Source organism: Sprattus sprattus (assembly GCF_963457725.1).
Source record: "Sprattus sprattus genome assembly, chromosome: 1".
Taxonomy (NCBI): Eukaryota; Metazoa; Chordata; class Actinopteri; order Clupeiformes; family Clupeidae; genus Sprattus; species Sprattus sprattus.
Window position 1 is genome coordinate 20435591 of NC_137920.1, and position 72089 is coordinate 20507679.

Genomic DNA, 72089 nt, shown 5'->3' on the forward strand with positions numbered 1-72089 from the left:
TCAGACAGTGGATTGCCACACATCACCTGAACCTTTAAAGCTCTATTTGCGTGAAGAACAATTTTTTTTCTTAGCGGAAATCACGAAACGGCAACAAAATCATTAAAAAGAATGTCTTCTATCGTTTTGGCAAGTAACCGTATAAAAAGCTAGGCCTACTTACGTTCATAAGTCAAAGGTAAAGCCGTGTGCATAGTTTGTTAAATACAGATCGCTGTGTTTAAGGATTACAACTTGAATCAGCATCACGAGACTAAACACGCAGAGAAATACAAGAATTTGACTGACGCAAAGCGGGCACGGACATCTGAAGGTTTCTTACTTAAGCTGCAAAATCAACAAGGACTTTTTACCAAGCTTCACACATCCAGGTATGGAGCAGTCAAAACCAGCTTTATGATAAGCCACAAAAAACGCTAAAAACAGTAAGCCATTCTCTGATGGGAAGTTTATCAAAGAGTGTTTGGTGGGCTCTGCATCGCTTATATACCCTGAGAAAAAAAAGGCATTTGAGAAATGTGCTGCTCTCCCAGCGAATCTACCTACATACAGTTTATGAACAAACCAGGGACGTGCGGTCAGAGGTGGCAGGGGAGGCAGAGCCTCACCTGTCATTTTGAAAAGTAAAAAAATTAAAATATATACAGTGGTGGCCAAAATTATTAGAACACCTGACAGATCTGAGAATAATTACCTTTTTTTTTGCCTCCAAAACATGATTTAATTTCATAATGTTCATGAAACATGCAGATGGCTGTTCTGAGCACAAAAAAATATCAGATGAAGTGAGTCCTACTGTTTTTAACCACTTTTAACTTTAATATGTGATACGTCCACCTTTTAAAACAATTACAGCAGCACATCTCTCTGGCATAGAGTCAATATATTTCTTGAGAACTTCAACACAAATGTTATCCCATGCCTTCTGCAACTCAAGCCAAAGGCTTTCCTTGGAATTTACAATAGATCTGTCGAGAATATTTTCCAACTTGCCCCGAATTTGCTTGATGGGTTTGAAGTCCGGACTTTGAGAGGGCCAGTCCATCATTATCAATGTTCCAGCAGATTCCTTGTCGCCAGTAGATCCGGCAATAGTTAAAATAATGTTTAGGGTCATTGTCCTCTTGGAAAATAAATCCAGGCTCAATAAGATGTCTCCAAGAAGGAACTCCGTGCCTCACCAGAATGTTGTGGTATACTTTTGTATCCATGATACCATCAATTTAGCCAAAGTCACCTGTTCCTGAGGCTTAAATTGCACCCCACACTATAATACTACCCCCTCCTTGTTTAACTGTTGGCAAGAGACACTCATTTTTGTCACGAGTTACCTGAGCTAGACCACCAGCGGCTCTATTTCTAGCCAAAGGCTGATAGTCTCCTTGAGAACCCCAAGAGGCAGAGTCAAGACAACGGTAAAAGGGGAGTCCAAAGTCTTTACTTGACAACTTCAATAAATCTTACAGACACAGTAACAATCAGACATAAGTCCAAGTCTCAGCAAGGAGCAATGCCAACAGAGGGTTAAAATACTAGAACTGAAAAGGGTAAACGAGTAAACACAGGTGATGAACATTAACACAAAATGCAATCAATGCAATCAAAAGGTCATGTGCTCCAGGTGAGTCCCTCTGGCAGGAAAGACCAAATATGGGCATCCTTAGGTTACTTCCGTCTGGTCTCCCTGGATAGCCTTGTGACAGGACCCCCCCCTCTGCGGCCGACTCCCGGAGGCCCGGGGCGATCTGGATGACCTTGGTGGAACTTGCGAACGAGGCCTCGATCCAAGACATGTCGTGCGGGGACCCAGCTCCTCTCCTCTGGGCCATAACCTTCCCAGTCGACGAGGTATTGTAATCCCCGTCCAACACGTCTGGAGTCCAACAGCCGCTTGATGGAATACGCCAGACCTCCACCTATGAGACGGGGTGGGGGAGGTGGGGACACAGGGGGGAACAGAGGAGAGGTAAGAACTGGCTTCAATAGGGATACATGAAACACTGGATTCATCTTCATGGACCTTGGGAGTTCCAGCTGGTAAGTGACTGGGTTCAACCTCCGAACGATGCGGAACGGTCCAACATAACGTGGAGCAAGCTTCTGAGAATCAATTTTCAATGGGAGATCTCTTGCGGACAACCAGACTCGTTGACTAGGTCTGAACCGTGGAACCGGTCTCCTGTGTCGGTTGGCCTGTCTCTGGTGGCGAGATGTTGACTGGCATAAGGCGATGCGAGCCCGTCTCCAGGCTCTTCGGCAGCGGGACACAAATACCTCAGCAGAGGGGACCGCCACAGAGACCTGTTGACTGGGGAACAGAGGAGGTTTAAAGCCAAATTGACATTCAAAAGGAGACATACCGGTTGATGACCGCTGAAGGGTGTTGTATGACAGTTCAGCCCACATCAAAAATTGGTTCCATTTCGCTGGATAGGAGGAAACAAAACAACGCAGATACTTTTCAAGGTCTTGGTTCACACGCTCAGTTTGGCCATTTGACTGTGGGTGAAACCCCGAAGAAAGGCTGACTGAGGCATCAAAGAGAGACCAAAAGGCCTTCCAAAATCTAGATGCAAACTGTGGCCCGCGGTCCGAGACGATGTCTGAAGGCACTCCATGAATTCTCACCACATGCTGAAGGATAAGATCGGCAGTCTCACACGCAGATGGCAGCTTGGGGAGTCCTATGAAGTGAGCTGCCTTTGAGAACCGGTCTACCACGACAAGGATTACCTTATTTCCCATGGAGTTTGGCAGGCCAGTTACAAAATCCATGGAGACATGTGACCATGGTCTCTTGGGGATGGGCAGCGGCAGTAGAAGACCTGCAGGCCGTTGGTTACTGGATTTGTGCTGTGCGCAGACTGGACATGCGTTCACAAAGGATTTGACATCCCCTCTCATCTTAGGCCACCAGAACCCTCGCCGAATGAATTCAAAGGTGCGCTGCACGCCTGCATGGCCCGTCAAACGTGTGGAATGGCCCCATTGCAAAACTCTTGCCCTGGCTGAGCTAGGTACAAAGAGACAGCCCTCTGGGGCCTCAGGTGGGCAAGCCTCGGACTCGAGGGCCTGTCGGACCGTGTCTTCAATGGCAAACTGTACTGGCGCCACGATGCAGGAGGCGGGAAGAATGGGCTCAGGGGTTCGATCCCTCTCAGAGAGGTCAAACTGGCGGGAGAGGGCATCTGCCTTTGTGTTCTTCGACCCCGGTCTGTAAGAGAGCACAAAGTTAAAACGGCTAAAGAAGAGTGCCCACCTTGCTTGCCGTGGATTCAGACGTCTGGCCTCTCTAATATAGGACAGGTTCTTATGGTCTGTCCAGACCTGGACGGGATGTTCCGCTCCCTCCAACCAGTGGCGCCATTCCTCAAGCGCTAACTTGACAGCCAATAGCTCCCGGTCTCCCACTGCGTAATTCTTCTCTGGTGAGGTCAAGCGCCGTGAGAAAAAGGCACATGGGTGCAGCCTTCCATCTTCAACCAACCTCTGTGAAAGAATTGCACCCACTCCGACATCAGAGGCATCCACTTCGACCACAAAAGGCTGGGCAGGGTCAGGATGGCAGAGAATTGGAGCAGACACAAAGCGTTTCTTTAAGGTGTCAAATGCAGTCTGTGCCTCTGGTGTCCACTTGATCCTAGCTGGGGACCCCTTGGTGAGTGCAGTGATTGGGGACGCCACCGAACTGAAGTTCCTAATAAAGCGGCGATAAAAATTGGCAAAGCCCAAAAAACGCTGCACCTGCTTCAGGGTAGCTGGTTGGGGCCAGTCCAGAATGGCACGCACCTTGGTGGGGTCCATGTCGATGCCCTGCTGAGATATGACGAAGCCCAGAAAGGAGGCCTGACTGACATGGAACTCACACTTCTCCCATTTCACGAACAGGCGGTTCTCATACAGTCTCTTCAGGACCTCTCGAACGTGTTGGACATGGAGGCTCTGGGAATGAGAAAAAATTAAAATATCGTCCAAATAGACAAACACAAATCGGTCTAACATGTCCCGCAAAACATCGTTAATAAACTCTTGAAATACAGCTGGGCTGTTTGCTAAGCCAAACGGCATCACCAGATATTCATATAGGCCACTAGGGGTGATGAATGCGGTCTTCCATTCATCCCCTTCCCTCACGCGCACCAGGTTGTAGGCGCTACGCAGGTCCAGCTTGGTAAAGATGGTGGCGTGGCGCAGCTGTTCAAAGGCGGATGACATCAGGGGGAGTGGATACCGATTCTTGATGGTAATACTATTAAGGCCTCTGTAATCGATGCATGGACGTAGTCCACCATCCTTCTTCCCTACAAAAAAGAAGCTTGCCCCTGCAGGAGACCTAGAGGGTCTGATGAAGCCGGTCTTGAGGGCCTCCCTGATGTACTCCTCCATGGCAAGTTTCTCAGGGGGAGAGAGGGAATATAGTCTGCCCCTTGGTGGCATAGTGCCTGGAAGCAGATCGATGGCACAGTCGTAGGGACGATGTGGTGGCAGCACTGAAGCTTTGGCCTTGCTGAAGACCATAGCCAGATCTCTATAAGGCCCTGGTAATCCTGGTATCTCCACACAAGGTTTGGGGTCTGCACTACTCTGGGGCTGATGGGACCGGGGTAATTCCTCTATCTGAGCACGACACAACTTCTGAACTCTGACACAAGAGGAGACACAGTTAGGACCCCAGCGGGTTAATGAGCCTGTGGCCCAAGAGAACTGAGGTTCGTGTTTACATAACCAGGGATAGCCCAGAATCATAGGATCAATTGGTGAGTCAAGTAACTGAAATTGGATAGTCTCACCGTGGTCGTCAATGAGTAGCTGAACCGGTTTAGTACGGTAGGTCAGTTCCCCTGTACCAATAGGTCTTCCATCAATCGCCTGCACCTTACGTGGCGAAGGGTTCAACTCGATGGGTAGTTGCAACTTCAAGGCCCATGACAAATCTAAAAAGTTCTCTGCAGCTCCAGAATCAACAAGGGCATTAACAGGAGCTTGCATGGTCTGAAAATCCCCCCAACTAAGCCTTACAGGCAAACGCAAACCAGACACTGACCTGGACGAGAGTACGGCTCCGCTCCTCAGGGTCTCCCGGCTCCCTGAAGAGCTCTGTCTTTTCCCTGCAGTCCTGGACATTGGGGACGAAGGTGGTCAGCGGCTCCACAATAGAGACATCTTCCTTCTCGCCAACGTCTCTCACGTTCCTGCTGGGACAGACGAGTTCTGCCCAGTTGCATTGGCTCTTCCATGGTCAATGGAGTCTCCGGAGGCGTCTGAGAAGCTGGGAGTGAGAGGACTGATGGACGCAGGCCATAGGACGACAGGCTCCTGCCACCTCGCTCCCTTTGGCGCTCCAGGCGGCGGTTGTCGATGCAGATCGCCAGAGTGATGAGAGCCTCCAAGCCATGACCCCAGTCTCGAGTGGACAGCTCATCCTTGATTATTTCTGCTAGCCCATGGTAAAAGGTTGAGATCAAGGCCTCCTCCTCCCATCCAGTCTCTTCAGCCAGGGTTCTGAATTGAATGGCATAATCCACCACCGTCTGTGATCCCTGACGTAGGTCGAGGAGTCGTCTGGCGGCCTCACGCCCACTTACAGGATGGTCGAAGACTTGACGGAGATTGTGGGTGAACAGATCCAGACTCTGACAGATCGCGGAGTCCTTCTCAACTAGGGCTGTGGCCCACTCTAGGGCCCGGTCAGAAAGCAAGGTGATAATATAGGCGATCCTGGCGGCTTCATTGGCAAAAGAATAGGGCTGGATCTGGAAAATCAGAGAGCACTGGGTTAAAAATGGCTTGCACCCACCAGGACGACCATCATAGCGTTGAGGAGCAGGGATCTTGGGTTCAGGGCCTGGAGTCTGGGGGTCTCTTTGGAAGGCAGACCGAGTAGCCGCCATTGGAGCTGGTGTGGGTCCTGGCCAACGATTTTCCAGACGTTGCACAGAGTCCAGGAGCTTCCCAACTGAGTCGGTGAGGTGTTGAAGCTGGTCCTGGTGCGCTCCCAACATCGCCCCTTGGGTTGTCAGGGCACCTCGGATCTGCTCCGCCTCTGAAACGGGTAGTGGTGACTCTGCGGAGTTCATGTTGTCGGGCTGAGACTTGCTGTCACGAGTTACCTGAGCTAGACCACCAGCGGCTCTATTTCTAGCCAAAGGCTGATAGTCTCCTTGAGAACCCCAAGAGGCAGAGTCAAGACAACGGTAAAAGGGGAGTCCAAAGTCTTTACTTGACAACTTCAATAAATCTTACAGACACAGTAACAATCAGACATAAGTCCAAGTCTCAGCAAGGAGCAATGCCAACAGAGGGTTTAAATACTAGAACTGAAAAGGGTAAACGAGTAAACACAGGTGATGAACATTAACACAAAATGCAATCAATGCAATCAAAAGGTCATGTGCTCCAGGTGAGTCCCTCTGGCAGGAAAGACCAAATATGGGCATCCTTAGGTTACTTCCGTCTGGTCTCCCTGGATAGCCTTGTGACACATTTTTATATCTCTCCCCCTCACTTCGTTGAACATACACACTTTGCTTGTTGCCAAACTATTAAAACCTGGACTCATCAGTACACAACACTTAAACCAATCTTTCTTTGTCCATTTCTTGTGTTCTTTTGCAAATTTCAGGGGTTATACTCAATTGTTCTCTTTCAGTAATGTTTCTTTGCTGCTATTCTGCCAAAAAGTCCTTCTTCTCCCAGTTTCCGACGGACAGTTTTGAAGACACTGTTGCACCATTAGTCATTGTGATATTGATCTCGTCACACAGTTCTTGTAAAGTCTTTCTTCGGTCCTGAAGACTGAGAATTTTGAGATGCTTCACTTGTGTGTCTGCGAGTTTCTTTTTGAAACCTCTCCCCTTTCGGTTCTGGTGCCATGGTGGTCTAAAGTGTACTTTACAGTGCTTGGACTGCATCTCAAGTCCTTGGCTATGCGGCAATAACTCCAGCCAGCATAAAAAAAAGCCTTTATTCGAACCCGTTGCTCATTTGTTAGCTCCTTCTTCACCTTAGCCATGTTCAAAGAGCATCATGTGCTTCAAGACTGCTTCTAGAGGCTTTGGATCTATACCATTTGGTGGTGTGGCCTCTGTGACAAAACCCTGATGTTACCAATCACTTAATGAGCAGGATAGGCCTTGTACATTCAAAAAAATCGCCGAGCTGTGTCCTAAGACTCTTGCATCACCATCCATTTAACCACAATAACACCTGACAATGATTACACAAGTAATTTGGCTTCTTCTGTGCAGGAACATGATTGTGTGAAATTGACAGTGAAATAGGCCTAGCTTGTTTTTGTACGGAAAATGACCTAAATATCATTATGATGGCTCTATTCTATGGTTTATAGAGCATAATGATGACTTTGTAGATATTTCATTAGTTTTTAGGGTATTTTAATGGCCAATTCAACAAAAACAACTGAAAACTCTTAAATATGTCTAGTGTTCTAATAATTTTGGCCACCACTGTATATATATATATTATAAAATAAATATTCATATTTCTCTACTAATCTGTGGTATGGTTGTCATTTCTGCATGATTCCGATCATTTTGAGCATTTTTAATATCAAAATCTCTGAATTTGCGCATTTCCAGTTCAAGAAAACAATAATAATAATAATAATAATACATACTTCATCTTTTTAGAATCATTTTTAGAAGACTAAGAAACATTATTTGCAGTCGATTGGGAAGATGACGTAAATGATGACGTCGGAGCGTAGTTCAGCACAGGCCTGACATTTTCTCAGTGATTTTATTCTTAAATTAATGTTTGTTCATTGTTGCGATCGTGTTGTGTTTATGTGAATACATCGCGGGAATACATTTTTTTGGGGGGGGGGGGGGGGGGGGGGCGCCAGGAGTGAAGCTCGCCTAGAGTGCCTTATGTGCTAGGGCCGCCCCTGTGTATGAGCATTCGTATCTAAATTTGCTGTTTGGCAACAGGTGTTTACAGTTCACCAAATGCTTCTGGGTAGCATGCCGGTTCGCTGTTGATTTTCGCCGTTGATGTCTTCATGACCATTTGAGACTTGCTTATTCTGTATTATCATGTATATAGCAGATTTAGATTTGGGGTTTCTTGCGTTAGGGACATTTGCTACTGAATTTGCTGTGGTCCTCTTTGCAGTTCTTGTGCCTAGGTGTGTTTGTGTGTAGGTGTGTTTGTGTTTGTGTGCAAGTGTGTTTGTGTGCAAGTGTGTTTGTATGCAAGTGTGTTTGTGTGAGAACATTTCAGTAGGCACCAGAGTCAAGAGCATGGGAAGTGGCTCGGCCTCACTCCTTTTTCAGGACAGGTATCCCCATTCAGTGCCCAAACCCTTCTGGTGGCAGCCATTACCCTCCCTCTAGCCAGATGGCCACTTATGATGTTGTGGTCTGACGTGGTTCTACCCCAGCTGCGATAACGAACCTATCCATATATTATTGTCATTTACCCATGTATTAATAAATATTATAAAGCATTATTACAGCTGCTCCCTGTAACCCCCTTCAGTGCCCCCTACCCTTCTGGTGGCAGCCATTACCCTCCCTCTTGCCACCTCTGACGTGGTTTACCCCAGCTGCTAGAACAGTTAAATATTAACAAATATTGTTTATTTTTCTATTGAAATACAACGTCTGTCATCTCTTGAGCGCATCTGTGTGAGGGCCCGCTTGTCTCTGTTAAAGGTATAGTTGGTCATTCTGTATATCTTGGTGTTAAAGGCCCCAATTGGGGTAGTCAAGCGCTCCAGAGCCAAGACCTTAAAGCCAGTAGGTCACAAATTGGGGTAGTTGGCAGGATTTGGTAAAACGTTTCCTTTTTTCTGGTGATGTGAAAGCAAGTCATGAAGCAAAAACGTGTGGATGTCACACATGACTTTGTTTGAACCCCACAGTGGCTGTTGTTGTATGTGGTGTGTGCATTGTAATGACCACTTTGTGGACTTTTTGGCTCAAATCAAAAACAATATCCTTTGAGGTGTGCAAGGCAATACTTTTTTTTAAAGCTTGCGTTGGCAGCATCTACCTCTGTTGTGACTTTCACCAGTTAACAGCACCCATTTGACAGCTGACAGAATAGACCAGATTTATGCAGATGAGGTGGAATGGAGTCTTTGTTAGCTTGATGGTGCCTAAGGTCGTGTGGAACAGCCTTGAAACTCAACTTATTTTCATTGCATATAAAAAAAAAATAATCCTACCACTTCACGCAATCTTCATGATGAAAATATTTTGACTTAAAAAACAATGTACTACATTCACATGAACAGTGTCTTTTTGATGTGATGAATTAATAACATCTTAGTTCTACAATCTCAGTCCTAAAGTACAAAGCAAATAAGAGATACAAAGACAGAACCAATGCTTATAGCTCTTCTAATCAACTCACCATTCCTTATACATTATTTAATGCAACTGGTAAAAAATGAAATGTGTGTGTATACACACACACTCTGTAAAACCTGTACTAGCATATGTTTTGTAACAGGATGATTGAAAGAGTCAGATGTCAGAATGAGCACCATATTTATTCAAGTTCTCAAAGTAAATACAATGACCTCAGTTTGCCATTGAAAATACAGAAATGGAGAACAAGTTATATTCTCTCCTCACGGAATAGCCCAAATATCAAAATACCAAAACATAATACGTATGCATAATGATCAAAGTGAATACAATGTATTATGTATTAAAAAGTTGTATTTTTTGTTAATGGAATAGCCAAACTCAGTACTAATATGTGCAATAATAAATATGTCACACACGTCATGTTCTACATTATAACAGAGTTACTTACTTCAGAATTCAGATGATAGAGCTCTAATTCTGATGCCCAATAACGCTTCTGAAGGTCCCTGATGGGCGTATGTAGTGTAGATCACCACACAACATCCATCTGAGGGCTATGCACAACAAAGACAGCCATAGGCTCAAACCAATCAGATAAACAAAAAAGACACATATTTTCCTTAAACTGATTGAGGATCAGTATCTATAAATAGATATCTACATATCCATTTAGTAATTTAGCAGACTATTCTATCCAAAGTGATTAACTGTATTGTAAAGTTATACATTCAGGCATTGTTTCTGTTCAAAGGTCACACAACATGATTTCAATATCCTACTGTGCCAACATGATTTCAATATCCTACTGTCTGTTGTGAGTTTAAGTCTTATATATTGTTACGCCCCCTGGTGGCTCGGAGTAGGACGCAACATAAGAGCAACAGGTTTGGGCAAGTGAGGGTGCAGTCACACAAAATCCAAGACAAAAGGTGAAGTCAATATAAAGGGTTTATTTACAAAAAGGCAACACAGGGATCAACAAGGACTGTCAGTGGCACCAAAGAAAAGAACATAACAAAACCCACCCCCCATTGACAGGTGCTTTGCACCCAAAAGTACAGTGGGTGGTGCTCACTCTAACCTAGGGTATTAACAACAGGTAAACCTACGTGTATGAAAGATGTAAACCCCGGGGTGTCTTACCTATCCTTATTGACCCTGTGCGCACAACAAAAGAATTAACAAAGACAAAAACAAAACTAAAGTAGGCTGCTAACAACTGAAGTAATAAGGTTTAACAAATGTGTAATAACTAAAGACAATACACTAAATCAACAAAGAAACCAAGCACTCAGAAGCACTCACAAACACTAGCAAATACAGTCCAAAACAAGCCAACAGAGCTCCACCAAAGCTCTGCCACAGCTCAAGCCAAAGCACTCCACTGACAAACAAACACAGGACTATTTAAAGGGGAATGGTTGATTGGAGATCTGGAACAGGTGTGGTGATTTGGTGATTGGGACCAGGTGTGCACATCTGAGAATTTGGAGAATGAAAACAGGAGGAGGAGACAGAACAACAACACAAACATACTACACAAAACAGAACACTATACATGTAGGCCTATACCATGTATAACATATAAGACATACTGAACACTGTACGTAACACTCCCCCCCATAAAGAGTCAGCCCGTGGCTGACGATACCTCAAACCATCACGTAAACCCAACTTTTTAATAGTACAAAACACAAAATCAATCAAAATTGCCCCCAGTAACTACTGACCCACACTAGTTACACCCGAGACAGAGCATCTGCAAATACATTCTCGGTGCCCTTTTTGTGGTGGATCACCAGGTTGTAATTCGTGATAACCAAAGACCAACGCATAAGTCGCTGGTTTTGGTTGTGCATGCGATGCAAAAACACCAGTGGATTGTGGTCTGTGTAAATCACCACAGGCTCCGCACTGGACCCAACAAAAACCTCAAAAAATTGGAGCGCGAGCAGCAAAGCCAACGTCTCCTGCTCTATTGTAGAGTAGCGCATTTGGCTACTATTAAATTTCTTTGAAAAGAAACCTACAGGGTGGACCAAACCCTCAGAATCCATCTGAGTTAAAACTGCACCAGCACCAATACAGCTCGCATCGACTTCGATGGCAAACGGTTTATTAAAATCAGGAGCACTCAGTACTGGGGCATTACACAATAACGCTTTGCAGCATTCAAAGGCGATTTGACACCGATCTGACCATACAAACTTAACCAATGGACTGATCAAGTCAGTCAGTGGGGCTGCAACAGAAGAGAAGTTCCTACAGAACCCTCTGTAGTAACCTGTCATTCCGAGGAATCGGCGTAACTCCCGCCGAGTGGTGGGTACTGGGAAAGACGTAATAGCTGCGATCTTGGCCTCCAAGGGACGCACTTGGCCTCCGCCCACCTGTTTACCCAAGTAGGTCACCGTCGCCTTCCCAAACTCACATTTCGCGAGGTTCAATGTCAGAGACGCATCAGCCAGTCGTTGAAACACGGTTCTGAGCGAATCCACATGATCAGGCCACTCTGACGAGTGTATTACCACATCATCCAAATATGCAGTACAGTTAGGCACACCACTAAATACAATGTTCACCAACCTCTGGAAAGTGGCCGGTGCGTTTCGCATCCCGAAAACCATCACGGAATACTGCAGAAAATTATCTGGAGTCACAAAAGCACTGATGGCAGAATTCACTGCAGTAGGGCTCACAGCTACTAACACCGCAGCCGCAACAGTGGCTACAAGAGGCGCACTGTGTGTCTCAGGCTGAGCGTCGCCTCTAGTGTAGTACTTTTTCAACATGTTAATGTGACACACTCTGGTTTTCCGCCTTCTATCAGGGGTTCTGACAACATAATCAGTCTCACTCAAACTACTGTCAATAGTGTACGGTCCTGAAAATCGTGCACTCATTGAACTACCTGGAATGGGCAGCAACACTAAAACCAAGTCACCTGCATTAAAAGACCGTGGAAGTGCTTTCTTGTCGAAATGCCGCTTCATACCCTGTTGTGCAACAGAGAGACTCTCCCTAGCGATACTGCAAGCCTCGTGCAGTCGTTCTCTGAAGCGACTCACGTAGGTCAGAACGTTTCGCTGGGTGGGCGAACTCTCGCCAGTTAACTGGTCTCTCAACATTCTTAAAGGGCCTCTCACTGTGTGACCAAACACCAGCTCTGCTGGACTAAATCCTAGTGACTCTTGCACTATTTCCCTAACTGCAAATAAAGCCAAAGGGACTCCTTCATCCCATTCCCTACCACTCTCCATAGTGTATTTGCGCAACACTGACTTAAACGTCTGATGCCATCTTTCGAGCGCGCCCTGTGACTCCGGGTGATAAGCACTCGAGATCCTGTGTGAGATAGACAGTGATGTTAAAACCTGTTCAAAAATCCCCGAAAGGAAGTTGGTACCTTGATCGGTTTGCACAATCTTAGGGAGGCCGAAAGTAGAAAAGAACTTGATCAGGGCCTTTACTACTGACTGAGCTGTTATGCTCCTAAGAGGGATAGCCTCAGGGTACCGGGTAGCTACACACATTATGGTCAACAGGAACTGGTTACCGGATTTCGTTTTTGGAAGAGGGCCAACACAATCCACAAGTACATGCTCAAATGGTTCACCTATAGCTGGGACCGGGTGAAGAGGCGCAGGCTTTATAACCTGATTAGGCTTCCCCGTGACCTGACATACATGGCATGTACGGCAAACCAACGACACATCTCGCTTCAAACCTGGCCAGAAGAACTGTCGCAACACTCGGTCATAGGTTTTTGTAATCCCTAGATGACCAGACCAGAGATGTTCATGAGCCAGAGATAAAACGGACTGTCGGTATGGTGTAGGCACAACAATTTGAAAGACATTAGTCCACTCATTATTCAACTCAGCGCGAGATTTCCATCTCCGCATCAAGAGATCATTTTCAACAAAATAATCACTGTCTTTATTTTTAGCGCTCTCTGGAGCAAGAGCCGCATCAAAACACTTGGCTAAAGTCACATCCTCTTTCTGAGCAGCAATAAGATTACTTCTTATCATAGGCAAACTAGTTGTCTCTTTGGTGGAAGGATCACATTGAACCTTAGGCTGGACACTCGGCTCAGCAGAAGACTGAGGAAACACAGGTGGAGAAACAGTCTGGCCGGTCAACTCAGTCGCGAACAGAGTATCCGACAAAACAACTGCTTCACCCAAACTACGTGCTTGAGCACGGGTGACCACACACACAGGGAACACTTCAGGGAAGTCCTGAGCCAACACATCAGGCTGCAAAATCTCAGGTCGTTTTAGAACTTCTAAAACTGGCATCACTTTGCCACCAGCGATGTCATTCCCTAGTAGAAATGTGACGCCTCTAACAGGCAAAGACGGGCGCACGCCCACTTTAAACACTCCATTTGCTAAGTCACAGGATAAATGTATCTCATGGAGAGGTACAGACACAAACCCCATTTCAATGCCTTGCACAAGCACACTAGAGCCACTTAAAGAGTCATTACAAAAAGGTAACACATCCGATAATATAAATGACTGTGCTGCGCCAGTATCTCTGAGGATACGCACTGGACACTGGTTCAAAGCATTTGCGCTGAGAGAAACCAACCCGTCCAACATGAACGGTTCATAACAGGGTTCCAGATTGTCACCCTCCATCTCTGGGGCTAGGGACACTGGACCCACCAACGTTCGCACTAACAAAACCTCTTTTGGTCGTTTGCTTGGCTGTGACAGCTTGCGTTTTAACATAAAACAGTCATTCTTTACGTGACCTGTTTGGTGACAATAGAAACACTCTCGTTCCTCAGTGGAGCGGAGTGGCAATGGACGTGGAGGACTAGACGGCATTCTAGCCGAGGCAGAAGGAGTAAAAGACCTACTCTCATATCGGGGACTCACAAACGTTTGTTTGTGCGATAAAACAAACTCATCGGCAAGCACAGCAGCCTCCGCTAATGTCCCTACCTTTTGCTCATTGAGATACGTCACAATACGATCAGGCAGACTATTCTTGAACTCTTCAATGAGAACCAATTGTGACAGAGTGTTAAAATTAATCGCGTTGCTTGCCTTGCACCATCGATTAAACAAGGTCTCCTTCTCGCGGGCGAACTCAACAAAGGTTTTATTAGACATTTTTTTAAAAGTTCTAAACTTCTGTCTATATGCCTCAGGCACTAGTTCGTAGGCACGAAGCACAGCTGTCTTGATCGTTTCATAACACATACTCTCTTCTAGAGAAAGTGTAGCTAAAATTTCCTGGGCCTTACCTGTCAGTTTACACTGAAGCAGTATCGACCAGACCTCTTTTGGCCATTTCAGTGAGGTGGCAACCCGCTCAAAAGCAGTAAAATAGGCATCTACTTCCGCCTCACGAAATTGAGGTACCAAAACAACATTTCTGCTCACATCAAAACCTCTCGTAGGCGCGGAGGGATCAGAATGTATGGACCTATGACCAGGTGATTGAGCTAAACTCAGAGCTTCCAGTTCTAGGCGCTTAAGCTTCACCTCTTTTTCTGCAGCTATCTCTAATTCAATTTTTCTGTTGGCGGTGTCCGCCTCCATCTCTAGCTCCATCTTTCGAATAGCCAACTTGTGACTGTATTCGGCATCTCTATTTTTTTTCTCAGCCTCCAGTTGCAAACGCGCTATGGGTAGCCTATGGCGGGCATCATCACTTACCCTAGGTAAGGAAAACGGAGAAAATCGGGGCACAGTACGAGGAGGCTTTAACTCCACATTAGAGTCGGTATCTACAGGAACTGGCTCATCCTCAACCAGCCCTCTCTCAACTACCTCTTCCTCCCTGCTCTCCTTCTCTGAGCTAGAAGACAAGGATGGGGAAATAGTAGGCTCACTAGCAGTCGCACCGCTGCCAGTACCAAGCACTTTTTCGTGCACTAACATCTGTATCACAGCTTCTTTCAATTCTGCTTTAAGCAGACTTGCTGATGCTTCAAATGAAAAATGTGCCGCAATGGCATACAAATCTTTTTTCCTGCAGCGATCAATCTGATCCACAGAAGGATCACTAAGAAAACCCTCAAGATCAAAGGTACTCATTTTTTTCTCAAATAGCCTTAAGCCAAAACTTTACCAACCTAGCCAACACTACCAGCCTACTTGACGTGTGCACTGCACACCAACACTCATCAAACCCGTTGCTTAAAAGGATCAAGGATCCCGGACGAGCCCCCAATTTATGTTACGCCCCCTGGTGGCTCGGAGTAGGACGCAACATAAGAGCAACAGGTTTGGGCAAGTGAGGGTGCAGTCACACAAAATCCAAGACAAAAGGTGAAGTCAATATAAAGGGTTTATTTACAAAAAGGCAACACAGGGATCAACAAGGACTGTCAGTGGCACCAAAGAAAAGAACATAACAAAACCCACCCCCCATTGACAGGTGCTTTGCACCCAAAAGTACAGTGGGTGGTGCTCACTCTAACCTAGGGTATTAACAACAGGTAAACCTACGTGTATGAAAGATGTAAACCCCGGGGTGTCTTACCTATCCTTATTGACCCTGTGCGCACAACAAAAGAATTAACAAAGACAAAAACAAAACTAAAGTAGGCTGCTAACAACTGAAGTAATAAGGTTTAACAAATGTGTAATAACTAAAGACAATACACTAAATCAACAAAGAAACCAAGCACTCAGAAGCACTCACAAACACTAGCAAATACAGTCCAAAACAAGCCAACAGAGCTCCACCAAAGCTCTGCCACAGCTCAAGCCAAAGCACTCCACTGACAAACAAACACAGGACTATTTAAAGGGGAATGGTTGATTGGAGATCTGGAACAGGTGTGGTGATTTGGTGATTGGGGCCAGGTGTGCACATCTGAGAATTTGGAGAATGAAAACAGGAGGAGGAGACAGAACAACAACACAAACATACTACACAAAACAGAACACTATACATGTAGGCCTATACCATGTATAACATATAAGACATACTGAACACTGTACGTAACATATATCCTATAGGGTCTTTCAAGCATCTCAAGGTCCATCACCAGGAAACAATCACATTTCTTGAGAACCCTGTAGAACTCCTCCTGGGCTGGACCACCCTCCTTCTGAAGCATGAGCAGCAGAGTGCGATTCTGCTTTGATCCTGATCCATTGCTCTCCACCTCCTCTCTCTCCTTAGTGCTGAGAACTCCACAGCTTTCCAGCTCGGAGAGGATGCGCCTCAGGGGCCCTAGACGAGCCTCCAGTGCTGCCTTGTGTTTGTGGAAGAAGTTCTGAACTGATGGAGTGTAGGGACTTGAGGGAGAAGACACTGCAACAAAAATGTGGAATTTAGATATTATACGTAGATATCTATCTATTTACAGTGAAGTGAAACTCATAGTTCACCAAACGTCTGACAAAATGCCAATTGTTGAACTGTAAAATGTTACTAAATGTAAAACATTAACTTTTCGGTACAAAAAAGAAATATGAGATTAATTAAATGACTATTTAATCAATAATAAGCAAAACATGTATGTTATGAAAGATGCTTGTGGCAGCCTGTAACTTACTAAGTATATAGAAAGACTACACAAAATAAATTCTGAATTGTTGCATGCATGCATTCCTCTGTGTGTTTGTTTGTAGCAACACTTGGCTTTAATGATGAGTCACAAAATGAGGAATCAATCACATTAATATGCTAACTATCCATTGCCACAGTAGTCTATAAATTAATGGACAAATGCCAATAAATGAGAATATCAGTGTTTTAATATAATATAATATTATATATATATATATATATATATATATATATATATATATATATATATATATATATGATGGACGTCTTCCTTTCAGTAGGGCTATGAATACAAATAGAAACAGGTTTGTAATGACAAAAAGGTTAATTACACCAAATAAATAGCCAAAGATATGTGTTAATATGGCATCATTTGTGTATTTACCTGGAAAATTCAAATAGCTATTCCACACACACCCCTCTGAGCCTTCTCCTTTCAGACTTAACGTAGTCCCTTCAAGTTTGTTTAAGGACACTTGAAAGGTTGGGACATAATTTTCATATTGAATTTGAAACTCGGCACTCTGTAAGAAGAAAAGATAATTAACGGTGTTACTGCCGACTTCTGGACATTGTTAGGTCGATTTATATTAATATATGTTGAATTATAATATGGTTTAATTTGTCTTTACCGCAGGAGTAACTTTATGTTCTTCTGGATCAGAGGAGAGGTAGTATGTGTTTTCAGGGACAAGTTTACATTTTGCAGCTGCCTCAATGTATATCTCGCCTGTAGCTTCCTTCATATTCTTTTCTCAAATACCTATTTAAGAATAAAAAATCTGAAATGTTACCATTCCCTCATTTACAGCTTATGCTTGCTTCTCCCAAAATACAACTTTTGTTAAATGTGGCATGTTATATACCTCGGAGATGTCAACATTTCTTGGTAACAGTAACACATTCAGTGTTGACCCCTGAAGGAACAGCAGCACAAGTCCATGGATGAGGGGGTATTTCTTCTTTGGCGGTCTTTTTATCACACCATATTTAGAGCATCCACTGATATTTAAAACCACATGAGAATCTGTTGTCTCGTGAGGATCAAGCACTTCATATTCATCAGAGTCACTGATGTGTAGTACTGACAAGTGCTTGCGTGCTTTCCCTGCAAACATTTCAGTGTACATTCAACAAGTTATTGTCAACAGACTGACTTCTTTTCACTTGTATCAAGGGAACCAACTGGGATTATTCCCTAAATTCTCGCTTACCAGAAAACAGCTCACAGTGTGGGAAGCGTATCTGTGAGAGTGTGCCCTGTGGGCATTTGATGTCAAACAGGCTTCCTGCTGGTACATAGTTGAGCTTTGTCAGCTGTGGGGAGTTCCACGGCTCTGTTCGGTAATGTACCTCGCCCCCTTTATCCATATTGAACACCAAGCCTGTGTAAATGCACTGAAACTTACACTCAAAGGTGCAAGAGAACCTAAATAACATAAAGGCATTTATATGGTAAGTGGTCAATGAGGGCAAGAGAAGAAGCCTATGGCTCTGTTTGTAAATATTATTCTTGAGTATGAAGGAGACCGAGACAGGTGGATAGGAATGTGCTTGTCAGGTGGTAAGGGTGTTGTACTATATAAAAGCCTTACAGGCCTGGAAAGTCACTCTTCATTGCTTGACTGGGCTCTGGAAACACAGTGTCAGTCTGTGGTCTGTGGTTAACAGATTTACAGGATTAAAAAAACAATTTTTTCAGACATTAATTATCATACACAAAATAAGTTTCATGAATCCCAAACATATAAAACAAATACAAAAAGGTGGAGTCAGTCAAGACAATATCTCACTCTGGAGTAGATTGTTGGGGTTGGCTGAGGGAACTCTCAGGCTGAATCTTGGGAAAGTCACTCTTCATTGCCCGACTGGGCTCGGAAAACACAGCGTCAGTCTGTGGTCTGGTGATACAAAAGCGCAAAACAGCTAAGGGCAGGATCACTTAATGATTCAACCCTGGGAATCACTCAATAAGCACAGAAGCTCTACAACTGGCCCTCAGCTGACCCTAGAGTTGGCAAGTTGTACATTTTGCAATAACTGAAGTAGGTCTGCTTTTAGCATTGTTTACATTGCTTAACAGCTAAAATGCCAGAAAACTTATATAAGCACCTAACTCTGTGTTCTGTCAAATAATGTAATGCATGTTTGCAAAGAAAATTGGATAGAACCAGGGACTGCCCATTTGCCCTCCTCAACCGAAGTTGCCCCTCCGAAGGAAATATATAGATTTGCGATCAGGGGACGGGGGCGTGGCAGCAATGGTTAGTCAGACTATAAAATGATATTGGTCAAATTTGCGAACAGATGACGGTGGCGTAGCAGCGGCAGTGACAAAACATGATGTGTTGCCTCTTTTTTCAGGACAGAGCAACTGCCCTTCAAAATTCCTGTGCACCTCCCTGGATAGAACCCCAATGGATTTAAACATGAAAACAGCATGGCCATAGTCTGCTGGCCATAGTCAATTCTTTTTGGTTTGAAGTATTGGCCCTGAGGGGCCGCCCATAGTAAAACCCTTTAAACATGAAACAACATGGGTCCTATGTGAGTAGTGGGTACTCTGAAGACAACCACCAACAGACATTTCTGGCACACATAGGCAAACATTGTTTAGATATCTACGCCCTCTATGTCATAGTGACCCATTCTAATAGGGAAATTCCAGTGTAAGTGATGGATGGAAAAGGCCAAGAGAAGAGCGATTCTACTTGATTGTTTTTGTGCATTTTGGAGAGTGAGACAGGCAAGGAAAAATTAACTTATTTGGCAGTAAGAGTGTTGATCTATGAATCTCTATGGTCTGCTGAAAGCTGACGTTTGGAATTCAAAGTAATGAAATAAAAAAGTTTAAATTATCCCACAAACAAAATGAGTATAGTAACAGACCCACACCCTCACATAGTGGAATAACAGTTTGTAGCAGCCATTCTAAACCAGTGGGCGCCATCTAGTGGCCAAGAGAGAGAGTGGTACTGCCAAATGGTTAGATGAACTGTACTGTATACTAGACTTTGATAAAGACATGTGTGAGGATATTTTCAAGTAGTCTTATGTTCTTGTATCATTTGTAAATGATCCAACAAACTCAAAATTAGTGTAGTAAGAGACCCATACCCTGACATACTGAATTTAAGACAGTGTGTAGTTTAAAGGAATTTAATTTGTGAAAGAGCTCCATGTGGTAAGCTACTCTCTTTACTTGCACAGACGCATCCACATACGAATATTTGTAAAATATAGCCTAACCAAAATTAAAGATCAAATGGAAGCCTACATATTTGGATGTTAGTCAACTATTAAAAAGCTTATAAATAACTAGTTGTAAAGATTATTTTCAGAAAATAAACTATTTTGTAACAGCTAAATATGAAGTGTATTAAACATTTCAAGTTATTTAACATACGCGTCTGTCGCCTGTTCCTCTTGGCTTGGCACTTCCTTCATCCCTTTTTTCAGTTCGTCTGCAAGAGTTGGGAGGGACATTTTCTCCAGGATGAATATTGTGATTTTCAGAGCGACTTCACTGCCATAGAAGTCCTTCATTGCAGTCGCGGTGTCCGTCGAGTCACATTCTCCCAGGCGGCTTATGGGCATGGGCTTGAAGCCGTCCAGAACCAGATCTCGGTCGCTCAGGTACACACGAAACCTCTTCAGGTGTTTGGTCTCTAGACCATCCATAGTATTCAATAGAAGATCAAGTGGGCTCTTCATCGTGTGGAACTGATGACATACAGGCTGGTAAATAGGGAAATAGTATGGATCTTAATCTTTCATTTTTATTTTCTACGGGTTATAGCGTCAACAAAATTAAAATCGTATATGCCGGTTATGCTAGCGTTAATTTGCCACACGCTTCATTTGATATTGGATAGCCTAGACGGCTGGTAGAAATGACAGTGATCGGATGATTAGTCAACCTGACACAGGCTGCGTTCCGTCGACAAAACATCGGGTGCTTTATGCTTCTAAGTGGTCTAGGTCGTTCTACGCTCGAAAAGAAATATTAAATACCCCAACATATATCAATGGGATATAGAATTTCACTTCACTGGTATGTCTTCACCTGTTCCTCTTGGCTAGGCCACATAGCATTAGCTAGGCTAGCTAAGGTAAGACAGTTGTTACACAGGCTGCGTTCTGTCTACAAAACATTGGGTGCTTTATGCTTAGGTCTAGGTCGTTCTAAGCTCTAAAAAAAAACTAATAAATGAATTATCTTATAGACATGGAGAATTTCTAGTTCAGTGGCAAGGGCTCTCTCTGTAAGTTTTTTTTTTCTTTTCCGGACAGTGATTTAGAGGAAGCAGTCATACAATAGGCAAATAGTCAACATGCCGGTGTAGCCAGTTTTCTTTTTACATCTACATTCAGACCTCGCCGAAAATAACCTAAACACCATCAATGAATATAAAATCTGCTGGCAGTATAGTTGCTCAGGTTGTAAGCCGTCTATTATGGTATATGCCTACCTTTTCAAAGAATGTGTAACCGGCGTAGTTACTGGCCTGTCTCCCAGTTGCTACCGTAGTTCCTGTTCTGCTCTGCCACGCCTTCAAGTAGCACTCAGTGGTTGTTCATTCCATAGACATACAGGTGCATCCCAATAAATTAGAATATCATCAAAAAGTTGGTTTGTTATTATATAGTCATTACACACAGACTGATATATTTCAAGTGTTTGTTTCTTTTCATTTTGATGATTATAACCAACAGCTAATGAAACCCCCAAATTTAGTATCTCAGGAAATTAGAATATTGTGAAACAGTTCACTATTGAAGACTCATGGTGCCACACTCTAATCAGCTAATTAACTCAAAATGTCCTGAGCCTTTAAATGGTCTCTCAGCCTGTTCAGGCTACACAATCATGGGGAAGACTGCTGACTTGACAGTTGTTTAGAAGACGATCATAAGGAGGGTAAAACACAAAAGGTCATTGCTAAAGAAGCTGGCTGTTCACAGAGTGCTGTATCCAAGCACATTAATGGAAAGTTGAATGGAAGGAAACAATGTGGTAGAAAAAGGTGCACAAGCAACAAGGACAGGCATGTGCACAGATAGACCCCTAGTAGTGCTCAAGCACCTGCTCTTTTGCCGTGTATGAGAAAAGTGCCCCTTCTGCTGGAGGCCAATTTTGTATTCATTCATCAGTATTTCAGAATACAAATGAATCTCTCTGTCATCAATTCCCCTAGAATAGGTTTTGATATCTGACGGGCATTTATTTGAGTTCTTGTGAAAATGTCGCCCCGACATGCTCTGCGGCGGCGCTCACAAGAATAGACATGAATTAATTATTTGTTTTGTCTATGCTCACAAGCCCCCACCGCACCCTCCTTCCTCCTCCTAGTGCTCATGCAGTGTTGAGTGCCAGGCCAAAACTTCTTTTAAAAAAAAAACTACAAAAAAAAAAAAAACGTGATTTCAAATCCTTGTCACGCTGTTAACTGACGTTTGTCATGTTTCATGAAGAGAGAGAGGGAGAGAGAAACAGGCAGGCAGGCAGATCATTTAAAGGCAGTTTTACTGTTCTACAAATACTAGTTTTGTTGAATTTTAAATAGTAAAACATTAAATGAAAGGTAGGTCTTTAGTTGAGCTACATGAAAGTCTGGTGAGGTATATTGTGTTAGCCTATATAATATTAGCGTAATGTTGCTTATGCTTCAATTCTGTCAGAAAACAATGAAAACAATCTGTGTGTACTGTGTTGTCAGCTCTATAGAGATTATGTAATTCATTCTTGATTATTATGCACAACATTGATAGCCTGACGATGTCATACTCATAATTCTAGTCAGAATATGAGTCTGATCCTGACCCATTGGGCTGTGATTATGGGGCGTGTTTCAACGAACCAGGAAAGAAAATGCCTCTTCGCTGAATTGGATACCTAGAACCAATCAGAGCAACGTAGTATTACCATCTGATAGATTAAACTTTTACCTGATCCCGTATTAAACTTTTACCTGATCCCGTAGGAAGGACGGCAAAAACATATTTTCAATCGACAAATGCCTTGATCGTGTTTCTCTGTTCCTCTTTCAAAATGAATGCGCTGTCAATATCTGTTGAGATATGCCTGCTCACGTTACTTAATTAGCAGCAAGGCTAGAAGCTACAGTGTGTTTCAATGGGTTTTTGATGTACGCATTAGCAATGACCTAACAATAATGGTCTAGAGAGCTTTAGTTAAGACAAACAATACTCTGCAACATCCGTGTTGCACATACACAACGAGTCAATGTAGACATTAAAAAGTCGTGTAGATAGCTTAATTCACATAAAATATTCCCGTATAGCTCCCGAGAAGCGGCCATCTTGGTCGGAGTTCGAATCTACTGGTTAATTCAACTCAAGCGTTGGTTGATCATCTGTCCATCATCGTATAAAGCCCGCCCGTACAATTTGATTGGTGGTCAGATTGCTTTTTCGACTTTTTCGAAGACTTGAATCTCTCCCAACTAGCTCAAAGCCAGACTGAATCTCCCAGACCAAAAATGTTGTGGGCGGAGTTCAGGCTGGTATCCAGGCTACAACATTGATTTATCTTATGTACAAAACTTGCAGCGTAATGCAAAGCAAATAGAGACTCCAAAAGCAGAAGGACAGGGAACTGCAGCAAGCAGCTCAGGGTAGCAGTTCCCTTTTATCTTGGATCAGGCTATCAACTAGTAAAACAAATGAGGGAGAAAATATCCTGCTGTGTTTTTTATATACCGTAAATCCTCAAATAAAGGCCGGGATATTGGTTTCAATAATGAGAGTCGACACTGTGTTGAGAATAAATAGACAATGCCATAGCCCTTTTACTAATGATCTCTTCTCAGCATTAAAGCAGGTTACATACAGCGCATCCAACCTAAGAGACGTTACAAACTAACTGACATAGAATGTTCTTACTTCAAACATAACAGTATTCTAACAGACTGATTGCCACACAGAATGTATAACTGAAAATACACACAGGCTTAATAATAATGTAGGGATTATTCATTCTACTTAAAGTGTCATGTTTTCCAACACGGGATTCAATTAGAAGCCGGGCTTCAGATAGTAGCCGGGGTCGTGGTCTATACGGACAAATAAAGGCCGGGCCCCGAATACAAGCCGGGGGTAAAATAAAGTAGCCTATATCACTGTAGCCTACCAGCATCAGTCCGTCGGCTCAAAGTAGACATCACAATTTAATTGAATGCATTTCACAAATACATGTTCTCCTCATGTTATATAATATTGTTGGCTAATTTCATGGGCTGTTTGCAATAAAAAAAGAAATTTCCCCACGTAGGACTACTAGGCGAAGTTGTTATTGTTTTGCCTAAATGCACGTATCGTAAAGCCTACTGTTGTTTAGTTGGCTAGGTAGCCTACGTTTTAGTTGGCTAGGTTACTTTTTCCAGAAGGGATCATAAAGCAGTAGTAGACTTACGTAACTTTGATATTAAAGTCAAAGAGATGGTGTACGCTGATTGCTGAAGAACATTCGGGAGAAAAAGCAGCAAAGAAGTTTGACATGGACCCGAGACGAATGCGATAGGCTACAACTAGCAGGTGGAGGTAGAAAGAAAGTTAGGCTGGATATCAAACCAGCTCGTTGAATACATTTTTTCAGTCCGCGATAAGCATAATAGAGTGTCTAGAAAAATGATTAAAATCAAGGCTTTGGAAATCTTTTCCTCCGTGACTGACAGTGGAGACCATAACTCGATGTTTATTTTTACGTTGACACCACATATAAACCGCTACGCGATGTGCAGAAAGTGTTGAACGCATATGCAATGAATTATATTAGCCTACTGCAATTAGGCCCATTATTTAAATAATAAAATTCTATAACAGAAGATAAGTAAGAAATACAGGCCTGCCCATAATACAAGCCTGCCCCAAATAAAGGCCGGTGCGCTGTGCAGCCTAAGTAAATACAAGCCCCGGCCACAATTTGAGGATTTACGGTATGTATTTATTATTATTATTTTTAATTTTATAAATAATTTTGGCAATGGGTGCCCTTTTTTTGGTTTGATCGCCTGCCTCCCAAAGTGTCTGTGCACGTGCCTGAACAGGGATAACCGCAGCTTTGAGAGGATTGTGAAACCAAGCCCTTTCAAGAATTCTAGGGAGATTCACAAGGAGTAGACTGCAACCGGAGTCAGTGCTTTTAGGAGCCACCTTGCACAGACATATCCAGGAGATGTGCTTCAACTGTTGCCTTCCTAGTGCCAAGCCACTCTTGAACCAGAGACAACAAAAGAGGCGTCTTACCTGGGCTAAGGACAAAAAGGACTGGACTGTTGCTCAGTGGTCCAAAAGTTCCACAGTCTGGAGGAAGAGAAGAGAGGCACAGAATCCAAGTTGCTTGAGGTCCAGTGTAAAGTTTCCACAGTCAGTGATGGTTTGGGGTGTCATCTGCTGGTGTTGGTCTACTGTGTTTTCTCGGGTCCAAGGTCAGCGCAGCTGTCTACCAGGACGTTTTTAGAGCACTTCATGCTTCCCTCTGCTGACCAGCTTTATGGTGATGCAGATTTAATTTTCCAGCAGGACTTGGCACACACACTGCCAAAGGTACCAGTACCTGGTTTAAGGACCATGGTATCACTGTGCTTGATTGGCCAGCAAACTCACCTGACCTAAACCCCATACGGAATCTATAGGGTATTGTGTAGAAGAGGATGCGAGACACCAGACCAAATAATGCAGAGCTGAAGGCCGCTATCAGAGCAACCTGGTCTTCCATTACACCTCAGTTGGGCCACAGACTGGTTGCCTCCATGCCACGCCGCATTGCTGCAGTAATCCATGCAAAAGGAGCCCTGACCAAGTATTGAATGCTGTACATGGTCATGCTTTTCAGTAGTCCAACATTTCTGTGTTTAATATCCTTTTTTTTTTTTTAATGATCTTAGCTTATGTTAAAATTTTCTGAGATACTGAATTTTGGGTTTTCATTAGCTGTAAGTTATAATCATCAAATTTTTAAGAAAAAAAAAAAACTTCAAATACATCAGTCTGTGTGTAATGAGTCTATGGACATGAATCTATGAACATCATGTTCTGATAAGATGTTATTCACTATTTTACTCCATGTATTGCTCTTGCTGCTTGTTTTTATTGATTTTACAAAAACAAAATACAAAAATAGAAGTTTATATTCTTTGCTCATGGATTAGCAAAACAATAAAAGTACAAAAAAATCACGTCAAAATCATCAAGTACAAACATAAGTGATTAAAATGCCCTCCTCAGCTTGCTGTAGGTTACATATTAAATGCACATGAAGTAGGCCAGTACGAAAATAGAGAACAACTTAATATTCTTTGCTCATGGTGCAGCCAAACTTTACACTTTAAAAGAAAACACCATGAACAGAACAAAAATGTCCAAAAAAACATATTTCACACGCGTCATGTTCTGCATTTTAAAAGTTACAGTACAGCGACACAGTTCAGCTGATACAGCTCTCAGGCTGCTGCATAATAACGTTTCTGAAACTGGTCCCTGATGGCCGTATGTAAATTACCACACGACATCCATCAGGGGTCAATGCGCAACAATGACAGCCAAAAACTGATTGCGGATCAGTATCTACCTATACGTACATATCTACATATACATTTAGTCATTTAGCAGACAATTCTATCCAAATTTATTTACAGTCTTGTAAAGTTATGCATTCTGTTAATCCGTATGGAGGCTCCCTGAGTCTTGCTCCCATGACCGTGATGCTGTCAGCACCTTGCTGTACCAGATGGGGTGCAGGAACATATGCGGTACATGTACACACACACACACACAGATAGAGGAAACTCCAGGAAGTAAAGGTCATGTATAGAGGTGGGTGATGAAGGGATGGGGAGGCTCTAATGCTTCATAGACAACACTGAAAACAAAACAGGAAAAGGAACTACCTGATGCAGGGCCGGCCCTGACAGTGATGGAGCCCTAGGCAAGGTTCTTCTTTGGTCAAATTTTGGGCCTAAAACCAACTTAAAATACTGAAGTTTCCCTTTAGGACATTGTGTCTGTCATACAGACATTGAAAGCACCCTACTTCATGTCAGCCAACATCATTTTAATGTACTACTTGCTCTTGTGTACGATTGTTTAGGTCTCTCCTCAGCAAGCTAGGGTATCTAGCATATGTCCTATAGGGTCCCTCAAGGTCCATCACCAGGTACTCATCACATTTCTTAAGAACCCTGTAGAACTCCTCCTGGGCAGGACCTCCTTTCTTCTCCAGCATGAGTAACAGAGTACGGTTCTGGACAGATCCTTCCTTGCTCTCCACCTCCTCTCTCTCCTGGGGGTTCAGTACTCTATGGGTCTCCAGCTCGGAGAGGATGGGCCTCAGGAGCCCTAGACGAGCCTCCAGTGCTGCCTTGTGTTTGAAGAAGAAGTCCTGACCTGGAGGAGTGTAGGGACTTGAGGGAGAAGGCACTGCAACACAAATGTGGAATTTAGACATTGTATCTAACCATTTGCAGTGAGGTGAAACTCAAGAGTTCACCAAACCTCTGACAAAATGCCAATTGTAGAACTTTAAATGGTTGCTGGATCTTAAGCCTGAACCTTTGGCAAAAAAAATACTATTTAATCAATTATAAGCAATACATGCATGTAATAAATTATGCTTGTAACAGACTGTATCATACTATGTACTGTATATATGTGAAAGACAGCACAAAATACATTCTGAATTGTTGCATGCATGCATTCCTCTGTGTATTTGTTTGTAGCAACACTTGGCTTGGGAGTCACAAAATGAGGAATCATTCATATTAATAGGCTTAGTATCCATTGCCACAGTAGTCCATATATAATGGAGAAATGCCAATTAAGGATAATATCATTTTAATTTAAAAAAAAAAACATTTACCTGATGGACGTCCTTCTATCAGGCTGGCTATGAATAAAAATAGGAATATAATGTTTGGATGTTAGGATAAATAGGAATAGGAGGTTTGTAATAATACATACAGTGGGGAAAATAAGTATTTTACCCCCTGCCGATTTCGCAAGTTTGCCCACTTGCAAGGAATTGCGTGATATATTATTGTAATAGTAGGTCTATTTTAACAGTGAGAGACAGAATATCAACAAAAACATCCAAGAGAAGAAAAGATGGCAAAACTTTGTCGCGGAGGGAGGGGGTGGGGTCATCTGCAATTTTACTGTGTCCCCCCAAGGAATAACTCTCTGTAATTTTACCGTGTATTGTCCTACAACAAAATGGGATCTTCCCTCCTGGGCGTGAACCTCACCCCCTCATTCCATCCCATTGAAAACACAACCTTACGGATTTCGAGAGGATCTGCAAAGAGGAGTGGACCAAAATCCCTCCTGAGATGTGTGTAAACCTGGTGACCAACTAGAAGAACAGTCTTACATCTGCGCTTGGCATGTTTTTCTAGGGGTTCAAATACTGATTTGCCGCGATCAAATGCAAATGAATTCATAACTGTTATAAAATGCAGTTTTCTGGATGTTTTTGTTGATATTCTGTGATTCATTGTTAAAATAGACCTACCATTACAATTATAGATCACACAATTCATTGCAAGTGGGCAAACTTGTGAAATCAGCAGGGGTTCAAATAACTATTTTCCCCACTGTAAATTATTGTATAAATAACACCACATAAATAACCAAATATATATTTGTATGACATCATTTGAGCATTTACCTGGAAACTTCAAATTGCTATTCCACACACACTCATCTGAGCCTTCTCCTTTCAGATTTAACTTGACCCTTTCAAGTTTGGTTAAGAACACTTGAAAGGTTGGGACATAATTTTCATAGTTCTCGTAATCTAGAAACTTGGCAGTCTGTAAAAAGAAAAGATGTTACTGCTGACTTCTGGACACTGATAGGTCAATTCATATTACTATAGTTTGAATTATAATATGGTTTAATTTCCATTACCGAAGGATTTACTTCATGTTCTTCTGGATCAGAGGAGAGGCTGTATTTGCCTTTAGGGACAAGTTCACAGTTTGCAGTTGTCTCAATATATATCTCCTCTGTAGGTTCCTTCAACTTCTTCCTTTTTTCAGATACCTTTTTAAGAGTACAAGAACTACTATGTAACCTCCCCATAATTTACAGCTTATGCTTGCCTCTTCCAAAATATAACTTTTGTTAAATTTGGCATGCAATATACCTCAGTGATGTCAACATTTTTTGGCAACAGTAAGACATTCAGTGTTGACTCCTGAAGGAACAGCAGCACAAGTCCATTGATGGGGGAGTATTTCTTCTTTGGCTGTGTTTTTGTCAGACCATATTTAGAGCATCCACTGATATTTAAAACCACGTAAGAATCAGTTGTCTCATGAGGATCAAGCATTTCATATTCATCAGAGTCACTGATGTGTATTACTGACAGGTGCCTACGACCTTTCCCTGCAAAAACATAAGTGTACATTCAACGGGTTATTGTCAAAAGACATTGTCAAATGAATGTATTTCACCTGAGTTCTCTCACTTCTACCAAGCAAATCAATTGAGATTATTCCCGACAATTCTTGCTTACCGGAAAACACCTCACAGTGTGGGAAGCGTATCTGTGAGAGAGTGCCCTGTGGGCATTTTATGTCAAACAGGGGTCCTGCTGGCACATATTTGCAGTTTGCCAGGTGTGTGTAGTTCCATGGCTCTGTTCGGTACTCTACCTCACCCCCTGTATCCATCTTGAACACCAAGCCTGTGTAACGGCACTGAAACAGACCCTCAGAGGAGCAAGGGAACCTGGAGAGGTCACAGCAAACAGTAGTGGTAATGCGGTCAGTGAACATGAACACTTCATGTAACTTGACCCATTAAACTTCAGTTATACCTCCAACTACACAAAATGTGATTTTCTTTTGTCTTGATTTATCTTCATCTCATATCCGTAAATGTACAGCATTATTGTAGTAGGAGAATGTTCCTTTTAAAAGGATATCTCAACCTGTATGATTTCCAGTCATTGTATGGATGGCTTTCTGGTGAGAAGACCTGTAGCAAGATTTTGGCAAGACGTTAAGATTAATTTAAAAACATATCATGTGAATAACTTATGGGTTGTGTAAGAAAATGATTACTTCTGGTAGAACAGATCTTTCACTAATGCTCTCAATTTCATTTTCAGCTGAGGCGCCTCCAAAATACTCTGTAAGGAAATATATTCCAGTTTGAATGTCACACAATTAATGATTATTATGCATATATGTTACTTGAACATGACTTTGGATAGTTGCAGAATATTTATTAAGATTATACCTTTCGTTACTCTGGATTTTTCATCATCATGCTCGTAATTCTTGATGTTGAGAGGTTCATCACCACTCACTTGAGATCTGTGACTGGGGAAAGGTAAACAATTACATGAAGCAAATCATGCACACATAAAGGTGGAAATCATGAATTTTGACAATGCTTTGACAATGTATTTTATGTAAATAAAAAGATACCATGAAGACATTTATATGATAAGTTGTCAATGAAGGCAAAAGTAGATGCTTGTGGCTCTGTTTGTAAATATTCATCTTAAGTATGATGGAGAGTGAGACAGTTGGATAGAAATGTGCTTGTTAGGTGGTAAGGTTGTTATTGTATTTATAGGCCTACTTGTGAAAAACAGAATCGCAGGATAAAATATTCTAGTTAGTGAATTAATAATCATACATACATAATTGTAATGAATCAACATAAAAAGACCAAGGTGCTGTCAGTCAAGACAGTATCTCACTCTGGAGTAGACTGTTGGGGTTGGCTGAGGTAAGTCTGAGGCTGAATCTTGGGAAAGTCACTCTTCCGTCTTGTGTGACTGGTCTCTGGTCTGCTGATACAAAAGCACATAACAGTTTAAGGCAGGATCACTGATCCATTCAACCATGGGAATCACTGAATAAGTACAGGAGCTCTACAACTGTTATTCAGCTGACCCTAGAGCTGAAGTAGTTCTGCTTTAAGTGTTAAATGTCTAAAATGTCAGAAAAAAAACTTAAATGTCAGAAAACAAATATAGGCGCAAAACTCTACTCCAATTGGTTAGACCCCAATGGATTTAAACATGAGGATAGCAAAGACTGCTGGCCATAGCTGATTATTTTTGTTTGGAGTATTGGCCCTGATGGGCTGCCCATAGTGAATCCCTTTGAACATGAAACAACATGGGTCCTCTGTGAGTAGTGGGTACTCTGAAGACAACCACCAACAGACAGTATGGGATTTCTGGTACACATAGGCAAATAGCTTTTAGATATCTGCACCCTCTGCAAGTCAAAGTGACCCATTCAAATGAGCGTACATGGTAAGCGATAGAAAAGGCCAAGAGGAGATGTTTGTGATTCTATTTAACCCATTTAAGCCGGGAAAGCATTACCGCTGTTCTACCATTAACACTCTAAGGTCCAAGGCCTTTTAGACTTTCCTAAGTTGTCTGACATGCCTTGATGTTTTTGTACATTTTGCTTAACTAAAAACATTGATGCACAAATGGAATATATGATTCTATTCTAGAATACCTCAGCAATAATATTAGAAAAGGGTTTAATGTTTCCGTGGTTGTTCTTTTTATGTCTCTAAGACGAAAACTCAAAAATAAAAATATCCCGGACGAGGGATATATACCTTTTAGTGTTAAAGCCGGGAGCGCTGTTGCGTCATTCTACCTTTAAGGACGGGAAAGCGTTTATGTCATTTTCCGGTATAAGGGGGGTTTTGGCCCAAATTGTCGGCCTCTGAGCCAATGAAATGCATCAGAATAGACACGTGATAGTGCCCCAAATGTTTTGCCATTAGTAGCTTAAAAAAAAAAATCGTTGGCTTTCTCGCTTTGCTAAGTAACGTCTCCTCCATGACAGCCAGGATTATAGCTCAAAGTAAAGTAGGCAAGGAGTGAGTTGTGAGTACTGGTAGTTACAGAATATGGTTATCTGTAGTTGTTAACGATTGTTACTTGCTTAAATGTAGGTTTACTTGAGGTAAATGAAAGGGAATATGGTATCATAGACGGCTATATTAACACTAAGCTAGCTTGCTATGTTGTTAAAACTTTCTCCAGTGAGCAAGAGTGTGAACGAGCGAATTATATCGACATCTCTCTATTCTTTGCATTATTATATATTCTAGTATGTCGAAACAATAATCAGTCCCTATAGAATGTTGTTTATAATCAGTTAATGCTACTGAATCCTCGTTTGACTTTATTATAGTGAATGCTTTGGTTGCCTTCCATTTCAGCCCAGCATACACTATTTATCAGTTGATAAATAAGATGTACTTGAAATTAGTTTTGTTTTTTATTTGAATTATTCCTGTTTTTTCCCTTTGAATGGAATATTTGACACTAAACTAGTTCATCTGTATCTCAGTGATAGTATCCAAATGAGCATAAAAATATCACTGGTATGTAAAAACTACATGGACAACAAAATAGTTATACTTGTTGATCAAAATCTTATTCCCTTCTGCTCATAATACAACAAGTAAATAACTCAGAGGTTGACACTGTCAGGTCCATTCTCCATCCATAGTGTCCAAATGAGCATAAAATATCCCTGGTATGTAAAAACTACACGGACAACAAAATAGATGTTAATCGTATTCCCTTCTGCTCATAATAAAACAAGTAAACAACTCAAAAGTTAAAACTTTCCCTTTAAGAATTATATAATTATAATTATATAGTTATATACTTTATTTCACTTTGTTATATACTTTGTCATATAGCCTATTTTTTTTTTCTACTGTTTTGTGCTGATCCTGCACTTTTACATATTTTTTTACTTTTGAGAAGGTGTATGTAAATATTGTAAATATTTGTAAATAAAAATTCAAATTCCCATGGAAGCCACAGGTGTAAGCTCTCAAATACTTTTTGATGTTTACTTGAATTGTGTTCCTATCTGTTACAGGGGCTGAGAAATCAGTAATTTAGTAGGCGTTGACACAATTGCTGAATTTTATAGAAAAACTTCAGGTTTTAGGGGCTTTTCTGAAATCGCCTATAGGTTTTACAGGCATTTTTTCCAGGCGCTTTAGGCCTAAATGGGTTAAGGAGATTGGACCTCATTCTTGATGGCAGTTAAGAAAAAGTTAACTTAACTCCACTTACAAAGTTCCCGGGACAATTCTGGCTTTCATGAAAGGTTTCTTATCTGGGATTCGTTCTGAGCTAAGAACAGGATTTAAGACCACTGAAAAGAAAGATTGGATTGCGCCCATGTTCTTAAGGGCTGAATTTGTGAGAATCGTTGGTGATTGTGTTCACATCAATTCTTCAGACATACTCAGATTTCAGTAATTATAATAATCATAAATACAAGAATATTTGTATCATTAACAATTACATTTAACATTTATAGTCATGATTCTATGAGGCATCGTGATGTCCTAAAATAATTAAAGCACTACATGAAAACTGCAAATGACATTGGATAAATAAATAAGCACTAAACTTCCGTGGATACAGCCATAGTGGAATAGAATGGACACATTTACATTCTGCAACAGTACCCCCACCTCTGCAGCAGTGAAGTTTGGTCTGCTTGTACTGGCTGGTGCCCCATCAGTGTTCGTTTACCGATTTGGCATGAGTTTGATCAGTCTCAGGTTGCTTTAGTGTTGCTTTTGGATTCTGTTTCTGCACACGGCCCTATGACCTTATAAGGAGCTGCCGGGGCGTTTCTGTATGCAAATTCAGGTGAGAATTCAATTTAAGAATCAGTGCACAGATAAGAACACATTTCCATGCGTTGATGAATCCGGCAGGGATGTTTCTTAGGGTTGGTTTTACGAAGATTGTAAGAAGATATTTAAAAAGACACTTAATAAATTGTTCGAGAATGAGGTCCATTGTTCTTATATATTTTGGAGAGTAAGACAAGTAGGAGAGTTTAGGGCTCTATCTAGTGGACAACAGAGTGAGTGGAACTGCCAAATGGTCAGATTAATTTGTCCTGTATACCAGACTGTGTATTTTAAAGGAATTACATTTGTGAAAGAGCTCCACGTGATAAGCTACTCTCTTTACTTCCACAGAGGCATCCACATAGAAAGAAATATGACGTTGTTTGGAGGAAACTGAAGAGAAATGGATGCTGTAGCACATTTTACTCCCCACAAATGCATTAAAAAGGGTAGGTGAATGCTCATGGACACCATACAATACATTTAAAAGACAGAAGTGGAGATGAAGATGGAAAGTACCTGAGTAGGTCAGTTAATACTGAAGGAAGAGGTTGGTTGCTGGAGGATGGATAAAATGGATGTGATCCAGAGGCCAATTCCAGCGGTGCAAAGTTTGACCTCAATATGGGTTTTGTCCTTTGGATGTAAGAGAAGAAAAAACTGTTTCAACTTCTGGTCACTGTTATATTTGTTTGACTAGCTCTTGTAATGAATACTGTAGATTAACTTGAAGGGAGTAAAACTTATGTCAGATTATGCTCAGAGTTCTGAGTTTAGGCTATCACCAACAACTCTGCACAGATTTTTAATCATATAAATGACTTCATGTCACTAAGACTATTATACAGTAAAATACACATCAAGCTCAGAGTTGCATTCATTTTATTAGGTTACATATGTCGGTTTTTGGAGTTTGTTGTCTGCATATAAATTAGTATAAGGCTCCTGTGAAGCAATTAGGTTTCTGTAAAGAACGCCAGCCATGTTCACAAGCCATTGCCTTTGACAGATGGGCCATAAACAGTGACAATGGGCAGGGGCAATCATAGGTCTGTTCATACCTAACTCATCAATATCCATTGTGTAGGGAAACTGGTTTTGGAGTGGGAAAGGTTACTCTGAAATTACTAATATTAAGTAGTTAAACCACACAACTTTCCTGAATGCTAAACTCACCTATGCATAGCTATCACCTATGTTTACAAGGTTCAGAGTTCAAAAGACTTGTTCTGAAATCTTTACAATGTGTTTTTGTACAAGGTCTGCCCTGTAAGCAAAATTACGTCCCCTCGACGTCCTGTAATGGTCTCTCTGAACGTTCTAAAAACGTAAATGTGTATGGTTCCCTTGACAACTCAAGGACGTTTTGCACGACGTTCCAAGACCGTCCCGAGGACGTTGCGGTGACAACTGGGAAACGTTTTCTATATGTCCTGGGGACGTTATGCAGGACGTTGCAAGCACATCCCGAGGACATTGTGGTTATGTCTGGGGAACGTGTTTCTATAGGTCCTGGGGACGTTCTGCAGGAAGTTGCAAGAACGTCCTGAGGGCATTGTGGTGACTTCTGGGAAACGTGTTTTAGACGTCCTGGAGACGTTATTCAAGGACGCACCGCGGACGTAGCAGGCACGACCGTTTTTGCTGAGCTAAATGATGAAAATAAAATAATAATAGATCGCGGAGCCGTCATTTTGCTTACAGGGCGCACACACACACAAGTTCAAGTTCATTTATATTACACATTTCATATGATATACATAGACACACACACGCTTACAAACTTGATTGCGAGGCATGGGAATCGAACCGTTAACCTTCCTATTACTAAACCACTTCGCTACCAACTGTACTAACACTGTCTGATTATTGTTATGTCACTTTAACACGTTTATCACAGTTTGAGACAGCCAACAAACTTAGTAATTTTTTCCGAGGGTTTGAGGGAAAGCATATTGTAGCGATCTCAGTCACTACGCATTGAGGGTTTTCCGTAATGATTCCTTTTTTAATTAACATCCATGGCACGTCACGGACGATCGGGCAGGGAGGCAGAATAACTAGCCAAACTAAGAATGATGAAATAAAATAAATATGAATGCTTCTCTACTGATCTGTGTTATAAATGTAATGTCTGCATGATTCCAATACAATGCATACATAGGAAGGTCTATCAAGTGTCTAGCTTTAACATTGAGCTTTCCGCAGGCCTTCAAAGATGCTGCAACAGAACGTCGAGTTCACCGGTCAAATTGTCTGATTGGAATTTCTTAAAAATCCCGTCTCGCAAACACAATCTGGATTTGACAACAATCCTAATATTTAGGCCTATAAAGCAAAAGTGCACTGCCCTTATTATGTTTTAAAGGAACAGGCTAATCTGCCGTTAGAAAGTTATTTAACAACACGCATGCTGCATTTTAAATAAAGCGCAAACCCTCTGTTTCAAACGAGGAGCGAACTGAGTGACAAGGATCCAACATGGCCAAGCAGACAAACTTAAAAGCTTTTTTTCAGAGGCCAAACACAACTGATGAGGGTAACCCGTTTGACGAGGATGAACCTGTAGTACCCGCAGTGTTGAGTCTGAACGCGTTTCATTGTATTATACTGTCTATGCCTGTGTGTGAGCGCGCCGAAGTTGGAGCCGAGAGACAGAGATTTGGAAAAATGATAGCTCGCACTCGCAGCATATTGAAAATTGGAGCTGTGAACTTAGTTCAAAATTTTGAATTATGGACAATGAACTGAACTAGTTCTTGTAGAAAGTGAACTTTCCAAACACTGAATAGCCTACCTGAAGCTCTAGACGTTCGAACAGCTTCACCAGAGAAAAAAGCCGAAATGTCGGGCGATTATGTCGTTATGGAGTGACAAGTTCTCTTGGCTAAGGGGCGAGGTAGGCTAATTGATAGTCACAGTAAAATGTTCTGTTAGCACTGCGAAAAGGCGACGCAAAGGATTCACAAGAGGGTAATATAATTTAAGAATCTCTGCTCTCATTGAACAGAGCAATGACCATGTTGCGGCGCTCATTTTAACGCCACAGCAGATTGCGATTTAAGGCCACTTATTGACGCACATCAGGCATTTATGTTTTTGTTTCCCATTGTAAACTAAGGAAAATAAACATGTTGCTTTCTAAACTACCTGATTATGTTATAATTTAAGCTACGCAGGCCGTCAGTTTTCTTCAATAGGCTTATTTAGAAGCAGAAATAGATATTTGGCCGGCTTATCATTAAAATGAGATGGTTCCCTAAAAGTCTGTTTTAAGGCTCATGCGAACGTCCCGCAGTGGACCACAGGTAAAGGTAATGGGGACTTTTGTGTTTTCTGTTTATTTACTGTTTATGTAATTTGTTATTTTCATATTTCAAATGTTTAGAACCAACTGAACCTCAAAACGTGAAAGTGATACTTACAGCGTAGTGTCATGCCCCTTTAAAAAATAAGTGTCCTGGGAACATGTGACCTAGTGCTCAACCAGTGATAAGGAAGCAAAAATCGCCTCTGTTCAAAAAAGTTTGTATTTCAACCCGGTTGCAGCACTTGGTAAGCTCTCATGGTTCTTGTCTTTCATGTTGTCCGCTTCATGTCTGCTACCGCTATGTTGTATCGTTGCACTGTTTGCCTGCTCCCGTGTGTTGTTTGTTAACGTGATTCTGATGTGCTCCGGTAGAATCTAAACGTTCTAATTAGTGCTAAAGTTAAAAGTAAGTAAAGTGGTGAAGTTGATGGACATAAGTTTAACTTTTGGACTTGATATCCTCCCATGCTTGTTTTCTTTAGCCTACGAACGCTTGATAAAGTTAATTGCAAATACCGGCATTTGGCGTGGTTGCTGTACTTCCTTGTTTACTGCCGGGCAATATGGGAGCTCTAGTTCTAGTGCAGTGATCAGCTAAATGCACTTTTGCATAGACTTTCCAGTATGTAGCTTGATTGGTTGAGATGAGTTGAGATATGAAATGTGTACATGAAATATGATGACTTATATTTGTATTTTGTATATGATGTATTTATTATAAATTACAATTGATATATTTATTAGTAATATTATATTGAATTTGACGAATGTATGATGTTAATAGTTGATTCATATTACAACACTATTTATCGTAGAATATTAATTGATATGTTATTTATTATTGTTGCTTATTGTTATTGGGAAATTGTGATAAATGAAATATGATGTTTGTGCACACAAGTGAAACAAGTTTCCTAAACTTTCAGGTTTATTACCTACTGTTTGCTGTCCACTACTGTTTCTACAACTGCTTTGAAAATAAACCAAACAGAAGTGAAAATTGAACTGAGTAAAATCCTTTGCACCGGGTTGCCCCTTTCCGTTGGGTGGAAAAACGGAACAGGGACGTTTTTGAAGGACGTCCTGGGGACGTATGCTGAGAGACCAAAGTCCGTTTTAAGGCTCATGCGAACGTCCCGCAGAGGACCTGCAGGTAAAGGTTATGGGGACGTTTTTAAAGTACGTCCTGGGGACTTGTGCTAACAGACCAAATTATAAGGTTCCCTAATAGTCCGTTTTAAGGCTCATGCGAACGTCACGCAGAGGACCTGCAGGTAAAGGTTACGGGGACGTTTTCAAAGGACGTCCTGGGGGACATGTGCTGAGTGACCAAATTATAACGTTCCCTAGGCCTAATAGTCCGTTTTAAGGCTCATGCGAACGTCACGCAGAGGACCTGCAGGTAAAGGTTACGGGGACGTTTTTAAAGGACGTCCTGGGGGACGTGTGCTGACAGACCAAATTATAAGGTTCCCTAAAAGTCCGTTTTAAGGCTCATGCGAACGTCACGCAGAGGACCTGCAGGTAAAGGTTACGGGGACGTTTTTAAAGGACGTCCTGGGGGACATGTGCTGAGTGACCAAATTATAACGTTCCCTAGGCCTAATAGTCCGTTTTAAGGCTCATGCGAACGTCACGCAGAGGACCTGCAGGTAAAGGTTACGGGGACGTTTTAAAAGGACGTCCTGGGGACATGTGCTGAGTGACCAAATTATAACGTTCCCTAATAGTCCGTTTTAAGGCTCATGCGAACATCACGCAAAGGACCTGCAGGTAAAGGTTATGGGGACGTTTTTAAAGGACGTCCTGGGGGACGTGTGCTGACAGACCAAATTATAAGGTTCCCTAAAAGTCCGTTTTAAAGCTCATGCGAACATCACGCATGAGGACCACAGGTAAAGGTAACGGGGACGTTTTTGAAGGACGTCCTGGGGACGTGTGCTGAGAGACCAAATTATAATGTTCCCTAAAAGTCAGATTTTTAAGACTCATGCGAACATCACAGAAGGACCAAACGTAGACTTGCTACAAACGTCAAAAACGTTCTGGTAACGTCCTCTAGCGAACGTTGTGGCGGGGACCAATTGGGGATGATTGGGGACCTTGCCAATGTCCTGTTAACGTCCTGGGGACGTTCCCTGTTTGTGGGGTGAGCACCTTTTAAAGGAGGTTTTTTTAAGGGTATGTTTAGATTTTATTTAAATAAGAATTTGTTTTAACTACATACCATGTTATTCTTGCTGAGGTATTCTAGAATATAATCATACATGCCACTTTTGCCTCAATGTTTTTAATTCTTGCCCTCAATAGGCCCTGGAACATCAAGACATACTTTTAACACTATTTCTATCAGCTGCAAATCCTGCGTTCTTTGGCAAATCAATCTTTACTTATCTATCCACCCCCAAAACAAACAGGACTTTCATAAATGTCATAAATGCACAATCCATAAGTGCTATAGCTTCAAAAGCTCAATTCATTCCAACCTCAGTCACTTCTCAGTCACTTACGTGAGTGTCTCCATTTTACACTTAGGATCAACCCGTTTCTCTTGAAGTAGGTTAATTCCTGAGTCTTCCAGATGATTGTTGCTCACATCCAGTTCCTTCAAGCAGGAATGGTAAGAATCCAAAACTGGGTTTAAAATTAAACAGCTACTGTTTGTGAGCCCACATCCGGACAGTCTGCAATTTGAAAATAAGAAAATACAATAATAATATCTACCAGTTGTACCAAAATGTTATTAGCTAGTCTTTGTATCTTAACACGTTTGCTCTGTCTAATTCCAAAAATAATGGGTTCTCCTGAACCCAATTTCTAAAATGTTTGCCTGGCTTTTTGAGCAAAAGGTAAAGGTCTGGTATTTACAAAAGCAACTTACATAGGTATTGCGCAGAAGCCAATAGTTGAAACGAGGTTGACTGCTTGTGGGCCGGAGACGCTAACCACAGTACCACCAACACCACAGTGTGACTATTACGTTAATGTTACAGTAAACAAGACGAAGGGCCCTCATTTCATAGGGAAACAAGCAGTGTAGACGAGCTTCTAACAGCAGAGACCACCCAGTGAGAATAGGTGGGGATATCTTATAGACTAGTCTACTCCAAATTTGTCTGATACAAAGCAGTAAGTAATTAACCATAAGTGGTTTGAGTAATCAGTTGATGTGGCAATGACGTCATTATTTATCAGCCACTCACAGTGATCTGACCATACCTTATTAACATTCGCACATACTGCAGTTCAGTAATTGTTTACAAGTTTCCGATCGTGAATGGAGCAGTTTACACCAGAGGAGTCGGAGGTTCTTATGCGGGTGGTCGGCCCGACATGAAATCATTTAGAAGTTTTGCGAAAGGCGTTGCTCTGAAAGAGGCCATTTATACATGGAACTTCCACATCTGTGTGCAGGCTCACCCCAAAATTGCACTGACCTACCCATGTTTGCGCTTAGGATCTTTTTGTCATCTAATTAGCAAATGATTTTGCCAAGTTATTGAACTAGCTTTAGGTCATATTTGGCATGCTTTGCATGATGCCAGCAGCATTGCCCTTCACTGAAATCAGGGCCCATAGTTGTCAGTGCCTCCGCTTTGCCTCCTGCTGGTTATTCTGTGTTTTGTCACTATGTGCTTCTGTTTGTTTTGTGGACCATGGGCTCCTTGTGCCCGCCGCCTTCTCCTGTTTCCTGTCGTTTCTGCCTGTTTTGCTGATTATCTGTGCACCTGTTTCTCATTGTGTCTGTGTGTGTCTGATTACTTTTACAGACTGTGACCTGGTTTATAAACTTTTTGGTCAGCTGTCTTGTATCTGCGTTTTTTTCCTGTGTTCTGGTAAGACTGGAGATTATTTTGTGCCACCTGTTGAGCTGGAGTCCCTATCTGCCTCAATAAACCATTCAAACTTACTTTGCTTTTTGGTGTTATTCTCTGTACTAACTTAACAATATTAGGTTTATATTTAAAGCAGTTATCAAGAGTCTGCAGTTCAATCTACATCTGACATCTGGTACATTTCTAGTTGAAGCGTGCACCATGTTTATCTTCCGTCAACTGTTCTATCAGATCTTTCAATTCACTCTACATAGCTTCCAGAATGCATTTTAAACTGCTCTGCTATATTTGTTTTTTAGAGGCATCAAGCATCTCTTAAATTTTGAGCTGAGTACATTTCCTTGATACAAGTCTAGTGACTGATTGTCACCTCCAAAAATGCCACCACTACTCTCCTGATTTTATAAGATTAGTCTGAGTCACTATGCATTAATACACTGCCCAAAGTATTAATAGAATTCACTGACACCACATAGTTGCATGATTTATCAGTTATGGATCAAAGACTCATTTTATGGAAATTCCAAAATGCCTGGCACAATTGTTATTTGAACTCTTAATGTATTTAATGACACAACTGACATTTTACATTTCTGAATTTTCTACATTCATGTACCAGAAATGGAAGGTTACTATTTTAAAATGTCAGCCTTTATGAGCACTTGTATTCTATCTGCATCACCCTCAGAATGATTCTGCTAGTGCTCTACTGATTTTGTTCATACAGTCTTATAAACACAACAAACGTCAATATACTGACCTCAGTATTTCTAATTTACAGTTTGGACTTTTGAGTCCAGAGCACAGCAGCTCAATCCCAGAGTCCATTAGGTAATTACTACTCATGTCCAGCTCTCTAAGAGGACAGTGTGGCTGCTGGAGAGCTGAGGCCAGAACTTCACATGAATTCCCAGAGAATTTGCAGCTTGATAGTCTGAAAGCAAAAAGAGGATTGGATTTGCACTATCAGAGGTTATTACAGTCATGTGCTGCAGTTAAAACACCAATAGCCACACATATCTTTTAAGAATTTCTTTTTACAACTTTAATCATTTTTCATTTCATGTTTTCTGAAAACAAACTGAAGGATGTATGAAACTAAGCAAAACTGTTTAAAAATATTCACAAAATTTACATAATTTATCAGTTATAGGGTAAGTGTAAAGAGAATAGCAAAATGCCTGACACGACTACAGATTTAAGTAACTCAGAGAATTGTATTCACTAATGACGCTCTTAATTTTTCTTTTCTGACACTTCTACTCTAATGCATCAGAAATGGAAGGGTTCTGTTTGAAAGGATAAGCCTTTATGCCAGTCTGCATCACCTACAAAAAAATTCTGGTAGTGCTCTATTTGATTTTGTTCATACAGTCTTAGAAAGACAATACACATCAATATACTGACCTCAGTATTTCTAGTTCACAGTTTGGACTTTTGAGTCCAGAGCACAGCAGCTTAACACCAGAGTCCATCAAGTTATTTTTACTCATGTCCAGCTCTCTAAGACGACAGTGTGGCTCCAGGAGAGCTGAGGCCACAACTCCACATGAAGCATGGGAGAGCAGAGAGTTTGATAGTCTGAAAGCAAACAATTGGATTTGTGAGGGTGCACTATTAGAGGTAATCACAGACATGTGCTGCAGTTAGGACACCAATAGCAACAGATATTTAATTATTATTATTATTTTATTTTTTTACAAATTTAGTCCTTTTTCATTTCATGCTTTCTTAAAGCAACCTAAATTATGTATGAAACTAAGCAAAACTGTTTAAAGGTGTTCACAAAATTCACACGATGCATCAGTTACAGGGTAAGTGTGTAAAGAATATGGCAAAATGCCTGACACAACTACTGAATTAAGTAAATAAGAGGATTGTATTTACTGATGCAACTCACAATTTACTTCTCTGACATTTTTACCCTAATGCATCTGAAATGGAAGGTTTCTGTTTGAAAGGTTCAGCCTTTTTGCCTGTCTGCATCACCTCCAAAACAATTCTGCTGGTGATATACTGACCTCAGTATTTCAAGTTTACAGTTTGGACTATTGAGTTCTAAGCACAGCAGCTCAACCCCAGAGCCCATCAGGTAATTACTACTCATGTCCAGCTCTCTGAGAGGACAGTGTGGCTGCTGGAGAGCTGAGGCCAGAACTCCACATGAAACATGGGAGAGGCGACAGGATGATAGTCTGAAAGCAAACAGAGGATTGAAATTGTGAGGGTGCACTATCAGAGGTAATCACAGACATGCACTGCAGTTATGACAACAATAGCAGTTCTTTTTTAAAGATAATTTTTGTACAACTTTAATAATTTTTCATTTCATGTTTTCTTAAAACAGATTAAATGATGTATGAAACTAAGCAAAAAAGTTTTAAAAGTATTCACAAAATTCACGAATTATCAGTTATAGGGTAAGTGTGCAAAGAGAATAGCAAAATGTCTGACACGACTACCGGTTTAAGTAACTCAGAGGATTGTACTTACTGCGGCAACTGGCAATTTAATTTCTGACATTTCTACTCTAATGCTTCAGAATTGGAAAGTTTCTGTTTTAAATGTTCAGCCTTTATGCCTGACTGCATCACCTCCAACAGAATTATGGTAGTGCTCTACTGATTTCGTTCATACAGTCTTAGAAAGACAACAAACATCAATATACTGACCTTAGTTTTTCGAGTTCACAGTTTGGACTTTTGAGTCCAGAGCACAGCAGCTTAACTCCAGAGTCCATCAAGTAATTTCTACTCATGTCCAGCTCCTTAAGAGGACAGTGTGGCTGCTGGAGAGCTGAGGCCACAACTCGACATGAAACATGGGAGAGGCGACAGTTTGATAGTCTGAAAGCAAACAGAGGATTGGATTTGTGAGGGTGCACAATAGAGGTAATCACAGACATGTAGCAGTTATGACACCAATAGCAACAGATTTTTTTATTAAAACAAACTAAAATATTTGTGAAACTAAGCTAAACAGTTTAAAGGTGTTCACAAAATTCACATGATGTATCAGTTACAGGGTAAGTGTGTAAGGAGTATAGCAAAATGTCTGACATAACTACTATTTTCAGTAACTCAGAGGATTGTATTTACTGATGCTACTGGCAATTTACTTTTCTGACATTTGTACTACTAGTGCAGTGCCCGTAGGAATTATGCATCAGTAGATGCATGAACGCATGGTCACTGGTCTAGGCTAACCAGCTAACCAGCAACGTTGAATAGAAAGCTAACTCTTATACTAATACATCAAACTACCACATACTACAATATACTACTTAACATGGTAATGAGAGTTGGTTACATGCCAGGCCCATACGCATCAGCTGGGGTAACATCTATGACGACGACTGTTCTATGACTATGACATAATTTACGTCGCGCGGGTCCACCCCTCTTTCTCTGAATTACTACACTACCCATAGTGCCTCTCTACCCATAGTGCCTACGGCAAACGATAAAATACAAATCTTGCGAACTATGAATTCAGAAATCTTCAAAATCAAGGATGCACAGGTTCATCATATGCGTAAGCTACATGCAAAATCTCATAACTAACGTAACTACCGCCAGGGAGACACGCCCTAGACAGACAGACAGACACACATAGATTTCTGGATTTATAGATGGAAGGTTTCTGTTTTAAAAGTTCAGCCTTTATGACTGACTGCATCACCTCCAAAAGAATTTTCCACTAGTGCTCCACTGATTTGGTTCATAGAGTCTTAGAAAGACAACAAACATAAATATACTGACTTTAGTATTTGTAGTTTACAGTTTGGACTTTTGAGTCCAGAACACAGCAGCTTAACACCAGAGTCCATCAGGTCATTACAACTCATGTCCAGCTCTCTAAGAGTACAGTGTGGCTGCTGGAGAGCTGAGTCAACAACTCGACATGAAGCATGGGAGAGACGACAGTCCGATAGTCTGAAAGCAAGCAGAGGATTGGATTTGCGAGGGTGCCCTATCAGAGGTAATTACAGTGTACTGCAGTTATAACACCAATTACAGCAGTTATTGTTTCAGGATAATCTTACAATTTTAGTCATGTTTCGTTTAACACCAATGGTAACAGATATTTTTGAGCATAATTACAATAATTCACACTTAGTTTCTATAAACACTTTGAAAATGTTTTGTCATAGTTCATTTTTCATTTAATTCTCTAAAAAAACTTAAGGATGTATTAATCAGAGCATGTTTAGAGGTTTTAAAAGAAATGCAATTATTTCCAAAAAATACAACATTTTACTTAAATACATGATGCCTGGTCTTATTCTATAATGGCACTGTTTACATGTTACCAAAGTATATCAAAATAAAAAAAGTCAATCACTTCAAAAACAAATGTAAAGTTTGAGACTTACTGGGCCTTTCTGCAGCAGCTCACAAACAAGCATAGTGCCCTATGATGTTTTGAAGGGTCATACTCCTGGAGTTTAAACTCATCCAGAATATGTGCCGACATTTTAATCAAAGTGCCGATCTCTGACCAATAAGAAGATGAAGAATCTTGCTGTGATCTCAGGAGGCTCCCAACCTCTTCTAACAGACAAGGATCTTGCATTTCAATCTGGCAGTGGAGAAGGTCAATACATCTTTCCAGAGGGACATCTGTCTGTTTCCTGAAATCGTTGATGTATTTCAGTATGCTTTTAGTTGTCTCTGAGGTACTAAAAAGATCTGAAAGTAGACCCTGTAACAGAATTTTGTTAGACTCCAGAGACATACCAAGGAGGAAATGCAGAAAGAAGTCTTGGTGTCCATTCTTCGTCTTCAACACTTTGTCAGTGGCACTTCTCAACAGAATATCCAGTGATATATCTTCAGGATGAATGTTGGATACGTCCTCAAAGAAATATTTCAGAATTTCCATGTTCTTGCAGATATGGGCATCAAATACACATAGTGCAGCCAGAAACCCCTGAATGCTCACATGTGCAAAGCGGTAAAGCTTCTCTTGAAAGAACCATGAATTCTCTTGATTGATGTCCATGCATATCCCCCAGAATGATGCAGCCTCTGAGACATCAATGTCACACTTTTTCAAATCCTGTTCAGAAAATGTAAAATTGTTCTTCATCAAATGTCTAAAGGCTAGTTGTGCAAATCTCAACATCACTTCTCTTCTTGTTCTTTGGGGCTTCCCTACATCCATTTCCTCATTCTCAACTTGCACAGTCTTAGCCTCAGCCTCTGTGTTCATCTGACAAAGTACGAAACGTGAGTACAATTCAGTGGAGGTTTGTATCATCCTGCTTTCACCCTGTTCAAGCATGTTCTTAACAACCATGACTGCAATTGAACACATAACTGGGATCTGACACATGGCATAGAGGCCTCTTGACATCTGGATTTGCTTTATGATTTCACTTGCTTCTGTAACATCATGTAGTTGCTCTCGGAAACACTCCTCCATCTGTGAGTCACTGAACGGAAGCATTTCTGTCACTCGGTTAATGTACCAAGGGGGAATTTGTTTGGTTGATGATGCATGTGAGGTTATCCACACCTTTGAAAAAGGAAGCAAATTGCCTTTGATGACGTTTGTTATCAATGTGTGAACAGATGATGTTTCTGTTATATCACACACCATGTGGTTGTTTTGCAAGTCCAAAGAAAGTTGGCTTTCATCCAGACCATCGAAGATCACAACAATGTTGGAGTCATCAAATGCATTTATTTCTGCAAGCTCTGGGTGGAAGTTGAGTAACAGCTTTTGCAGACTACATGAAACGTCCTTGACTAGATTTAGTTTCCAAAACGGAAGCATGAACACAAAATTCACATCCTCGTTTTCTTTCCCATCAGCCCAGTCAAGGATGAACTTGTGCACAGAGGTTGTTTTTCCAATGCCAGCTACACCCTGGGTTATCACTGTTCTAATACGTGTTTCCGGCCACAAATAATCAAATGGTTTAAAAATGTCATTGCAGCTGATTGAAAGAGAATAAAATTCTTCAGCGTTTTTGATCATACAATTGGTCTGACTTGCAGCTTTTGTCCTGCCTTTACCAAATTGCTCAATTCTCCTCTTCAGACTGGCTTTGTGACTCGTTAAGGAATTCTGGAAAGAATCACCTTCTCCTGAGTAAGCAAAACACAGGATAAAGAGTGTTAATATTCTGTGACTGAGAGATCTTTGCTTTTAAGGTTCACAACTTATCTGATTTTGGTTAATTTATGTAATAGAACTTAACAACATTTGTATCACCTGGCTGCCTAAGGCACTGTAAAGATTCAAATGTGTACTCAAACAAATAGGTTTGTCTTCATGCAATCATTTAGCAGATGCCATTTGCAGAAAGTACAGCAAGTTACTTTTCTAATGGTATGCAATGGTAATGCAGTATTTGTGCTTGCATTTGTGCTGCCAATTCCTACCAAATAAACTTTTATGCACAATTTCGACTGCTTAAATACATATTGGGTGACAGCATATTCCCATAATGTAAATTAATGCAATCACAGACATTTCATCGTTATTCTGCTTATCCTTATTTTATGAACCTTATGAGCTTTCTGTATACCCACTAAGCTGTTCCGCAACCAATACTTTCAATCTTACATGTAGATAGATAGATAGATAGATAGATAGATAGATAAGATAGATAGATAAATACTTCATTTGTCCTGTGGGGAAATGCTGGAATCTGGCAGCTCTCTCATATTTACAATAAGTACAAAAAATATTTACAGACAATACAATACAAACAAACAATACAATAAAGCTATGTACAGTGTAGGATGTATAGTGCTAATTATAGTTTTATTGCAGCTGGGACAAAGGACCTACTATGTTGATCAGTCCGTGAATGTAGCGTGTTGAGCCGCCCTCATGTATCTTTGAGTGTATGCCGTACGGATGCTAATATGTTCCATCTTGATGCATGTATGAAATTCTCTGCTTGTTTCTGCTTCTCTTCTCTTCCTCCTCCCTTCCCTTTTGCTCTTATTTAAATAACTCAGGAATCTATGTACAATATTTTTACAGTGTGCTGCCTGGGAAGCAAAGTCATGACACTCATGTTGTTCACATCATGTTCTACCAACTGAGCATAACAATGTTGAAAAACATAAAACATAATTTTTTCTCATAAAAGAAAATACTCTCACCTTTCTCCACCATCTCTGTATACAGGCTAGATGTGCGTTGGCCATCCTGATATGGGTATAGTGCTGGACGTGTTGAAAATGTCCACCTGCATGCAGGGCATGTGTAGCTTCCAGGTGCACTCCGCTTTTCCAGGTGTATGAGAATGCACTGCCTGCAGAAGACCCCTCCACATGGGGTGGATACAGGATCCTTCTGGCTGTATCCACAAATACTACATTTCCTGTGTCACCAGCGGAGAGAAATGCATATGGTAAGATATCTCCAAAACCCTAACAGGGCATGGTGAAATGCATTAAAACATTTAACTGAATGGCAATTGCTCTGTTATAGGGTGAGAATTTGTGTTATTGGTGTGTTAGCAGTGATCTACAGAGGCCCAAGGTGCTTCAAAAGGACAGAACTAGACAATTGTATAGCAAACACTGGCATGGCACCCCAGGAAAGCCAGCAAATCTGGCGAGACGCCTCTTTAATCAACTCCTTCATGTTATTGTATATTTGAGTGCTCCTCTAAACATTTGTAATTTACTTCATAATATGAGGCCATGAGAAAAAACTTATTTTCAAACTCATTTGTTGCCCATACCACATAAGACATTAAACACCACTGATGCCTGGGCCATCCAAATGTAATGTACGATTTCGATGACATTGTGCATCTGGAATTAATGTACAAAGTTATCCACAAAGTACACAACCTATGACTTTCACCCTGTATATGGCTCTGTTCCTCCACAATGCACATTGATATCAGCAGTGAAAGGGGATTAAAACAGAGAATAGGACTCGATTCTACATCAAATAACAATTATTAACAAGTATTTGCTAGTTTCCTGACTTTAGTTTCTTTCTGATTTAATTTGCATGTATCAGATTGTATCGGAAATGTAATCTAGTCTTGTAGAATACAGCTGATACTTTACTTCTTCACTGAATAGTAACAGTAAAGTTGCTGTTAAATTAAATGTTGTCTAAAATGTATTATTTATTTCATTCATTTATTATTAACATTCATGATAATAATGACAAAAATCAATAATCCAATGATTCTCAGATTTATTTGTATTTTTGCCTCTCTATTGGACTTAACAAGTAGTATACAATGAAGTAGTAGAATGACACACAGAGACAAAGAGCTGGGCAGTGGAGACACTGGTCTATGTGCCTCACACACACACACACACACACACACACACACACACACACACACACACACACACACACAGATAGAGCGAGACAGACACATACACTCACTTCTCGTATCTTGTATGTGCATCTGCAAGTATGTTATTCACATGAAATATGCTGATAACTCACTTTGGATTAGACAGCCGTGATTGACAGGCCCTGAAAATAGGCGCTATCATGGACCGGTCACTCTCCATAGACTCACAGCTGGGCGTTGGAGACCCTGGAGGCCGTGGGCTTTGTACCATGGATTTAATTTGAAGGAGTTGAAAATCAGGATGAAAGATCAGAATTAATAATGATTGACAATAATCAATAATCCAATGAAACTCACATTCATTTGTATTTTTTCCCCTTAATTAGACTAAATTAGCGCCCCACACTTTGAGAAACGCTGGGTTAGAACGTAAGGGTTAGGCGTCCTCTAGTGTGATACTGTGCCCTAGAGAGGTGTGAGGCCATAGGTGTCTTTTCACCGCCTCTCATCTCAGGTCGTATTAGAGTGTCATCGAATTCTTTACACCCCCACCCCCATGATATAGGCCTCTGAAACATTTGTTCACAGCTGGAACCTCTAATTAACAACTTCCCCCATGAACCAACATTGTGGCAGTTGCGTAACAGAGGAGCTGCCTGATGTTCATGCAGGGTCGGGGTTGTTGGTTGACACCCATTTCTGTTGAGGATAGTTACACTTGGACTGTTTCAATGTCTAATCAGAGACGCGGTTGAATCTGCTGAGTGAAACCTTCCTCCCTCCCGTGATGGGCATCACTGCAAGAATAAAGCCTGTTTCCTGATTGAGCATTCTCCCACTGAGTGTCCACCAATCTTTAGTTAAGAAAATTACCAACACATCTCTGGTCTTCTGAAAAATTGTCCTTGAAGAGGGAAATGTTCCCATCTTTCCTGAGATTCACACTCTGAATCATGAAGTAGTGCACAAAGTTAATATTACAGAAACTATTTATTTCACCCTCTCTATGTCCCTGTTCCTACCAATGTGTATTGATGCCAGCTGTGAAAAAGCATAAAAACATGCTTATTCTAACAAAATCAAATCACATCTACTCATTCTCGTGTTTTTATATTTTTTTTTATAAAGAGTAAAAGATTATTATTTGTGTTATTGGTTGGGAACACTCCTCTCACTGTCACATTCAAGTACTCATACTCAGCAGCCTAAACAACAACTGCCCAACCATAGATCCTATGCTGAAGGATACAACAACAACAACAACAACAACAACATAGCTGCATTCGAGAGCATTTCACAAGTAGGCACCTTCCCTCATCAGTTTTTTGTTGAATTAGGCCCACAACACCTTCAGAATGCTCAACAGTGGTGTCTGGCAGTGTCTTTATTTGTATTAAACTATACATTTAACATAATTCTCACCTTGGATATGCCCTGTCTGTGGCAAATGCCTTCCATCTTTTAGGGGCACCACCTTCATAGGTACTCTCTTCAGGATTGAATGGGTCAATGTCCTCATCTTTCATGTGGACACTCATTTTACAGGCTGTAGCTCACTAAACCTGGAGACATTGAATAAGTACAAATACAGTGGTTATAAACAAATACAAATATGTTTCAATGTCTTAATGCCTGCTCAAAAAGACACATAATTAAAACTTCTTTATTAACACCTTTAGGGACAAGTACAAACCCTGATATATACTGTTGCAGATTGCACTTACATTCAAGTTATACATATTTATTAGACACTGCGAGCAATTCAATTCAATTTAATGTTGAGCCACACTTCAGTGAGGTCATTTCGATCTGCATTTAGTCATTTGACAGATGCTTGCATCCAAATGGACTTACAGTACAAATGATGTACAATGCAAGCAAGAGGCTAAATCAAGATGACAACACTGAAAGCAAACTGCCATGAGAAATACTGTTTCCATTTTTGAGGGACATAAGTACCAGCAAGGAAGTTGTCCTTGAATACAGCAAGTGAAGCTGCCAGGAATATGGGGATAGGCAGCTCACCCCACCACTGTGGGACCACTGAGCAAAGGGCTTAGCTTGGGATTGTTTTGCTATGTGGTGTACGAGCCACCAGGTGCTGTGACGTGTTGGAAGAGTGCAGTGAGAGAGATGTGAGGTGGTTGTGGTATTTTACTTTTGACCACTAGGTTTCAGTAATGCTAGTGTAACAATACCAGGCTCACAGGTATTGAACATAAGAGGGAGGCCACGCAGAATTTATATAATAATAATAATAATTTATTAAAGGTAATAGTTATAAAGGTATCTACTAATTATAGCGCACGTGTGGTGAATGTCAGTGCTGTGAATAGAACCAAAAGATGTGGTGTAGGTCAGTTAACTGGTAGTATAAACAAAACAGCGACGATAATCCAACTCCAACACCAAACGACAATTCCGATTCCAAACACGATCCTAATCCACAGCTCAACGACCTATCCACAGCTCTCCCGAATGCAGTCTGGTCAGGGCTTTTGTAGCCCATCCATCCACTGCTACACCTGCCTCCAATCACCTGCTTCACCTGTTCCCAATCACCTGTTTAGAGAAGGAGACAGGACATGCATGCACATAACATGGGGGCGGGGACTAGACCGCTAGATCTAGACCAGACCACTAGATCGTAACATCCCCCCCCTTAAGAAAGAAGCCCACCCAAGTGGGATTCTGCATTATCTAAAAAAAAACATATACCTATAGCATCATAATCTAACCAAAAAAAACAGCCACCATAACTCATACTGGGGTCAGACTATACTTTTTCTCTCTTTTTTTTTTATACCACCCCACGGGACAACGCATCTGCCATTACGTTCTCCACACCCCGAATGTGGTGAATCTGCAAGTGGTAGGGTTGCAAGAACAACGCCCAACGCATCAGGCGTTGATTTGGATTTTGTAGTGTCTGCAGAAATGTTAACGGATTGTGATCCGAGTACACCACTACGGGATGGAATCCCCCACCCAAATATACATCGAAGTGCTGCAGAGCCAAAATCAAAGCCAGCGCTTCCTTCTCGATCGTGGAGTAATTGAACTGGTATTTATTGAATTTCTTAGAAAAATAACATACCGGACGGTCTATTCCCTTCTCGTCTGTTTGTAAAAGCACAGCGCCTGCCCCAACCTGGCTGGCATCCACTTGCAGTTTGAATGCTCGGTCAAGTTGTGGAGCAGCTAAGACAGGCTCCGTGCTGAGCAGCAACTTGGCATTGTCCAAGGCTATCTGACATTCATCAGTCCATTTAAACTGAACATTTCCCTTCAATAAATTCGTAAGGGGTGAAACCACTGTGGAGAAATTAGAACAGAATCCCCGATAGTACCCAATCATGCCCAAAAATCGCATCAGCTCTTTTTTTGTTGTGGGAGGCGGGAAATTGTCAATGGCCAGCACCTTGGCCCGCACCGGCCGTACCTCTCCCTGCCCTACCACCTTCCCCAGATAGACCACAGTAGCCTGCGCAAACTCACACTTTGCCAGGTTAACCGTAAGGTTAGCAGCCGAAAACCTTTGAAACAACTCAGACAGTCTGGATAGGTGCAAAGGCCATGTGTCACTCACTGTAACGACATCGTCCAGATAAACAGCACAACCCTCCAGCCCCGATATGACATGATTCATTAGGCGTTGAAAACTTGAGGGGGCGTTTCGTAACCCAAAACTCATTACATTGTACGAGTATAACCCCGACGGAGTCACAAAGGCCGAGATCTCTTGCGCTCGCGGCGTCAACGGGATCTGATAATAACCCTTAAGGAGATCACACTTAGTAACGTATTTTGCGGCCCCTACGCGATCTACGCAGTCTTCTATTCGGGGAAGGGGGAAAGAGTCCGCTTTAGTTACCATATTCACCTTGCGATAATCAGTACAGAACCTGAATGTCATGTCCGGCTTTGCTACCAGCAAACACGGGGACGCCCAACTAGAATAGGATGGTTTAGCCAGGCCATTCTCCAGCAAATACTGGACCTCGCCTTCTAGAATTTTCTGCTTCACCGGTGGTGCTCGGTAAAACCGCTGTCTAATGGGAGCAGCCTCCCCGACTTCTATGTCATGCGACATCACGTTAGTGCATGTCGGTACGTCGGAAAATAAAGATGAATACGATAAAATCAGTGCTTTCAAGTCACCCCTTTGCTCCCCCCCCATATGACCCAACAGGCCATCGAGATCTTTTAGCATCTCGGAATTCTTGAGACGAGGTAACAGTAGGCAGTCATCCGGAGAAGCTTCCTCCTCCCCCTCAGCTGCCACACTCTGAGGGGAGGAAACCGCCTCCCCGACTGCCAGCGCCGCCGAGCCAACCCCATCTCCGTTTTCCTCTGTCCTGTATGACTGAGAGTAATACGGCTTCAATAAATTGACATGACATAGTTGAGAAGATTTCCTACGATTTGGTGTAGCAATTATATAATCCCGCTCGGTCACTTGACGGACCACCCCATAAGGTCCGGAAAACTGTGCACGAAAAGGTGAACCAGGGATTGGCAACAATGCCAACACCTGGTCCCCCGGACTAAACAGTCGCAACTCTGAGTTACGGTCGAAATTTTCTTTCATCCGCCCCTGGGATTTCATCAGATTCTTTTTTGCTCACTGCCAGGCCAAGAATAACCTACGGCGAAAACCATGAATATAATCAATCAGATTAACTGGAGGATCTGAATCCTGCAAGCCATCTTTTAACACGGACAACGGTCCACGAACTGTATGAGCGAACACTAATTCATTTGGGCTGAAACCCAAACTGTCCTGCGAGACTTCCCGCGCTGCCATCAGCAACCATGGAAGGCCCTCTTCCCAATCGCGCTGTAGTTCCAGGCAGTAAGCGCGCAGCAAGTACTTTAACGTTGAATGAAAACGCTCGAGAGCGCCTTGGCTCTGAGGGTGGTATGCACTACTCAAGCTATGCTTCACTCGAAGTTGCTTCAGAACCTCAGCAAACATTTTTGACGTAAAATTGCTACCCCGGTCAGACTGTATTACTCGGGGAATACCAAAGACAGAAACAAATTGAGATAGGGCCTTAACAATTGACTTCGTATTAATGCTTCTCAATGGATATGCTGCTGGATATCTTGTTGCTTGGCACATTACTGTTAACAAATAGATAGAACCGGACTTAGATGCAGGCAGTGGACCAACACAGTCAATTAAGAGATGCTCAAACGGTTGGCCCACGGCTGGAATGGGATAGAGAGGTGCGGGCTTAATAGCCTGATTCGGTTTACCCGCTATTTGACAGGTATGGCATGTTTTAACAAATCCTGCCACATCACGCTTCAAACACGGCCAATAGAAATGTTGGAGTAACCTGGCATACGTTTTCCGCACTCCAAAGTGCCCCGCCCCCTCCCCATGTGCTGTCTGTAACACCAAATCTCTGTACTTTTTTGGCACCACAATTTGTAACAACGTCTCAGTCAACTCCTCACAGTAAGATACAAATTTACGTACAAGCAAACCCTCCAGAACGAAATATCCACGCTCCGAACTTGGCATTTTGTCACCGGCCAACGCCCCTCCAAATAACTCCCCCAATCCCTCATCCTCCTTTTGGGCAAGAATGAAATCGTCACGATCAAAGAATGAAGGTAGGTTAGGTAGCTGTGGAATAACACGTATTTGTTCTGACATTTTTGAGCCCTGCACTGTTTGTGTGCGACTCTTCGCCCGCGTCACCGCACAAGCCGTGAATACGTTAGGAAACTCTGTGACACAGTCCTCCTGTTCATTTGCCTCCATTGGCTCCGTGGATACTACTGGTGGTGCTGGCCCGTTTGCCCATACACGAAAGCCAGCCACAATATTTCCCAAAATAACTTGTACTCCTGGTACAGGCAACGCAGGGCGAACCCCAACAATCACTTCACCCTGGACCAGATCTGAACTCAGCATAATCCTATGCAGGGGAACCGACATAGTGTGCATTCCCATGCCCCGAATCAGTACACATTTCCCCGTACTAGACTGAAGAGAAAATGGTAATACGTCTTCAGCTACAAAGGTCTCGGTAGCACCTGTGTCCCGCAAAATTCTTACAGGCTTCTTCTCAGAGCTACCGACCAATGAAATAAAGCCCTCTGTTATGAATGGGGCATACCCCTCCACGACCTGCCCATCAGTGGATTCAGAGACGCACTGCCCTGGTCCAGAGGGATCAGGCACCTCACAGCCTGAACCCTCCGCAGGGACAGTGGCATGTACCTGCACTTCTCCTGTGCGGTTCCACCTACGAACCGGGGCTGCACACCCCGCCCCTTTTGCAGAGTCCCATTTGGGAGGATTTTGCCATTTCTTATCTCCACCCTGGAGCAGTGGGCACTCTCTCTTCCAGTGACCGTACTTTAAACAATAATTAAATTTTTCAGTGTCCGACTCACCGAGATATGACGGCCTTACTCTAGCCCCAGGTGGACCACTTCGATAACTGCCTCCCCGAGTGGTCCGACGTTCCTCGCGAATATAACTAGATGTGTGTGTTAAGTTATACTCATCTGCGAGCACTGCAGCCTCCCCCGCAGTCTTAACCTTGTGTTCATTTAAAAAAATAGCCAGCCGTTCAGGAACAATATTTTTAAACTGTTCCAGCACCATCAACTCCCTCAACTGCTCATACGTGTCGACACTAACTGAAGAACACCAACGATCAAAAAAACCCACCAGATCTCTCGCAACCTCGGCATAGGTTTGTCTTTCAGTTTTTCGCCAGTCTCTAAACCGCTGCCTGTAGAACTCCGGAACCTGTTCGTAAGCTCTCAAAACTGCCTCTTTGACCCGCTGGTAATTTTTTCGGTCAGTCACAGACAGGGCCACAAATCCATCTTGCGCTCTCCCAGAAAGGACCGTTTGTATTAAAAGAGTGCGCTCTGAGTCGTTCCAATCCCGATCATCTGCAATCCCTTCAAAAATAGAAAAGAAAATGTCGGGATCCCGGTCATTGAACTTGGGCAAGAACTTTATCATAGTAGATAGGTTCTCTGCGCCAGCCCTACCCGATGACCCAGAGGATTCTCCGCTTTCAGTCCCCCCAATTCTACCGTCGGCTATTAACCTCATACGCTCTCTCTCTACGTTCAGTTTTTCGAACTCTAATTCCCGATCTTTTTCCCTAGATGCCTCCCGCATTTTTAGCAACTCCATTTGCTGCGCAAAACTGAGAGCGCTTCCATGCGAAGGGGCACCTACATCTGCGTGCGTTGGGGTAGACGACGCAGTTGGATTACTTGGATAGGACCTCACAGCTATTATCGACCTCTCAAGCAACTGCTGTCTTACGGCATTCATTAACTCCTTTTTATTTAGCTCCTTGGGTAATGAGTGGCCAAAGTGGTAATGTTCTGCCACAATTCGAAGTTGAGCCTTCGTTAGCCTGTCAAGATAGCCCTCTGTAGGCGACTCAAAAAACTCCTCCATTTTCACAGCTACACAACTCAGGCTCATACGCAACAGTGCAAACCAGCAATTAAGCGCAGGTGTCGGACCCCCCCAATCACAAACCCCACAGACTAGAGCTGCCCCGATCTAACTCAAAAACAGTTCTCGCTATTTCCAAAACTAGTCTTCAGTGTGTTCACCTGCAATTGAGCTGATAAGCAACCCCAGCGCGTTCAACACCACCATGAAAAACAATAAACTCTTACAAGAAATGTCAAAACAACAAACAGCGGTAAGCGCTCTTAACCTACCCAGGGCTTTTTGTTCGCTCAGTAGGTACTCACCTACCATCACCACCCAGTTACCACCACACCTGCCCCCAATTATTACCAGCCTGCACACAACGCGTCTTACCTGCAGCGAGAACCAATAACTGCAGTCACTTCCAAAGGTGACTTTTACTCCTCCACGGCAAGCCAACGACAAAAAAAGAAGTTTACCACTTTCAATTTCCCAATTGTTCCGCGTGGGTCTCCCCAAATTACCTCCTGCTGCACTGGCCGTTTCCGCCAGTCAGCATCTAAGACCAATATCACGATCTATAAATTCTCACCAGATTCCGGGAAAAAAAAAAATCTCGTCGAGCCCCCACATGTAACAATACCAGGCTCACAGGTATTGAACATAAGAGGGAGGCCACGCAGAATTTATATAATAATAATAATAATTTATTAAAGGTAATAGTTATAAAGGTATCTACTAATTATAGCGCACGTGTGGTGAATGTCAGTGCTGTGAATAGAACCAAAAGATGTGGTGTAGGTCAGTTAACTGGTAGTATAAACAAAACAGCGACGATAATCCAACTCCAACACCAAACGACAATTCCGATTCCAAACACGATCCTAATCCACAGCTCAACGACCTATCCACAGCTCTCCCGAATGCAGTCTGGTCAGGGCTTTTGAAGCCCATCCATCCACTGCTACACCTGCCTCCAATCACCTGCTTCACCTGTTCCCAATCACCTGTTTAGAGAAGGAGACAGGACATGCATGCACATAACATGGGGGCGGGGACTAGACCGCTAGATCTAGACCAGACCACTAGATCGTAACACTAGTCAACTATTTGAAAAGGTTATCAATGTAAAGTAGTAAAATTCAGATAGGTAGTAGTAGTAGAAGACTACAGTCTGACAGACAGTCTGGTTAGTATGTAATTTCCTGTTTATTTATCTCAGAAAGATCTGTGTCCCTTAACAAGTGTTTGTAACACCCCCAGCAGCTGTCTCTTAGTTTGATGATAACCGTACTGAGCAGTCTTTTACAGTGCGAGTGTGGGCCTAGTTTCCCGAACGCTGAAAAGGACTTGAAATCGGTCGTAAGAGGGATCCTTGCAGAGCGGTTTCCCGACGCCGCACTTACGGCTATGATGAGTCTACGATGTCGCCAAAATCCACGTAGGCCGTTAAGATACGTCGTTATCGGGAAATGAGGCTGTGGTTAGTACTTCATTTCCTGTTTATTTATATCTGGAAAATCAAGTGTTTTTAACCCCTCCCCCTTTTTTCCTTCTGTGAGGCGCATTGTGTTACCGCCTGGTATGATTGAAGACTGTTCTTGGAGGTAAAATGCTGGCTCTAGCTGACTGAAGAGAATAGCAATATAAAGCTAAGTTCATTATTTCCATCAAACAAAACATGGTACCAGGACTGCAACTACACTGATTACAGAAACTACAGGGATGAAGCAAATTGTGAAAAGTGATATGGATGGTTTGAAGCCATCTGAGAACCTGAGAACCTGAAACTAAGTGGCATGTTGACAACAATTGGCGCCCTTTCAACCAGAAGTTCCAACTGTCTATAGTGGCCATGGGACTGGACTTAAAGCCTGAACACAGAAAGGTAGCGTTTACTTATAACAATAGCAGAGGGACTGTTAAGGGACCAGATTGTGATTGAGGACAAAAAAAGTCAGAGAAAGACTACTGAGGGAAGCTGAACTGACACTGGAGGGGATAATCAAGATTGTCCATGCCAGTGAGTTATCTCAAAAGCAAGTAAAGACATTTTGAAGACTTTAAACACGTGAAGACTGAAAATCATGTTAATTTCAAAGGCTGTGTCCTATCCTAATTTAGGTATTTACTAGGAGTTCTACCCCTTGACACTAGAGCCGCCCTAACAACAAACCACACTTGATGGCATCTCATTAACATCCAACACTGACACCAATTATCTTCTTATTCTCAACTAAGGCCTCCTACTTGGTTCACACATAAAACAGACATATTTTTTTCATCTACGCAATATTGCCAAAATCAGACATACTTGCAATGTAAATAACTGCCACCATCAACATCATTGCTCTACTTACCCTTGTAATAGTAACCCTTTACGAGCACACTCTGTACCCCCTAAGCGGTTCTACAATACTTGAATGCTCTCTCCCCACCTTATCCACTATCAATTCAGTATGTATCTTACAATGTCATGTTTGTATGTATTTTGTACATTCACCACATGTATGCTAGCATAGTTTATCCTGACACATGTATGATTTCATCTGCCATGTTTCTGATGGTCTCCCCTCCCCTTCTCCTCTCCTCTGCCACAAGCCACTTTTCTATCTATACCCCTCTACCCGTCTCCAAGCAGATGTTAACTGGGAGTTTTTTTCTCGCCTTTGTGCTCCAGGGGGGGTTCATGCTCTGGGCTCTGTGAAGTACCTTGAGACAATTGTGTTGTTTCCACCATCTTAAATTGCACTTAAAATGCACCAAATACTGCAGTTATAATTCACCTTTCTGTAGATACTGCTTCCTGAGACTGCCTTTTGGAATAATCTGAACATCCACATCCACAGAGCAGTGGAACACATCATCAGGGGGCTGAATGGAGTTTGAGCCTATCCTGTTGACTTAGTGTTTGGGGCTCCACAGTCCAAGAACACAATGACAGGCTGATGAGAGTGCTGGAAAGAATATTAAGTAATGGACTAACGCTCAACAAAAACAAATGCCAATGTGGGGCTCAAGAAATAATCTTTCTGGGAGACAAGCTATCTCTGCACACGGTGTCAAGCCTGAGCAAGACTAAATCGATGCCATACTGGACATGCCAGGACATGCCCCAGACATAGCAGGTGTGTTACGCATAACAGGAGATGGTGAATTTCAAAGGTAAATTCATTCCTAACCTTTCAGCACATCCTGCACAAGGAGAATGGTTTCAAATGGACAGCCAACCATAACCACGAGTTGTAAAATCTCAAAACTACACTGGCCACTGCACCTGTGCTGACATTTTTCGACCCGACCAAAATGATCAAAGTGTTGACTTCCCTTAAATGGACTTACTATACAGAATGGACCATATCTCCTAAACATTATGTGTTGTGCGCCCAGTTAGAGATCTCCTTCATAGATGAATTGTAATAAATGTATAAAAGTACCTTATGCTTTATAGGCCCTAAAAATGGCAAACCTATCTCTGTCAAGGTTTTCATTATTTTGGGGGAGGGAAATAGTCATTAGCAATTATACACAATTATATACTGATCTTACATACTATAGGAACTATAAAAACAACGATTCAATTAAATGAATCATTTCTTATTACCTTTGGTATTTTTGTTATATACAGATATGCAATGATGCTTGCTGGGTAATATGTATCTTGTTGTCCAACGTCACGTCTCTATTTGATCATGTTACGAGACGATACGATATAGCTAGTTTAGGCGCAAAATCTGAACACCAAGACCGACAGCCTGACTGAGCACACCCATAGGAATAGCACACCTGCAAGCTGAACAATACCTTTCAAACATAAAAGTTGTGATGCATGATGCGCTTTTTCAATTGACAGGATTCACTACAACAGGGAAAAAGCAATAACGTTTCCTGAACAACTCCTTTCATTCAAGCTGCCTTGCCTCAATTTAACTGGTTGTTATAATTTCTGAGTCAGGTCTCAGAGGGAGAGTTCCTGTTGGATTGTGTTTGTGTTTTTCAGATGTGGGTAAAGCTGTGTGTGCCGCCGTACCAAATCATGCCTTTCATCCGTGTTTTTAAGAACGCTTTAGCAATTTTACCCTCTGTTTACGTTACCGTTTCAGACACTTATCCATTTTTCTGATAGCTTTCTTTTTGAACTGTCTTATTTGCCAATACCACTAGGGCCACTCATAATACGTAGCATGAACTTGGGCCCGTCAAAACTACCTAAGGCCACTGGTTCATCCCCTACATGACATGTGCATTATAAACATAGTTTTTGGAGCCTGATGACATTGGTTTGGATTCGCTATGTGGTAACTTTTTTCAAATTTGTATTCTCATCCTGCATTCGTAAAGTCCTGCAAGGACTGACTTCTGCAATCATGCCCACTGCCAGAGTATGAGAATGCTTAACAGAGTCATGTGACCAGATTGGATAACTGTGCTGCAATTAGAAAGGTGACAATGATTCTGGTAGAGAATCTGGCAAAGATTAGCTAAGTATGCTACTACTTACAGACAGAAGCAGATCAACCACTTAATTTATACTATCAGTGCATTTCCATAAACAGGGCTCTAATTTCATAAGGCTATGAGCTCAGCAAATGAGCTTTGTGCCGTACCTAAATTACAGTCTTGATAATGCTGTCTTTACCTTTGGACTCACTGACGAGATACGCTGATAAGAGAGACTACATGAATAGCATGAGTCAAACAATTAGTGTGTCATTGGCAGGCACCCAATGCACCTGTGGCTCACAGCAGCCATACTTAAACAAACAATTGGCTCATAACAGCCCTAAACAATGTCCCCAAACAGCTTGGCAAGACAGTCTACACCTTGGTAGTTATACGGCTAAGGTGAAGGCATAGCCGACACATCAGCCAAATATAAAACATAATTCGGGTTAACCAGGAATTTATATTGAGCATTTAAAACTCACGCTTAGTCGCGCCATATTCAAAAAAACAATCAGACGTAAGGCGAGACCATAACAAGGTTAAGACGGACAATACAAGGTGATATTGCAATTTGTTTTGGTAAACTAAATAAACGGAACATTTATGACAAGACATTGAAATTGTGTGCTCATTTTAACTGAACAAATACACGAACATCAAACATGCAACACATACACAAAAACACCCGCACCCAGTCCAGGAAAGGCAGCACCTTACAGGCTTTAGTGGCGGGTCATACTGGTGCCCCGTCACAATCTTCCTAGACAACCCTCTAGCCTCAACAGGTCTAAAAGCAGGCACGTGCACAGATTGACCCCAAGTGGTGCTCAAGCACCAGCCCTTGTGCCCTGGCTGAGAAAAAGTGCCCTTTTTTGCTGGAGACCAATTTTTTTTTTCATTCATCAATATTTTTTTAATACAAATTAGTCTCTCGTCATCAATTTCCCCAAATGTATTTTGATATCTGATGGGGCATTTATTTGAGTTCTTGTGAGAATTTCGCCCCGACATGCTCCGCGGCATAGACATAGAATAGTATTCTTTGACTATGATCTGCGGTGCTCACAAGCCCCCTCCGCGCCCCTCCCTCCTCATCCCCCACATCAGTGTTGAGCGGCAGGCCAACCGGTGCAGCCTGACCTGCATCAGACAAACAGGTAATGACGGTGTTTGTGCAATCTCCCGATGTTGTTTGTTATAAATTAACAACAACATAAGTGCCTCTACGTCTGAAAACCGGACTGGTCCGACGTTTCCTAAAAAAATAAACAGACAACTTACTTGATTTGAAAGCATTGTCCAGCTGTTTACTGACGTTTGTCAGGTTTAATTACATTATTTGTCTGAAAGTGCATATTTTGTGTTGTATAAATGCCGTTTAGACAATTTCGAAAGTATGTTGAATTTATGTTTATAAATGTCACGAGAATTCACAGCTAGAAAATAGCAGGTAAACTATGCTAGCTCTCGGTGTCATGCTATCCTTGTCCCTCATTGTTTAACGTGATATTTGTGTATCTCTTCGTTTTGCCTGTTTTACAACGATCAAACTTGTATAAGTAATTGCAGATGGTGAAAAAGAGTAAAATAAGGGAAGTGTAAGCTAGCTGTCTAATCCTGCCTAGAGGGAACACAGGCTGAGAACAGCATACTAAGTGTAATGCTGCTTATGCTTTAACCTTCAGAAAACAGTTAAATTATTATCCACAACATTGATTTATCTAATTTACAAAATTTGCAGCATAATGCCAAAAAAGACAGACTCAAGAAGCAGATGGACAGTGAACTGCAGCAAGCAGCTCAGAGTAGCCGCACCCATTTAACTTGGATCAGGCCATCAAGGAGCCAATCAAATGAGGGAGAATCAGTTACCCTACCTGAGGAGCCCAAGTTCAGATTCGATGCACAAGCATGGTGAGGTGGACCAATTACAGAAAAAAGGCACTCCAGACATCATTTGATGTATCAGACGTTAAGGGAGTGGAAGCCAGAGAGCGAGAGAGATTTAATTTAAGTAATAATTTTGGTGATGGGCGCCCTTCTTTTTTTTTTTGAGCACCTGCCCCCCAAAATGTCTGTGCACGTGCCTGTCTAAAAGCTTTTGTTTAGAGCATTAATTTGTATGCCTGACAGTCAAGATCAATTTTCGATTCAAATGTAGATATATTTTTCTTTTTACCCATATCCATTTCAGTTTAACAACCAAGCAAGTTAATACATTTACCTTGAGATCAGTGTAACCACCTAAGACACATTCCTCCTGTGCAGGTTGTTCACTGTTTCAGAGTGAACTTTGTGCTTCTGTAACAAGATGTCATAAAAGGTTATATAACTTAGATAACACAGTGTCGATCGAAACACCCTCCTTCAGCCTTGAGTTCATATTCTTAAAGAAACAGTAACACGGTTAGGATGCTGTAAGTGTTTGGGACCAAACCTTTAGGTATCCTGTTTCAGCTCAGGGTGCAGACATTGTTCAGCGTGTTCATTTATGACATGTTCACACTCACAGTAACACCAAACACAGCAATCCACACAGTCACCAGTGATAACTGAATGTAAAGGCTATTGTTGTAAAATGCTGCAGCTCCTTTAAGAGCCGTACGTACAGGGTGGGTGCGGCAGAGCGAGGAAAAGAGAGAGCGAGAACGAGAGGTGATTCTTGAGAATGGTTTTGTGTGAGCGACCGGAGCAAAAACCTATGTGCTGTAACCTTATTTCGGTGTGTATTGAATAAATCCTCTAGAAAGAATACAGTGGGGTTTATTTGCTTACCAGCAACAGAGTGAAATAAAAGGAAATTAACCCGAAGTTACGAGCAGTTAATACTTCGCCCCTGGAGCATTTGACAAAGTCTCCCCTGCTATATCCTACCACGGTCAGAGACAGACAGAGCAGGAAAAGTTAACACTTATCAGGAGTCGGTCTCTTACCTCTAGTATCATTAGATAAACTCCTACAGGCTGATCTGGAGTCAGTCTCTCACCTCTAGTGTCATCAGATTAACTCCAAAGGCTGATCTGGAGTCAGTCATAATATTCATTCCTTAAGTCTGGCGGAATGGGGCTTTAAGTATTGTACTGTGGCTAAAATTGTGACACTGACTCATATCTGCTGTCATAATGTGGTGTAGGTGGCATCCAAGGCAGAGCAGGCAGGAGTACGGAAAAAAACGGTTCTTTAAAGAACCAGGCTAAGGCACAAAACTCAGGTTGTATAGAAGAACACCACACAATCCAAGGACAAAAACCCAGAAGGACAAGCTTAGTCACGCCATATTCAAAAGAACAATCAGACGTAAGGCGAGACCACAACAAGGTTAAGACGGACAATACAAGGTGATATTGCAATTTGTTTTGGTAAACTAAATAAACGGAACATTTATGACAAGACATTGAAATTGTGTGCTGATTTTAACTGAACAAATACACGAACATCAAACATACAACACATACACAAAAACACCCGCACCCAGTCCAGGAAAGGCAGCACCCTACAGGCTTTAGTGGCGGGTCACACTGGTGCCCCGTTACAATCTTCCTAGACAACCCTCTAGCCTCAACAGGTCTAAAAGCTTTTGTTTAGAGCATTAATTTGTATGCCTGACAGTCAAGATCAATTTTCGATTCAAATGTAGATATATTTTTCTTTTTACCCATATCCATTTCAGTTTAACAACCAAGCAAGTTAATACATTTACCTTGAGATCAGTGTAACCACCTAAGACACATTCCTCCTGTGCAGGTTGTTCACTGTTTCAGAGTGAACTTTGTGTTTCTGTAACAAGATGTCATAAAAGGTTATATAACTTAGATAACACAGTGTCGATCGAAACACCCTCCTTCAGCCTTGAGTTCATATTCTTAAAGAAACAGTAACATGGTTAGGGCTCAGATACACATACGCGTTTTTGTAAAAACGCGACGCTAGGAAATACATTGATTCCTATGGTACGGCGCGCTTTCACGCAAAGCGCCCCGTACCATAGGAATCAATGCATTTCCTAGCGTCGCGTTTTTACAAAAACGCGTATGTGTATCTGAGCCCTTAGGATGCTGTAAGTGTTTGGGACCAAACCTTTAGGTATCCTGTTTCAGCTCAGGGTGCAGACATTGTTCAGCGTGTTCATTTATGACATGTTCACACTCACAGTAACACCAAACACAGCAATCCACACAGTCACCAGTGATAACTGAATGTAAAGGCTATTGTTGTAAAATGCTGCAGCTCCTTTAAGAGCCGTACGTACAGGGTGGGTGCGGCAGAGCGAGGAAAAGAGAGAGCGAGAACGAGAGGTGATTCTTGAGAATGGTTTTGTGTGAGCGACCGGAGCAAAAACCTATGTGCTGTAACCTTATTTCGGTGTGTATTGAATAAATCCTCTAGAAAGAATACAGTGGGGTTTATTTGCTTACCAGCAACAGAGTGAAATAAAAGGAAATTAACCCGAAGTTACGAGCAGTTAATACTTCGCCCCTGGAGCATTTGACAAAGTCTCCCCTGCTATATCCTACCACGGTCAGAGACAGACAGAGCAGGAAAAGTTAACACTTATCAGGAGTCGGTCTCTTACCTCTAGTATCATTAGATAAACTCCTACAGGCTGATCTGGAGTCAGTCTCTCACCTCTAGTGTCATCAGATTAACTCCAAAGGCTGATCTGGAGTCAGTCATAATATTCATTCCTTAAGTCTGGCGGAATGGGGCTTTAAGTATTGTACTGTGGCTAAAATTGTGACACTGACTCATATCTGCTGTCATAATGTGGTGTAGGTGGCATCCAAGGCAGAGCAGGCAGGAGTACGGAAAAAAACGGTTCTTTAAAGAACCAGGCTAAGGCACAAAACTCAGGTTGTATAGAAGAACACCACACAATCCAAGGACAAAAACCCAGAAGGACAAGCTTAGTCACGCCATATTCAAAAGAACAATCAGACGTAAGGCGAGACCACAACAAGGTTAAGACGGACAATACAAGGTGATATTGCAATTTGTTTTGGTAAACTAAATAAACGGAACATTTATGACAAGACATTGAAATTGTGTGCTGATTTTAACTGAACAAATACACGAACATCAAACATACAACACATACACAAAAACACCCGCACCCAGTCCAGGAAAGGCAGCACCCTACAGGCTTTAGTGGCGGGTCACACTGGTGCCCCGTTACAATCTTCCTAGACAACCCTCTAGCCTCAACAGGTCTAAAAGCTTTTGTTTAGAGCATTAATTTGTATGCCTGACAGTCAAGATCAATTTTCGATTCAAATGTAGATATATTTTTCTTTTTACCCATATCCATTTCAGTTTAACAACCAAGCAAGTTAATACATTTACCTTGAGATCAGTGTAACCACCTAAGACACATTCCTCCTGTGCAGGTTGTTCACTGTTTCAGAGTGAACTTTGTGTTTCTGTAACAAGATGTCATAAAAGGTTATATAACTTAGATAACACAGTGTCGATCGAAACACCCTCCTTCAGCCTTGAGTTCATATTCTTAAAGAAACAGTAACATGGTTAGGGCTCAGATACACATACGCGTTTTTGTAAAAACGCGACGCTAGGAAATACATTGATTCCTATGGTACGGCGCGCTTTCACGCAAAGCGCCCCGTACCATAGGAATCAATGCATTTCCTAGCGTCGCGTTTTTACAAAAACGCGTATGTGTATCTGAGCCCTTAGGATGCTGTAAGTGTTTGGGACCAAACCTTTAGGTATCCTGTTTCAGCTCAGGGTGCAGACATTGTTCAGCGTGTTCATTTATGACATGTTCACACTCACAGTAACACCAAACACAGCAATCCACACAGTCACCAGTGATAACTGAATGTAAAGGCTATTGTTGTAAAATGCTGCAGCTCCTTTAAGAGCCGTACGTACAGGGTGGGTGCGGCAGAGCGAGGAAAAGAGAGAGCGAGAACGAGAGGTGATTCTTGAGAATGGTTTTGTGTGAGCGACCGGAGCAAAAACCTATGTGCTGTAACCTTATTTCGGTGTGTATTGAATAAATCCTCTAGAAAGAATACAGTGGGGTTTATTTGCTTACCAGCAACAGAGTGAAATAAAAGGAAATTAACCCGAAGTTACGAGCAGTTAATACTTCGCCCCAGGAGCATTTGACAAAGTCTCCCCTGCTATATCCTACCACGGTCAGAGACAGACAGAGCAGGAAAAGTTAACACTTATCAGGAGTCGGTCTCTTACCTCTAGTATCATTAGATAAACTCCTACAGGCTGATCTGGAGTCAGTCTCTCACCTCTAGTGTCATCAGATTAACTCCAAAGGCTGATCTGGAGTCAGTCATAATATTAATTCCTTAAGTCTGGCGGAATGGGGCTTTAAGTATTGTACTGTGGCTTAAATTGTGACACTGATCTCAGATCTGCTGTCATAATGTGGTGTAGGTGGCATCCAAGGCAGAGCAGACAGGAGTACGGAAAAAAATGGTTCTTTAAAGAACCAGGCTAAGGCGCAAAACTCAGGTTGTATGGAAAAACACCACACAATCCAGGGACAAAAACCCAGAAGAGAGAGCCCAAAACAGGGTCAAAAAGAGAATGGACAACAGAGACACGTAACATAAGAGCACCACTGCATTATCACCGCCATTTATCTCAGATCAGCTGTGTGTATTCTGTACATGATAGAACCACTGATCTCAGATCTGCTCTGTGTATTCTGTACACACTCACATTACACAATACCTATGCCTTACACACACACACACACACACACACACACACACACAAACACACACAAACACACACACACACACACACATTACACTAACACTGTGCCTCACACACACACACACACACACACATTACACAATAACTATGCCTAACACAGAGAGACACACACTCAGAGAGACCCCAGACCAGTGCATCATTATCAAACAAATGCAGCAAATAACTAAAGCTAAAGGAGAGCAGAATACATCATTTAGCTGCTGAACAAGTCCTCACCATGGCCTTGTACTTGCTCTAGGTGGTTCAGCCTTCGAAAGCATTTTATTTTTGAGAAAAAGTCTATTGTAAATGGTATACATGAATAACGTGAAATTGAATTGTATTTTCAGCTCCTAGTTCACTGGCCAGTGAGGTGCATTTTGAAAAAAAGGGCTGTTATACAGTATGTGATTACAATGAAATATAAAATGAGAGCAAAGAAGGAGTTTTATAAACACACAGTTAAGAAAATCACTTTGAGAATAGAACGATGGTGTCAGTGACAGTTTCAGTGACTATGATATATCCATCATCTTGGTCCTCACAACCTGTGTGTGTGTGTGTGTGTGTGTGTGTGTGTGTGTGTGTGTGTGTGTGTGTGTGTGTGTGTGTGTGTGTGTGTGTGTGTACGTGCGTGCGTGCGTGCGTGTGTGTGTTTCCAATGACTACAACTACCCTGTAAATCAACCAGAGTGAGAGGGGAGAAACAAATCAGAAAATGTAACACGTCACTAAGGCCCAATCCCATTTCTAATCCCTACCCCTACCCTTACCCCTACCCCTTTGCCCTCGCTTTTTCAAACGGAGCCATAACGTAGGGGTAGGGAACGCTAGCCCTTCGAAATGGGATAGCCCTTCAACAATTACGTACGTCATCAGTACGAAGCGTCAGCTGTTACGTTACCGGAGAGCGACAGCTGTCACTCACCAGACATAAACAAACATGGCGCCTGCAGCTGTTATTTACACAATGCAACATTTCATCAAACAAGTTTTAAAATCATGAATTACAAAGAAAATACTTTCATTTGTGTGATGCTTTCCCTGCTGTTTCCGACATTTTTAAATGGACTCGCGCGATGTTTTTTCTTTAATGATCACGGGTTCGCAATGCATTGATGGAAATCAGTCTACCCCTCCGTTTGAAGTGTGCCCTCGGAAAATCTCCCTTTTGGAGGGGTAGAAAGCGCTTCCCCTTCCCCTACCCCTCTGTCTTAACGTGAATTGGGATAGCACTACCCCTACACGTGAACGCGCAAAACGGAGGGGAAGGGGAAAGACGAAGGGGTAGGGGGTGAAATGGGATTCAGCCTAAAAGTTTTGCTTGATGACTAAAGATATCTAGACGAAGAAACCACCAGAAACTCCAACATTCTTAATCTGTTAATTACAACAGCATGATCGATAGAGTCGATGTCACTATGAGCATCATGACAGCAGTATTTATTTGAGTTCTGAAAGGGCTTACAATGACGTCCTCCGTTGTCGGTGTATACAGATACAAAAATAGAAGGGAAGTTATATTCTTTGCTCATGGATTAGCCAAACTTTAAAAGTACAAAAACATAATGTGGAGTACAAATACAAGTGAATAAAATTACCTCCTTTGTGCCGTAGGTAACATATTAAATGCAGGTAAAGTAGGCCAGTACAAAAATAAACTTATATTCTTTGCTCATGGAACAGCCAAACTCTAAACTTTAAAATGAAACACCATGTATAGTACAAATATGTGCAAAAATACATGTCACATACGTCATGTTCTACATTATAGCAGTTAGAGTAACTTACTTCAGAGTTCAGCTGATACAGCTCTCTGTCTGATGCATAATAACGCTTCTTAAACTGGTCCCTGATGGCCGTATGTTAATCACCACACAACATCCATCTGAGGGCTATACACAACAAAGGCAATCATTGCAACAAACCAATAAGATAACCAATAAAAAGACTCCAAGTGCTGACTTTTCCGTACAAAACTGATTCAGGATCAGTATTTACATATACAAACATATCTACAGTACATATACATTTAGTCATTTAGCAGACAATTATATCCAAAGTTATTTTCAGTATTGTAAAGTTATAACTAACTGTTCATTAGTATGGATGCTCCCGTGACCGTGACCGTGATGCTGTCAGCACCTTGCTGTACCAGCGTTGCTGCAGGAACACATGCGGTACATGTACACACACACAGATAGAGGAAACTCCAGGAAGTAACAAAGAGGTGGGTGATGAAGGGATGGGGGAGGCTCTAATGCTTCATAGACAACATTGAAAACATAACCAGAAAAGGAACTATCTGATGCAGGGCCGGCCCTGACAGTGATGGAGCCCTAGACGAGATTTAACTTTGGCAAAAAAAGTAGACTCAGAAAGATCAAAAAATTAGGCCCAGGTTGAAAAATCCCAGAGTTTCCCTTTAAGGCATTGTTTCAGTCCAAACGTCATACAGACACTGAAAGCACTCTACTTCATGTCATGTCAACATACTGCTGTCTGTTGTGTGAGACTGTTTATGTTATGATTATGCAAGCTATGATATCCAGCAGATGTCCTATAGTCATGGGGTCTCTCAAGGTCCTTCACCAGGTACTCATCACATTTCTTAAGAACCCTGTAGAACTCCTCCTGTGCTGGACCTCCTTTCTTCTCCAGCATAAGTAACAGAGTGCGGTTCTGGACGGATCCTTCCTTGCTCTCCACCTCCTCTCTCTCTTGGGGGTTCAGAACTCTACGGGTCTCCAGCTCAGAGAGGATGGGCATCAGGAGCCCTAGACGAGTCTCCAGCACTGCCTTGTGTTTGTGGAAGAAGTCCTGACCTCGAGGTGTGTAGGGACTTGAGAGACTTGACTCTGCAACATTAAAAGGAAGTGGCCATATCAAAATTCTCATTCTCATCATGTTGGGCTTCACCACAGTGTTGACATATAAACGATACAGCATTGTCTCACTGTTGACACATCAATGTGTGTATGTACTGCACATGTGCAATGTACATGCGCTATATTCTTCAAAAATGAAGAAACATTGATTTTATTCTCTGAACAGGGCAATGTGTACCTGCTCTTGTTCCTCCATCCTGGTAAACTGTAAATGAAAACAATCTTCTGTGAAAATGCAGTCCAGCTCATTGCTTTTAACACTATTTCAGCTTCAACAACACATGACATGAATATTGTTTTATGTATCTGAAACTAATTGACCTTGAAGGTCTACACAAGATTGCCAATCGTATTGTGTGACATCGCCATTTTCATTCTGTCTGCTTTCCTTCAGATATAGGTCCACAGGTTCTAATTTGGTCAAAGCCACTTGAAATGTTGGATAGTAGTCTTCATAGAGCTCATTGTCAAAGTCTGCACTCTGCAAGCAATCAAAGCAAACAAAAAAATCATCACTGAAATTGATAATGAATTAAAACTGATTGATAATTAACGATAAAAACAATCACAAGCATTTATGACAAAACTGTTTACCTTTGGATTTACTTTGTGTTTTGTGTTCTTTGAACTACAGGTAAAACTGTAGTATTCATCTGGGATGAGTTTACATTTTGATGTGGTATCAACATATATCTCAATTTTTGGCTCTGTCATCTTCTTCCTCTTTTCAAACACCTGAAATTGGAAGAATTAATGAAAAATTGACTTCTATATACACTCTTTGTAGACAATGAACAAACAAGGGAAGGCAACTTTATGTTGTGTGAAAGTAATTCATTGAAATATAACGTTGTTCAATTATGTTTGTCTTACTTCACTGAGAACATTGGGCCTCATTCTCGATAATTTTCTGAAATTCTTCTAAAATGTTTCTTACACGACTTCGTAAAAACAACGTTAGGGGAACACTTCTGCCGCATTCCTGCACACTTGAAAATGCATTCATTAGCAGCCCAAGTCTTGTTCCCCTGGATTAGTTTCTTAAATTGATGCGCATTCTCGTGAAAGTGGATTTGCATACATACACGCCCACCAGCTCCTTATTAGGGCACGCAACCATAGAGACGTGTGCTGTCGGAATCTCCCGAATCCACACGAAAGCACTTTGTAAGGCGAGTCATGTCTAAGCGGCAAGTGAGCAAAAAAACGAAGAACTAACTTAACCGGTGCAGACGTGGAGGTACTGCAGGATGTATAAGTGTCCATTCTATTCCACTATGGATATTTTAACGCGATCGGGTTTAGTGCTTATTCATTCATTCACTTACATTTTTGCAGTGTTCGTGTACAGTTACATTCACATTCGGTCATTTAGCAGACGCCTTTGTCCAAAGCGACGTACAAGGGAGAGAACAGTCAAGCTACGAGCAGTAGAGACCTAGTGTAACAATAAATAGTAGTTTACAAAAGAAATAGAAAAACGAGGTAGAAAAGAAAAAAGAAGTGCAGGAATGCAACTGCTGTAAGTGCAAGTCAAGCACTTATCGAAGTGTCAGTTAGGAAGGGAGGTGCTCTCTGAAGAGTTGTGT

At 41.9% G+C, this 72089-nt stretch overlaps 2 protein-coding genes across 2 annotated transcripts; both read right to left on the minus strand.

Annotated features, from left to right (window-relative positions):
* Positions 1–26286: 26286 nt before the first annotated feature.
* Positions 26287–42765, minus strand: LOC308379795 (NACHT, LRR and PYD domains-containing protein 1-like). Its single transcript, XM_080857059.1, has 15 exons — positions 42731–42765; positions 42117–42290; positions 41470–41643; positions 39384–39557; positions 34083–34199; positions 30619–30708; positions 30150–30232; positions 29972–30039; positions 29839–29885; positions 29422–29636; positions 29050–29291; positions 28812–28946; positions 28570–28714; positions 27763–27789; positions 26287–27323 (listed from the first exon to the last, which is right to left on the minus strand). Exons 2-15 carry the CDS (start codon positions 42200–42202, stop codon positions 26959–26961), a joined length of 1968 nt encoding a protein of 655 aa, XP_080713185.1. The 5' UTR covers positions 42203–42290; positions 42731–42765; the 3' UTR covers positions 26287–26958.
* A 2815-nt stretch (positions 42766–45580) lies between these two features.
* Positions 45581–50610, minus strand: LOC308368414 (NLR family CARD domain-containing protein 3-like; the record flags this gene model as incomplete). Its single annotated transcript, XM_080842584.1, has 5 exons — positions 50422–50610; positions 49152–49259; positions 47834–48054; positions 45640–46804; positions 45581–45596 (listed from the first exon to the last, which is right to left on the minus strand). Exons 1-5 carry the CDS (start codon positions 50535–50537, stop codon positions 45581–45583), a joined length of 1626 nt encoding a protein of 541 aa, XP_080698710.1. The 5' UTR covers positions 50538–50610.
* Positions 50611–72089: the final 21479 nt, after the last annotated feature.

Excerpts from the sequence above, each read along its gene's own strand:
- LOC308379795 (XM_080857059.1), bottom strand. The coding sequence starts at position 42,202 with ATGAGTAAAAATAACTTGATGGACTCTGGTGTTAAGCTGCTGTGCTCT. Across the intron at positions 27,790-28,569 it reads TAGCAATTTGAAGTTTCCAG|CCAGCCTGATAGAAGGACGT; the intron begins GTAAATGCTCAA and ends TTTTATTCATAG. Across the intron at positions 27,324-27,762 it reads GATAGAAGGACGTCCATCAG|TGCCTTCTCCCTCAAGTCCC; the intron begins GTAAATGTTTTT and ends TTTGTGTTGCAG.